Consider the following 72,089-nt stretch of genomic DNA (forward strand, 5'->3'; position numbering starts at 1 on the left):
CCTTGTACATTGTTGGTGGGAATGTAAAATGGTCTAGTCACTATGGAAAACAGTATGAAGGTCTTCAAAGAATTAAAAACAGAACAATATATGATCCAGCAATCCTACTTCTGGGAATTTATCTAAAATAATTAAAAGCAGGGCCTCGAAGAAATAGTCATACTCCCATGTTCACTGCAGCATTATTCTCAATAATCGAGGCATGGAGCCAACCTAAATGTCCCTCAATGAATGAACAAAGAAAATGTGGGATAGCCATACCATGGAATGTTTTCAGCCGTAAAAAGAAAATTCTGTCACATGCTGTAACATGGATGAACCTGGAGGACATTACGCTAAGTGAAATAAGCCAGTCAAAGAAGGACAAACACTGCATGATTCCACTTATATGAGGCGTTCAAAGTAGTCAAACCCACAGAAGCAGAAAGTAGAATAGTGATTGCCAGAGGCTGGTGGGAGGGGAAATGAGTTGCTGTTCAATTGGTATAAACTTTTGGTTAGGCAAGATGAAAAACTTGTAGCAGTCTGCTACAAAACACTGTGCTGCTTCTAGTTAATAATGTACCGTCTCAAAATAAATAAATAAATAATGTACTGTACACTTAAGAGGGTAGATCTCACATTATGTGTTTCTTTACAACAATAAGAAAATCACCTTGTAAACTAGAAATTTCCAAAATGGAAATTGAAGTAGCATGTATTGATTTTAAAATTTATACCTGCTCTCACTCATAGGTGGGAATTGAACAATGAGAACACTTGGACATAGGAAGGGGAACATCACACACCAGGGCCTGTTGTGGGGTGGGGGGAGGGGGAAGGGATAGCATTAGGAGAAATACCTAATGTAAATGACGAGTTAACGGGTGCAGCACACCAACATGGCACATGTATACATATGCAACAAACCTGCACGTTGTGCACATGTACCCTAGAACTTAAAGTATAATAATAATAAAAAAAAATAAAATAAAATTTATACATGCTCCTAGGCTCAGATTTAGGAATTTATTTTCCATTTAGGTTTTATTAAGTCTAATTCAAAAATGCAAAAATGAAACTGTGAGTTATATGTGATGAAAAAGTACAGCTTTCTTGAATTCAAATAAGCAATGGCAAAGATCACATTTAGAATTTGACAGAAAGAACACAGCATCCCTGCCTCATCTTTTTTATAGATATTAAGAAAAGGGAAAGTAGTCTTATTTCAAATATCAAAATTCTGACTTAAATGAATAAAATTTAGTCACGAGTAAATACAAAAAACAAGCGAACAATAAAACCTTCCTGGATTAGCACAGGCCCAATTCTTCCCTGCCTTTTATCACCCTGTCAGCTGGGAGTGTCTTTTCCAGATACCTGTGGCTCTCTACCAATTCTTACTCTCTTGTTGTCTGAACCTGCTACCCAAACTTGGCAGGTCATTTTCAAAGCCAGATGAGTTTGGATTGTTCCCTTGGCAATATCCATTATTTCCCTCCTGGGTAGAAGGAGGATCTGAGGACAGCTTATCTTTTTGGGGTACATGGAGTAGAGGTGGGGACTCTTATATAATATGAAATAAAAATAAGTTCTTTGGGCTGGAAGTGTCAAAAGATTTCTTAGAATTTATAGCCACAGGGATTTCATGGTGTGTCTGATGTACTGATTTTGTGCCACATTTGAGCCAGAACTGGCAGCAGATTCAAAGCAACACAGGTGGCTAAGTACACATGAGGGGAAGGTATGGAGAGAGAAAAGTGGCATAAAACAAGGCTGTCCCCCTATGCCCATCGAGAATAGGATCTTAGCCCTCACTGAAGGAGTTTAATGATCAGCTCTAATACATTGGCTGGACTGCTGCAGGTACTCACGGAAGGTAGAGATGCTGAGCTACCTTTTCTTGTCAAAGTCTAGGGCTGGAGATGCTTCAAGAACTTTGGAGCCATAAAGTCACTGTAATGGTCAACTTTTAAGGCTAGAAGGGGCCATGAGACATCTCATTCATCTCCTTGCCTTTGGGCAAGAATTGCACACCTAAGCCTCCCGAATACATCAGACACAATTTAGGGTTAAAAGTCTCCAGAGGGGCAAAAAAGTAAAAAGATTTTATAACTTTCTTCCACAAACCACTTTAATTGTGTGCTCATCACCGACTTCAGAATCTAAGAGAACTTTGACACTTGTTTTTGACACCCCATTGCCTTCTCATCAGTCTAACTCCAAGACCTTTCTCCAAGTGGTGGGCTCTGGTAATTCAGCGAAAGCAAGGCGCTAACAGGCGAGTGTGAAGCCAAAGGGCTCCCAGTGACATCCTTGACACCTTTTTGCCAGCTATTCACATGCATTTAATATACAGCACTTCCCTGTGACTGTCTGCATCCTTTTCTACCAGTAATTCCTCCTGATTTATCCTTCTCCAGCAATTCCCAATTGCTTTGCCTTTCTAATAGATGTTGCAGTCTGACAAAACACCTTTGCCTTCATGCTGGTGTTGTTAAAAGACTGATTATAACCGTAAGGAATGGGAAATAAGAAGCTATTCCTTGTAAGTTTGCTAATCTTATCTGTTCAGAATAATAAAAGTTCTCTGTCAAAGACTTATGAAGGGAGATTTCATCCCCCAGGCTTGCCAGTCCTACTCTTTGTGCATTCTTAAGACAGGAGGCAAGTGCTTTACATTCTCGTTGGAAAAACTGAGGCTGAATATGCAGCTTGTCATGCAATTTTGCTGAAGATAGAGAGAGGGTCAAAAATTCAAAGACTCAATTGCTCTAGGGCAGGGGGTTGGGAGCAAAGCCAATAAATAAAATGTGTGGTACAAATGCCTTTCAGGAAAGGGTGTGAAGGGTGGGGTGGATTTACCAGAAGCTTTGGCAGTCAGCTTTGAAGTCTTCTGGAAAGGAAAGTGTAGCCTCCCAGGGAAGCAGCCTCATGACATCTTCCATAAGGCTGACGTGTTGGGAAACAGCAACACATGAGCAAGAAGTTCCTTGAAAAATTGTCTTCCCTCCTTCTTCTTCTGGAACTGTTGGGAAACTAGATTAGACCCAGGAGTCTGGTTTTTGAGAATGGCCCTGAATGAATTTTTAGTTTCCGGGTAGGAACAGAGAGCTGAGAAGGTTGTTTTCTTCTCCAAGGAAATCTGGCCACAGTTTTTTTCCTGTTCTACCCAGAGCTTGTGTGCTGGTCGATTAAGCACATGTGTGCACAGGGCCAGGATTCTGGCAAACAATCTCAGGGAGGATGGCAAAAGGAGAAGCAAAAGGGGCTCATTCCTCTACCTCACAGCTTCTTTTCCCAAAGGAAACAGGATCTACTCACCAGCAACAATCCCAACATCACAAAAGGAACACGGAAATAAATGTGCATGCAACTGGGACACACAGACCCCCGTCACCTGCTACAAATGGAGCAGAAGTGGGAGAGAAGTGAGCTACTGAGAACCTAGGCCTTCTTAGCTGTAGCCTACTTCAAGAGGGCGCGGGCTTCCTGACTGGTCTCTGGTGGCCGAGTAACTCTACTTCCCTGACCTGGGAAGAAGGCGTGAATAACCAGCTAAGAGGAGACACCCATCCTCTTAGAGTTGCCTGGGGTATCTGAGGCAGAGGTGGTAGCAGCAGACTCCTCAACAGAGGCACTGAGATCCAAGAATTCCAGGATGATGTCCCCGAGGCAGTAAATCAAATGCCTGAAACAAATGGACAAAAAACTTAGGGTCTGGCTCAGTCAGGAAACACAAGATCCTGTTTATGACATTGATTTTCTCCTCCCCCATCACTGACATCCTAAACTTCAATAGCTTGATGAAACCTCTGCCATGAAATTAATGTTTTTTGAACTAATAAAGCCTCTGACCCTAATAAAGGCAAGAACAGTTTTTATTTAAGACTAGTTTTATATAAGACGAAGTTTTATAAAATTCCATTTCTCTTTACATAGTTACATTAGCACTGCTCTGAAGAACTGTGATAACAAATCCTTGAGATGTCAGGTTACTAGACACTTTCAGAGCTCCTGACTACTGCTGTTTCTCATAATTAATTACCTTAAATTTATAGGCTGCCTTACAGGCAGTGAGGAAAGCCAAGATCCTTGAGGAAGTTAACAAACACAGTCTACTTTGGGGTAGGGTTTGAGTGCAAGATTACTCAATACTTCCAGAAGAGTAACAGCCCAAGGGATGGAATCTACCTCTTCTGGATTATTCTAGGACTCTTCACCCAGCATTTCTGGTCCCTTTATGCAATTCCAACCTTACTATCTTGTCTACCTGAGATGAAGCAAAGACAACTCCTGGTCTTGACATGAATCACAGCTTTGCTATAAGGCCAGGGGCTCATGGTGAACATCTTTACATGGTCTGTGATACACAGGCCAGGATACGCTCTTGGAGCATTCACAGGGGCTGGCAGATGTTGGAAAGAGCACTGAGCAAGTACGCTGAACAAGCCTGGAGGATAAGAGGTCATTTTCAGCAGCTCATGTGGGGGCCCGCATACAGTTCTTCCAAACACAAATGGTGGTTGGTCCAAGAGCGATTTCCTAGCACATGACGACTTGCTCAGAAGCCTGATGGTGTGGATTTTACTTAGTGTGTGGATCTGGACATCAAACTGTGTAGTCAGTGCCCAGAGCAAGTAAAGACTACAATTCTATTCTTTGGAATGTGGGCTTTTCACTCAGAAACCTTGGATACCTCTGAGACCAGAGGTGGCTTTAACTATGCTGATGTTGGAATAACATTTTTCCACTTACCTGTTGATGAGGGGTTGTTGTAGTGACTCCAAGACTAGACCCCAGCTCAGCTGGCATTTGTTCACCCTAAGAATTTCTACTATGAGATCTGAGGAGGAAAAAACAGATGGAATTTGTGTGTTATCACTGAAGTTTTAGATTCTAAGGATAGTCTCTCCCCAGGATCTCTGCCGTTTTTACATAGGTTAGGTATTTCGGGCATACCTCTAAACCATACAGCCAAACTAAAATCCTCACAAAACAGGAAAAACCTGAGAAAAATATGTTTCTCAAGTTAGGTGTCTACATAAGAATGGGCTTCAAAAATTACTTTGTAATCTGTCACTCAAATGCAGGTACTCCTTCCAATGTAACAGTTTAGGTTGGCAAACAGAGTTACAATGATTAAGGGTAAATAAAACTGATTGTCCAGAGCTAAGTTCACAACTGTTTCCTGGTTATCACAGCCATAGGCAACAAACTGCCTTCCTGGCCCTCTAAAAACACAATGCAAGGAAAAACAACCTTCTCAGATTTTGTTTTCACTTATTGCTAAAGGCCATGTATCATACTCAATGGCTGCAATTTATTAAGTTGGAGCTTCTGCGAGACATGTGATTTTTCTTCCTTGGTCCCAAAATGCTATGAATTGGCAGAGAATCTGAAGTCTTCGTCTCCTGGAAATGGCTCTGAGACCTATCCCTGCAGGCAGAGCTTCCCTAGACCTGCCAGCAGGTAGAGAGAAAGTTATTAACCTAAATATCTGCAGGACTGTCACCCAGTATTTAGGGTGCAGCCGTAGAGTTCCTTTCCATTCCCTTGGCATCAGCTGAGCAACGGATAAAAGAATTGCAGCCCTGTTCATTTTCCTATTAGCCTGGGAAATGATGGGTCAACAGAGTTTTGAATCTAGCCACATTCAGGGCCCTTTTACAAGCAGGAAAAGGTGCAGGGGTAATGGTGGCAAAGCAGAATGGAAGGGAAATGTGATTGGTATAATTGATCTCATTGGTCCAATTACCCGGGAGGACTCCCATCAGGCTCTGCAAAGCCTGTTTCTCAGCAGCCAGTTTCTGCTCTTGGGTCCTTACGGGCCGTGGAAACTTAGGCAAAACTCCACCAGGCCAGATGGATTCCTGAAGAAGCCGGAGGTACTGCACCCAGCGCTGTGGACTTGTTAAATTAGCTACCTGCACCTCTAGCCACCTGTGGTAGAAGAGAGACGAAAGCTTAGATAAAGCTGAAGGAAAGGAAATAACAAGGCAGCGGACTGACTGTTTATGTTCCCCTGCAGATTTGTATGTCAAAATCCTAACCCTCAAGGTGATGGCAGTAGGAGGTGGGGCCTTCGGGGAGGTGATTAGGTCACAGGGGCAAAGGTAAATGCCCTTATAAAAGAAACCTGAGAAAGACTTCTCACCCCTTTTGCCATATGAGGACACAGGCAGAAGACAGCTGTCTATGAACCAAGAAAAGGGCCCTTGCCAGACACCAATTCTCCTGGTACCTTGATCTTGAATCTCCCAGCCTTTAGAACTGTGAGAAATACATTTCTGTTGTTTATAAGCCATTCAGTTTATGGTATTTTGTTATAGCAGCCCAAACAGACTAAGATACCATGAATTACATGAGCAATCAGAACAGGGCAAAGTCAGCACTGACTCTTGCAAAGGAAACCAAGCCAATTCAACAGCCTGGGATAACAGAATTTAAAGATCAGTAACAATAAGAAGCGCGTTATTTATGGAGCGTTCACTATGTGCCATCTACTGTACAAGCAGTTTTACAGAAGAGAACACTAAAAGGGCCTCGGTCTCTGGGCGGGCCTGCACCTAGACCGTCCCAGCTCTCCTCTGGCAAGGCTGCACCTATTATCTTTCTAGCTCTCCTCTGACGGGAAGCATTATAACCCTCTTGGTAACATGTACACACCGACTTCACAGCTAAGGACTTAGCGATCTTTATACAAATTCCTCTCTCTACCTCCCCAGCCATATCCCCTGGTCTTCAAGTCCTCATGACTGTCTTGGGGATTTCCTACATCTGCCCTTTGTTCATTGTAGTTCTCTCACTAACAAGGGCCTCTTCTCGCCTTGCCTGAAGAGCAAGTCTCAAGTCTGCCCTTCTGGCAAGATCTGTTTCAACCCTACTTCCTCCATGAAATCCTTGACCATCACAGCTGGAAGTGCTCTCCTTCTCCATAGACCTCCTTTGGCAGGTAGTTCTGGAACAATTACTTTGGAATATGAATCTTTTTAAAGGTGTTTATAGCTTTACTTCTTCAACTAAATTATAAGCTGTAAGAGTTCTGTGTCTTGTACTTTAAAAAAATTCCCCGCAGTGCTTGGTGCTCAAGAAATGGTTGACTGACTGATAACTGTTCTTATTTCAATGAAAAATTTTCCCTTTGTCTTACTTTCAAAAATGAGTCAAAATTTTCCCTTTACCTTACTTTCAAAAATGAGTCAAAAATGAGGGGGAAGATATACCAAATCTGGAGTTCAGCTGGAAACCTAGAAAGTGGTTCAACGTTATTCTTTATCTGTTCCTGCATTTTTTTTCAAAGTGATATGGTCAGAAGTGAGGTTCAAGGCTGTTGAGGCCTCCCCTTCACCCACCTCATTTAAGACTGACATACCTGTGTTGGTCATGGATGGACAATCAACCACTTCTATTCATGCACGGAAGACTCGTTTGATCCTGCACCACATGGCAGCTCATGCCATCACTCCTCGCTCCTATACTCGAGTCACTTGTCACTCATCCAAGAGCAGAGGGGGCTGCCAAGGCAAACTTTATTTAACCTCCACTCTGCCAGACAGTCTGCATTCCACTCAAGCTGGGCATTCCAGCCATGAGGGCTGCAATCCCCCAAGCCCAAGGCTCACAACTGATTCTAAGAATAGGAAGTGTGTAAGGTAATAGCAGGGCAAGAATGGCAGCCATCGATGGAGATCAAGAGTGGCACAAAGCTGTTCTTGTCCAAAATAGCCATCACGATCGTATTTGTTATTATTAGGGCCGCATCTCCTTTTTATAGGGCTTTTCATTCAGCGAGCCTAACACGCCTGATGAAAGGGATCCAGTAGCAAGAATTCCTGTTCCTGCTTATATAAGAGGGTCACTAGAGGGAGGTGGCTGCAATGACCTGATCGGCTTCTCTGCAGGGGATTAAGTGACCCAAGGTCTCCTTTCTTCACCTCAAGCCATGTATACTTCTGCAATTTTTGCTGAGGAGAATGATGTGTCTTAGGGTCTCATCTAACTGTCTTGAGGGAGAGGGGCAAAGTCTTGCAAACTAAAATCTTCAGCCACATGATCCTTCCTAGACTGAACATGTTACACGCCAGCAACCCTGGGTACCTCAGCCATCTTCTGGCATGTCTTACAAAGCAAGAGTTACATTCTTTTGAATGAACATTAATTTATCTGATGGGGACAGGACCTCACATGGCATTATGACAAGGATATCCTCCTTGTTCTCTTGCATGGTGATTAAGTGTCTCATGTACATGTGTGGGGTGCAAAATGAATTTTATCATGTGGCAAAATATAAATTTATAAACTTATACGAATCTATAAGACAGCTTTTCAAACTCTAAATGGAAATGCTGGGGAGAGACATAAAAGTAGGAAAAGTAAAAATAAGCACCTGATAATGAGGATGAGTCTATGAGTCAAATAAATTTGTGGGAGCTAATAAGCACAACTCACTGACGAAAAGGACTGACACCTCTGAGTAAGGATCAGCTGCTGATGAGACAAAGACACTGTCAAGCACTGTACACACAAGGCACAGAACTGGCCAACAGGAGGCCCTGGAAAAAGTCAGGCCCAGGAATGTAAGAAACAGGACTTCCACAGACTGGCAGAAATAAACTCCCTCCAGGCCTACATAGGGACAGAGTTTGGAAAGTGACTTCTAGTCCCTGGGAGCTGCAGAGTGCCAGCTTTCCTTATTCTTCTCCACACTCTGAAGATAAAAGACACAAACCACACACTTGCACCACATATCGTTTAAACATTTGCTGTCTTTTTCCTGGATTCTCCTCTTGCCTACGTTCTGTCCACCCTTCCCCCTGTCAGCAAACAGAGGCTTTATCCTAGGCCTTTGGGCTCAGCATGGCCTTATTTCCTAGTCCCAGGCAGCCTGTGTAGAAGACCAAGTACAACAAATCTTTCTTGTTCACAGAACTTCTGAGCGATGGTGTCTTGTTAAAAATGATGAGCATGCCAATCTGGAAGGAAAACATGATAAAGAGCAAACCAAAAAAATCACCACCACAACTGCCACTGCCCTCACACAATACAGTCTCTAAATTTCTTAAGCTGTAATTCCATTTCTAAGACACACTTTATTATGACTCACTATGCCTTTCTTAAGTTGTAAATGGCTGTATTCAGGGATTTGGTATACTTTGCCTTGCCCAACACCTGGATGGAACCAACTGCCACCGGTTCTTGAGAGCAATGAAGAAGGTGGAGATTTCTTCATCCAAATATCGTTCCTCTCCCTTTCATCCCTACCTTCCCTTCCTTTGGTTCTATCATCCTTCTCTAAGGTAAAGCTCCATACACACCACCATTTCATTATCTAACTTTATTAACTCCCCTAATCATGCTTGGTTGATTTGGAAACTGGCTAGAGCATGGCAGACAAAGACATTAGGTGCAGGATTGTTAAAAGGGACAGAAGTCTCAACTCCTCTCCATTAACTCTCTTCATCTCACTATTTCTACACTGCATCTTTCTATTCTTATCATAGGAGTGGGAAGGTTAAAAAGAGATTTGTATCCCTATAGAGCTCTCTTTAAGTGGAAGGGATGGAATTTATGTGTCTGAAGTCTAATACATCATAGGAGGTTTTCCAGCATCAGTTTCTGCACTTTGCTGGTACCATTTACTATTAGGCTGACAGAAAGCTAAAGCATCAAGGTCAAAATACACACACGTTCCTCTTATTATTCATTAGAAATTACTTATAATAGGCTGGGCATGGTGGCTCACACCTGTAATCCCAGCACTTTGGGAGGCTGAGGCAGGCAGATCACCTGAGGTCAAGAGTTTAGACCAGCCTGGCCAACATGGTGAAGCCTTGTCTCTACTAAAAATACAAAAAAAATTAGCTGGGCATGGTGGCGCACGCCTGTAGTCCCAGCTACTCAGGGAGGCTGAGGCAGGAGACTCGCTTGAACCCAGGAGGCAGAGGCTGCAGTGAGCCAAGATCACGCCACTGCACTCCAGCCTGGGTGACAGAGGGAGACTCCATCTCAAAAAAAAAAAAAAAAAAAAAAGAAATTGCTTATAATAAATCATTTACTAAATACAAATGCTATTGTTTATGTAATACAAGATGCATGAAGTAAATATGCTAAAATAAATATGGTAGAGAATAGCCTCAGATAGCACTGGTTTTATTTTCCACTACTATTCCAGGTCTGATATTTGATTTAGAGATATCTCTTTCTATTATCCTGCCTTCATCCCAAAGAAGAGAAGAAAAAAGAACCCAAACCAGGTCTCTTGTGTCAAGCTATCTCTGAATGATTCAGAGCCTTACTAGGGGGCCTAGAAATAGCCAGTAAAATGGCCAAAAAACCCTACCCCACAACCACATTTTGACCCCAAGACATTCAAGAGCTTCACTTATGCCAGACAGGGGAGAAGAGAGGATGTGGAGATCAGGGCTTGTCAGTAGCTGGGACTGCACATCCACTCCACGTTCAAGGGAACCTGGTCTGAAATAGCCACAGATAGAGGAATGAAGCAATGACTAAAAAGGAGACAGTTTAATACTAGGGCTTAAGATGGCACTTCAAGGTTAGCAGAAGGTCATTTCCCATCAAAACAGCAGAATCAAATCTCATGAGTAAGAGGAGAAGGCTTTAGAGACCATGTCTAATCCAATTAGCCAAATCCCCTTCATTTCTTTTCTAAGACAGCAGCTATGGCTGAGTGAGAAAGGGTCTTGAATCAGTATGGCTTAATGAAGAGGAGAAAGGGAAGAAGATACTAAAATCATAAAAGAGAAAATATTCATAAGACCCATAACAATATTCTAAATAAAAATGCCTGGTGCAGTCTAAATACAAGGAAAATAACAGGTCCATTCCTTCCAGCCTATTTATCTATTGGCTGTATCTCTGCAGACAATCCAAGGGCAATTATGCTCCAACCTTATCTTAAGATACCAAATACAGTTCAAAGGAAAAGAGACAGAAAAGGAAGACCAAGTTAAAGCTTCTATCATCCTAAATACACCTTCAGTAAATTAGAAGTATTGACTTATTTTATTACGCTTAGAGCAGGGTTTTCAACGTTGGTACTACTGATATTTTGGACTGCGAAATCTTTGTCATAGGGGCTTTCCTGTGCGTTATAAAACATTCCACCACATCCTTGCCCCTCGTCCCCTCAAACTAGATGCTAGTTTTGCCAACCAAACATGTCCCCTAGCATTGCGGCATGTCCCCTGACATTGCGGCATGTCCCCTGACATTGCGGCATGTCTCCTGACATTGCGGCATGTCTCCTCTCCTAACATTGTGGCATGTCTCCTGACATTGCGGCATGTCTCCTAACATTGCGGCATGTCTCCTCTCCTAACATTGCGGCATGTCTCCTCTCCTAACATTGCGGCATGTCTCCTCTCCTAACATTGCGGCATGTCTCCTGACATTGCGGCATGTCTCCTGACATTGCGGCATGTCTCCTGAGGACAAAATTGCTCCTGTTGAGAATTACTGCCTTAGACTTAGGGACTTTTGGATACAACTGTATCAGGCTACTTTCACAGTCATTTTAAACCTGATGGTTGTAGCGCAGTGTTTTTCCACCTGTGGGCTGGACATCATTAGAGGTCATATAATCTGTTTTGTTGTTTGTGATAACATAAAAAGGCATCTCATGTTTGGAGACACTTGTTTCGTATGTATGTACATATATACATACATATCAGATATGCGTGCATGCATATGTGTGTATGTGCCTGTGCCTATGTGTATACTCATAGTGGGCTGCAATATACAATGCATTTTTTACTGTAGGTTGAAGTTTTAAAAAAAGTTTGAAAAGCACTCATACAGTGTCAAGAATTAGGAGTTCTGAGAGAAAGTAGGAGAAGCCCAAGCCACATTTTTAGCTTCCTGGAAATGCTCCCCACCTCCACCCACCCAAGCACCCTGTAGAATGTTTGCAGGGGCCTCAACCATGAACACTGTGTTCTGTACTACCAGTCCTAGTACATAAGTATGAGTACTGGCTCATCCAATCAGTAGCAGCTATCTATAGGGTGGGAGAGAAATGAGGTCTTGGAGGTGATGGTGTAGATTCAGGACATTCTCCATTAAACAAACTGTTTTTGCCAATTTCACACCTGATAAAAGTTACACTTCTTTTCTCTCTGATGCTGTTCCCAGACCTCTGTCTTCCTGCCATGGCCCCTCTTGTGTTTATAGACAGTTCCCTCTGTCAGCTCTCAGCTCTAGGCTTCTGTCCTGTAAATATCCAGACCCAAATTACTCAGCTGTGTCTGAGAAAGTTCAACACTGCTGCCCTCTGACTGTGTATCTAGGTCACCATCCTTTCCTGCCCGGTGCTGGGGAAGAATGAGGAGGAAATGAACCCCAAGGGCAAGAAACTACTGCTTCTTTCTCCCAATGACTACTGTGAAATCTAAAATGGCTCAGAGTTTGCACAATTTCTTCACTGATTTTTGCTTTCATGTTTTAAATCATGGATCCACATCTTTGAATCATGTACTTCAAGGGAAGACTTGACATTCTCCTAAATACAATGTAAGAATCTGAGTTCCATACATTTATATCTAGCCACAAACAGTTTTTGTTTTTGATTAGTAATGTACACATCACAGATATAAAATTAATATGTATTAAAAAATGGAAGGATTCTTAAGGAAGGAACTTCAAAAAATCATCTGTTCAACCTTAGTGGTTTTTCCAATCTCACCAACTCTACATATGAAAGCACTGGGCACCAAAAGGAAATATTTTACATCAAGTGGCTTATAAGAACATACAACTTGAGAGTTGGAAGGAAACTTAGAGGTTATCTTATCCAGTCTCCTCCCAAAGCAGAAACCTCCTCTGTAATATAACGGCATAGACAAGGGTTGGGTCCTGTGAATCCAGAAACTTGGGCTTTTATCTTAGTTCTGCTACCCAATTAGCAATGTGACCTCAGGCAAGTGGCTTAATTCCTTAAAAGCATAATCTAAATTCGTTGAAGATGCTTCTTAAACCTTGCCAACCCAAATCTGCCTCCTTGTGTTAATAAATTCTAGTCATTGGTCCTAGTTCTACTCTCTGGAGTTACCAGGTATTAGGTTAAATCTCTTCCAAAAGACAACATTTTGCATTTTTAAATTCAGTTATTATTTCTCCCCTATGTCTCTTCTACAACCGATACATCCGTGATTTTGCCAACCTCAAAGACACTCAATAAATGTCTGATGAAAAAAGGAGAGAAATGAACCACTCCTCAACCTGGCTCCATCCTCTGGGTGTGCTGCTTTGTTTTCCTTTTAAAATGATGTGCCCAGAACCAAACAGCTCTGAGATGTGACCTGACCAGCAAAGAATATAGGGGATTGATGCCTTCCTTGATTTAGACACTATACTTCTTATATAGCCTAAGATTGTGTTAGCTTTTTGGCACACACGTCAAAAGCACTGACTCATATTGAGTTTTCAGCCAACTGAAATCCTAAGTCCACACATGTACATTAAAAAAAAAAAAAAAATCGTGTGCCCCTCTCTTAAGTATAGTTTTGCCCTTCTGTATTTGTGCAATTAAAAAAAAATCTAAATTATAGTTTACAATATTTATTTCTACCAAATTCCATCTTGTTGGCTTTAGATTATCATTCTAAGTTTTCTAAATGTTTTTGAATCTTAATTTTTGTCATCTAGAGTTTTAACTACTCCTCTAAGATTAGAATTACTTGCAAATTTTCTGATGAAAAAATTGATCAGGATAAGATGAAGAGCAGTGCTCTATTACTAGAAATTTCCCTCTAGGATGGCATCAGTTTATGATATTATTTAATACTCTTGGGCTAAAGACGCTCGATTAGCCACAAATTACTTAAATGTACTACAGTGCAGACAACATATTCCATTCTGTCCATATGGGTATCACGGCAAAAGCTTGTTGGAATCCATATACAATGTAACTACAACTGCATGCTAATCAGGCAGGGCACACTCCTTCTGAACCCACAATGGTTCCTAGGGTTCCCCATTGCCCTTCCCAAATGTTCACAAACATCTATTTCATCATCTGCTTCAGAAATTTCCAGAGATAAATGTTGGGGTCAAGAACCTTTAACCATTTTTTAAAAAGTCAAGATAACTGTGCATCTCTAACCCATATGGACAAATGGCAATGTTTCTTAATGACCTTAGGTCTTTAATGTTAAATATAAATTTGTTAAGTTTCATGGGATGTAATTCATCCAGGCCATGTACAGGTTTAAATGTGCAAACTTTAAAATAGGTTACATACTCTATTATTATTTTCGTTTCCATTTTGGTCACCAATTCTACTTTAATCATGTCTGTTCAATTCTTTTTGCTAGGCCATTTTCCTTGACAAAGAAAACAGAAAACAGCCTAGCAAATAATAGACCCATTCATTCACTGCTGAATGAATGAATAAATGCTTTCACCATGTAATCAGTTAATACTACAGCATCTGTCCCAAACAATTACCTATATATATTTTTTCTTGTTAGTAACGTGTGACATGTGTATGTGTTTTTCACCTAAGTCTTTTCCCTTAATATTTATCTACAACCTCAGCTCCTTCTGAGTTGAAGCTTACTGGACCCTGTTCTTATTAGTTCTATTACTAATATTTTTGCATTGTTCAGTATGTGTCCCCTCTTTCTATTTTTCAAATATGTTCACCTAGAATCTGATCGCAGTTAACTACCCTGGTTTCATTTGATGCTGACTCTTTTTCTTCCTCATTGGAAATGTGTGTTTAATTTGTTTATTCATTTACTCAAAGCATTGGTTGAGCTTCTTGTAAATGCCCCCCCACCCCCCCAAAAAAGACAGAAATCTTATGTAATTCATTTTGACATCTCCTTTAGCATTTAATAGTGTCATTCACAAATAAATAATCAAATATTTACTGAATGAATCAATCCTGTTGCAAAACTTTCAGTGATACCTTCTGGTGTGAATTTTAAGTTAATCTGTTCTTACAGCCTGTAAAACAGTTTTTATCTCATTCTGTTATGCTCCTGTGAATTCCAGTACTCTCATCTATCTCTGCTTTCCTTTCTGTGTCAGCTGTTTTTCACAATATCCAGTTTTAACTTTATCTGAATTTTTTTTGTCAATGTCTTACTCTTCACTGGGTTGATGGTCTGCTGACAAATACATTCTTTCTACTATTTTTGAGTTGTATTCTGTCTGTGGTCAGAAGTACACCATGTGAATAATCATATGTCATGGCACAGAAAATTTAAAAACCTTGCTTTGGTACCAGCTACAAAGTTAGCTATTCATTCTATGTTTTCGTTTTTCTTCTAAAGAAACTTACAGATAGAAAAAAAGTTGAAAATATAATCTGGGCCTTAAGTTTTCTATTAAAAAGAATCTCAAAATTATTACAGATATAGTACAGGCTTCTCTGGGTGTCAACATTTATTTTTATATAAATCAGAGTAGATACTAATCTATTACTTTAGTAAGCAACAGGATTTTAACCACAACACAGATATGCTGTTCAGAAAGATATTACCCCATCTTTTTAGTTATGTTTCTCAATCTGCAAGGTGGAAAATTATGTGAGTCATTCCTGATTTGTCTTTTTCTCAACCCTAATGCAACACCACATAATTATTTAAGTAGTCACTAAACATAGGTGATCCTATCTCCTCAATATCTCATGAATCTATTACCCCTTTACCATCTCTATAGCAATGATCTTAGCTGAATGCCTCATCATCTTTTCTCTCTATCAGTGAAACCCCTCCCTAATTTGTCTTCCTGTTTCTAACTTTGGCCCCTTCAATTAATTAATCCTTCACAGCACTATTTAAATGATTTTTCTCAATTGCAAATTTGCTCATGTCATCATCTGTTTATATTTTGTAAATTGTTTCCTATCAAATGAGTGACAAATGTTTTGTTCTTGGAATGACTCACAGGACTCTGAATGAGCAGACTCCCTTTAAACTCTGCACTGTTATCATCGGCCATTATTCTTGCATATCATATATTCCTAATCAATCATACTCAACTTCTTTGAGTACCACAAATACACTCTATTGTTTTACTGCTCTGCCTTGAATGCTCGCTCTCTCTCTCACTGTCTGCTGGCAACTCCCCACATTCTTTACATCTCATCTCTGATGTCATCTACTATAAGCCTTCCCTGGACCTCTCATAATTGATAAATCTCTTCTCTGAATCACATATAGAGTTCTTTTCAAAGCACTGATTTTATACTACAACTCCTATTTATAAGTTTGCACCTCCAATTGGATATCACACTTCCTATGGTAGGGGTTTTGGGTCTTTTTTTTTTTTTTTTTTTTTTGTATTTTGATCACTTAACAAAGTGCCTACCACAGAGAAGGCAATCAATAAATATTGGTTACTAAGTGAATTCATGCTGTATATGGGACAAACACTGGTCTTAAAGCATGGCACACAGTTCAAAATAGGTTCTGCAGAAAGCATACATCCCAATACTTACAACAGCAAAAACACTGAGCTCTTAATTATTCATGCTTACGGAGGAAGACAATTATAGATTTTAAAATATCATGGACAATATAAAAATCCTTTGTATTTGGCATTCCATATGTGTTTATATACACGTCTGGCAGATTTACTTTCCTAATAATCTTTTGTTTAGGCTAATAATGAAATGAAACTGTGGGCTAATACACCAGCGATAGAGCTGATGTTGTAACGGGTATGCAAGGTAATAAGTCAGGTGATCTAGAACTAAGAATAATCCATGAAATGGGCATTCACATCTGGCTATGCATTCCTCTGGAAGGGAAGAGAGCTGGAAGGCAAGGGAGTGGGTCAGCCATGCTTCTTATCTCACACTATAAATCTTAGAGGAGAGAGACAGCTGCCAGTAGCTTATGTTTGGTCAGTTTTCCTGGGAAATAGGCCCAGAGGATAGAAGAGATTGAAAGTCAAACAAAAAGCAAAGGGGGGTTATGAGGACTATGAGTCACACTTGTATTTTGGGAAATGCCTCTGATGGACGGAGCAGCATCGAATTGATTCCAACCCATTATTTGAAAGTAGTAAGAAGAAAAGAAGAGAGGAAGGTAGCAGAATCGGGGAGGAAAGACCAAAAGCAAAGGTCAGGTTACCTTTCTAACAAATGTAGAATGAGAAAAAGACACTTGCGGACTGTGTATTTTTAGGATAAATAAGACTGATTGTAAAGGGAAAGCTCTAAAAATTTCTATATTTGAGTATTGTGACATGTTTAAGATTTCAATCTGAAAGTTTTTTCTTTTTTTCTTTTTTCTTCTTTTTTTTTTTTTTTGAGACAGTCTCATTCTGTTGCCCAGGCTGGAGTGCAGTGGTGCAATCTCGGCTTACTGAAACCTCCACCTCCTGGGTTCAAGTGATTCTCTTGCCTCAGCCTCCCGAGTAGCTGGGACTAAGGGCATGCGCCACCATGCCCGGCAAATTTTTTTTGTATTTTCAGTAGAGGCGGGGTTTCACCATGTTGGTCAGGCTGGTCTGAAACTCCTGACCTCAAATGATCCGCCCACCTTGGCCTCCCAAAGTGCTGGGATTACAGGCATGAGCCACTGTGCCCAGCCAATCTGAAAGTTTTCTATACACAAATCTAGTGTGCCTCTGAAGTCTTTCAAGTCAACCTTTTTTTGGCCCCATACTATGTTGCTATCGACATACTATAATCCAGTTCTGAGAAAATCAGGACTGACAGACTTTAAAAATAACACTGAAGAGCGATAGACAGGTTTGAACCTGGCTTAACCACATAAAAGTTGAACAAACTCTCTGAGCTCTGGCTTTCTTCATTATAAAATGGGCAAATTCTTGCCTTGCCTTTTTCACAAAGTTATCATCAAGATGAAATAAGAAAAATAAAAAGTATTTCTAAAAGTGCTTGTGTGTTTGCACATGTAAAAGAGAAAAAGACTACTTCAGACCTTCTTTAAAAATTCAACCAGGCTCAGGGAACTAATGGTGGCAGGATCTGGAGCAGGCTTTGCATTTCATGCCTCAGTTTTCTCACTTGTAAAGCTTACTCTTCCTGGCAGGCTCAGGGAAGTAAATGCTGAAACCGGTAAAGCATTTGGTACTGAGTAGTTAAGAAAATTGGGAAGAGGCCTCAGGGGGTTCTGGATAATATGAAAACTCTATTTCTGAATCCTTCCTAAAACCAGACCTCCATATACCAAACAATAAAACTTTCACTGCAGAGACTATAGGATCCAAAATGTCTCTGTCTCTTCTTTCCTTGTCCCCGTGTGAACAGCAAGCCTGGCTCATTCTCAGTCCCCAGGTAGTTATCCTGACCCTGCCTTTCTCAGCAGCAAGGGCAAGGGCAGAGAGGTGGGGTGGGGAAGGGGGAAGGTAATTAAAATGGCCACCCATTCAGAAGAAAATTGAGTCCGTGGAGGGGAAAGGGCAGGGAGAGGGAGCAAAACCCTTAGTGCTGAAGCACCAGGAAGAAAGGCAAGACACAAAAGAGAGAGGAAGGCAGTAATTTAGTGGTTGTCTTGACAACCAGAGTCCCTATTGTTCACGGGGGCTTTACCTCACAGGGAGATCTCCCTGTTCTGCTCTGCACATAGAACCCCCACCACAGGAAAGGAGGATGGGAAGGGAAGGGTTGCAAGAGGCAGAAGTGATAAGTAATTATGTGCTCGCAGAAGGGGCTGACCTCCAAATTTCTGCAAATATTACAGATAACAGATTTTGAGTGTGCTCAGCCATGATTTGGAAGAAAATTATTAGGCATTTATTTAAATCAGCAGACATGGTAGGACTTCAAATTATGCTGTGAAAATGGCTAGAGGAGGCTGGAAAAGACCAGCCTTGAGGAGAATAAAGAATGCATATATGAGAAGCAGATGCCCAAGATAAACAAAGAGAAAAAACACTGAGAGGGTTGTAGAGGAGAAGGAAAAGTGACTACCATTAACACCATCACCTTGACGTACAAGAGCCCAAAAGTATTTCCAGTTTCCTGTCTACAGGCTGAATTGTAAAGCCTTTCCAAGTAGAAGGCCATCTATCCTGATATGAAGGATGTAGGGACACCGAAGTGGCAACTCCAGAATCTCCACAGAACAGGAACTTTGGGAGCACTGACTATGGGTAGAAAACACAGAGGAGTAATAAATAAAACTGGAAAAAAACAAAAAGGAAACTTGGGGGAGAGAGGAGGCAGGTGTTGAGGAACTTATCTTGATGCTGTATTTGCACACCAGCCTCCCTCCCAGGAAGGCTGAATTCTCCCCGAGAAATCTTTCGGAGCCAGCATTATATTAGAGCTAAAGTGTATTTCCCACCAATTTACCCAACTCTCTCCCTGCTCCAGTACCAAATAGCTCTACTTCTCCAAAGGGCACTTGGAGAAGCCTGCAAGGACAGAGGTAAAGATCAAAAGTAAGGATTAACATATGGTTGCTTCTCCAAAACCAGGTTAATGGGAGAGAGCCAAATGGTCTCCATCCATGGCCGAAAGCAATAGGGAATGTCCTTGATTATGTAACAGGTTGATAAGATTCCTAACATCGAGGCTATTCAGCACTGACAATCTCCAACTTAGTGAATACATAATGTATAAGATTTTAGGATCACAGGAGACCCTGAATATAGGTCCAAGTAGTTTATAGAGAATATTGACAAAATTCTTACAATTCAGATGTCTAGCTGGTCTCATCACCACAGACTCTGTTCTGCTCACTCTGTTCTGAATGAATCAGCTCCAGCACTGAATTTTTAGTGGGTGGGATCCACTCAAAGGGGCAACTTCTGGTCATCCACACCACTCAGAGAAGCAAGCATATGCTGAAGACGCATTACAGCAGAAGGAAGAAGGGTGAAAGATGAAAGAAACAGGGCTTATCTAAAAGTCACTGGCACTAAGCAGTAGGCAGATAAGTGGCCTCTAAACCGTGGAGCAACCAGGGAATGGCTTCAATACTGCTGTATCAACATCAGGGCAGGGGACCCATAACTGCAAAACAAACAGGTCTTCCTCAAAGGACAGTGAATGGCATTGTTTAACCTGCAGCGCCACCTGGTGCCCACAGGGAGAATTCCTGTGCCCACGCCATGCAGCAGGAGTTTGGTAGGCTTTTTGTCACCTATTTGAAACAACAAAAGCAACACACATTCAGAAAGAAGCTGGCTAAAAATATTCCAGATTGCTTTCTATTTGAAAGTAGAATGCCCCTCCTCCTATTTTAAAAATGTCTTAGTGTCTAGAATATTATTTAGCCTAAACCAGTCTAAATGACACCTATCTCACAAGATCTAGCTATTATACCTTCCTCTATAAAGCCTCCCTAACATTTACCTCTAAATTATCTCTTATCCCCCCAAAAAACTTCGTGCACTAGGCTATGATTCCCATTTCGACAGTAACAGGCAAAGGAAGTTAAGTGGTTTGTTCTAAGTCACATAGCCTCAAAGCAAGATATGAATTCAGATCTGACTTCAAAGTCCAAGTTCTCGCTTTCCATGTGGAAGGAAAGAGGTGGAGAAAGTACAACAGCAGGAGATGCTTCCAGAGAGGGCAGGCTTGGTGGGGCTTCATACTGGGAGGCCCAGGTTGGGGAGGGGCGCTGCACTCTTTGGAAAGGAGAGAGCCATTAGAATGGGAGATGGCCTGAAGGGCCCCCAAACCTCTTTGCTTAGGCCGTACCATGGCTCTGGGAATCAGAATTCCCCAATTAACTGAAGATCTGGGTATGCCCTGTGTGGAGGGAATGAAAGATTCAGTTTCATTTTGCTTCTGGTCCCCCAGCACTATTGGGGAACCCCTAAGATTCTTAATATTGATAAGCAGAGGGACTGCCTCCAGTAGAATGACGTGTGATCTTCTGTGTTCATTTATTTGACACAAATGTATTAGGTGCCTTCTATGTATGGGGCTGGGTGTTGAAGATATAATGGTAAATAAGACACAGTCCCTGCCCTCAGGATGCTGACATACCTTCTAAAGCTGTCACCAAAATGTCAAAATCTTAGGTTCCTGTTTGCAGTCACAGATGGGCAAGAGACACCAAGAACCTGACTTGGAAAAAAAGGCTCTGAGGCTTAAATACCTCATGATATTCTGTTTTTTGTTAACTTTTACAATGAGCAATTTTGTACCTCTATTTGAGTATATGAGACTTCAAGAGCACACACACACAGAAATGCAAATGCAATGCACAGGCACACGGCTGTCAGCTGCCATCCACCTGCTACAATCTCAAAGATATATTCCAGTAGAGACTGTCACTACATGACACAAAAGGCATGATGTCTTCATCCTAAGATGGGTGTAGAATAAATGACACCCAAGAAATATGACAGGCAGACCACTCATAACTGCTAGGGCCCATCCTGGCCCAGTATATAGCAGTCAAGAGCTTCCCTTTGGCATGGCCTAATGGAAGAGGCCTGGGACAAGTAGTACTCCTTCCCAAGGAGCCACAGTACAATCTGAGCAAAGTCATCAATGAGAAAAATTAATTTCAGCATCTCTAAAAACAGCCCAAGCCAATGATTGGAGAGCCAGAAAATAACCGAGAATTCCGAAGACTGAGCTTGAGTTAATTTTGTATTTGGGGGTCTTGCAAAAGTATGCGTATTTCTAGAAAAACTATCCATAGGAAGAGATCGGGTATAAGACATAGCCAGGCATCAGAGCTGAACTGGAAGAAAAAGTTACACAGCAAAGGAAAAAATTGTAATCTATGCTTCCTGAGAAACTCTGAGTCTTAACGTTGATAATCTTTTCCTGATTGTGAATAGGATGTAAATAGAGATGGCTAAGAGACAATCTCTGGCTCAGAAGTGCTTTAAAAATAAAATCAGAATATGCAGACAAAAGTAATTTACATGCTACCATCAGATGCATGTGTCCCTGAGACCAGCCGGATGGAAAGCAAGAGAGGCTAGATGGGAATACGGCAAGGGAACTTTTAGGTGAACCCAGTTCTAGTGGCCACTGCTTTGCAGGAAAGCTTGCACGGAGGCGAGGCAGGGCAGAGCAGTGGGAAACACATGAGCTCTGAGGCCAGGATGACTTAAGTGGAATCTTAAGGTGTGGTTGTTACGACTTTTATGATTTTGGGAATGTTATTTTACCTGAATGTAATTTTCTTCACTTATGAAATGTAGAACTATATGTCTATCTCATAGAACTGAACACTAATATAAACAGTACATAGCTGCTTTCCTGGTGTTAATATTGTAATAAACGTCAGTTCCTTTCCCATTGCAATTACTTGTGCCCTTTTGGTGGCAGACCTGGAAGTTCTCTTAAGAAATAACCAATGTCACAAAGAACTGTTATCCACCTGCTAGTTAGACATGCCCACCAAGAAAGAGGCCCTTGAAGTAGAGTTCCACTCAGAAAGCACCTTGATTCTGGAGCGTTCTAAGAGAATAGCGGAAGCAAGAGCGTTCATGGTCAACCTTTCCCAACTGTCCTTAGGGGAGATGGACATTGCGCCTTGCAGCACAGCACTCTCCAGTGCTCCCAGATTCTGCCACAACTCTCCTGACCTTTCCTAGGGACGGTTTACAGAGAGACATCTTCTCTAAGAAAGTGATTCCAAGGTCTGGTGTAAGGTCCAGAGCTTGCCATCAAGTTTCTCCTGGGTCCCCTGCTTGTTGGACTCCTTAAACCTGCACATCCTTTCTTTCATTCTTCCTCTCTATATACTCCCTAACTTTACACACTTCACACTCTCCTCTGCCAGAACCTTTCCCCCAGCTTTCTGCCAAGCCATTCCATTCCCACATGTCCCCAACACACACAGACACACTCTCTGTCTCTATCTTACACACACACACACACATACACACACTCCCTCTTTAACTGAGAAATCCTGACGCAGATGCCAGGAATGTGTCTGCTGCCCTTTTGACACAGGTCTGATGCCATCGTCGGGGCCATGGGGAGGGCAGCGCCGCGGACGTGGCATTCACGCATTCTGCTGCTGGCGTGGTTCCTATTTTTATCATGGCATTGCTCTGGGTGTTCAGGCAGGGCGCCGGTCCAGCTTCTTCTCATTCCTTCACTTTCCATCAGGGCTCCATACCAATCCTACCCCTTACCTTGGCTGGATCTTCCTGCTCCTAACCCCCTACCATCAGTGGAGCACAGTGTATCTCTCCTCTTTCCCTCCAGCCCAGTCTAACTCTGAGTACTTGCCCAATTTGCTAAATCTGATTCTGATGTTTGCAGAGATATTTTCAAGTTTCTTCTGTTTTCGGGCATGAGCAGAGTTTGCACAAGCCGGATTTGCTCCTTGGCTCAGACTGCTACCCGCTCTCCCCTTCCCCTCCCTTTGTCTCTCATTCCAAATAAGGAGTGCTTCTTGTTACATAATTGGATGTTCCCAGCACAGAAGCTGACACATGAGGTTAGGCGCACATGCATGCAAGACTTCCCTTTGACTTAACAATGCCTTTTTTGGGCATCTAACTTCTCTTCAGCTCCCCTCCCACTTCTCTCCACATCATCAACAATCAAGGGAGATTTATAAGCCTGGCTCAGATCAGAGCTCTTCCAACTTTGGCTTAGAAGGAGGAGTTATGAGGTCGAACTTACGCCTTTTTTTTTTTTTTTTCCTTTGCAGGATAGAGAGTGTGCTTACAATTTGACAGAAGTCTATGGCATCCAAGGCAGTAATGTACATAGGTCTTTTAAAGTTGCAAGATGGGTACACAAAGTTGGAAGCAGAGGAATAAACTTGCCTGCTTGGGGATAATAATACTGGAGGTTGGAAAATGAGGACATTTTAAGGAGGAGATGCACTCAAATCTGGTGACTATAGCATCCCCGATGGTCAAACTGCAGTGTGTTCTAAATAACTAGAGAAGTGGCAGTACCACGTGTGGCACCAACACCAACTATCCTGCTCTTTTAAGCATGGAACTTAAAGGAAGAGAACCCAAGCACCCTGCAAAAGCATATGGTTCAGCTACCCGTGGTTTCAGGGAGGGCAAACATGTAGCCTCCTAGGCAGCAGTCATGGGGATGGGAGACAACGGGACCTCATATCATGCCTCTTGTGGGAGATGCAGGGGGTACAGTGGAGAGGTGCTGCAGCTCTGGAGATGTCAAGTTTCCAGCATATTGGCTTACCAAAGCAAATAAAGCTGAAGCATGTAGCAATGCATACACCACTTTTTAAAATTAAAACCTGCAACTGTCCCAGGGACAGTAACATGGGCTGCCTTTAGACTGTAGCAGTGCCCTTAGGTTAGCTGCAAGTGTGTAGATATGGAGATGCAGTTTGGATTCTACAAACTGCCTGATAATCTCCAGTACTTGGAGACAAAGATTTTTGGGTTGGCTTTTATCCTGCTGAATTGCAGGGCAAAGATCTGATCCTGAAATTTAGACAATCATCACAGCTATTAATCACAAAAACATGGGTTCAAATTCTGCTTGTGATATTTATTAACCCTGTGATTTTGACTAGATAACCCACATTCTTTATAAATCTTAGTTTCCTTGTCTTTAAAATGAGGGTCATAATATCGCTTTCGCAGGACTTTTGGAGGAATTAAATGGTATTAGGTTGGTGCAAAAGTAACTGCGGCTTTTGAACAGCACGTGCATGTAGTATTCGGTACAGTATTTGCACTAAGTAAACTCTCGATAAACATTTGCTGGACAGCAAATATGCTGATGCTGATGAGATTATCAACGTTTACACTCTGATTGCTAAAATGAGTTAGCTCCATGTCTATAATGCACACGGTGCTTGCAGGTATGAGACCATGGGCCACCAGTGCCAGATCTTTGGAAGCTCTGGTGGAAGAATCGGTTCTTTCTTTAGATATCATGACTTCTAGCTTCCTATCTTAAGGAAGTTTCAGGAAAACTGTGAAACCAGCTATAAGGTACTTCAGATGAGGGCCAAAAATGTCCTTAAAAAGATGGGAAAAATGATTTGTAGGGATACATGAATGGCCTCAAACAGAGAAGTATGAGATTCTTCATTTAATGCTAGTCTGTGGAAGCTTGGGTGAGGAGACTGCTAACCAGATGTGGTCCTATTTTTATTGCAGCTAATACAAAACCAAATGGGCTAAGGATAAAGTTGGATTCTTAGATATAAGAACTTGTTGACAGGAAGGGATATGAGATAACTGAACATGTATAAAACATCTTCACCTGGAAATATGTACAATGAACCAAAGATAACAGACCATAGTTACAACAAGTTTTTCAAAAGCAACTAGCCACAAAATTCTGTTCTTGCACAATATTCACAGTGGCTTCATTCAAATTCACCAAATATATTCAGAGTTTTCCCACTTTTCCCATCACAATAGTGATGCTTTTCCATAAAACAGAATAAGACAAAACAAAAAAACAAAAAGTCAGAATGTGAAAAGAGGAGAAAGTCAACGGAAATTCAGCTGTAAGCCCTCTCCCTCATTTCCTTTATGGCATGAGCTACATTTGGGTTTTGCTAGTCTTCATTCACCAGACTTTACCCAGCTCACTGGAGTTGTGATTGTAGTTGGGGAGTGTCAGGGATAGGAATGGAAAGGTGAGGAACCTGCCTGGGCAACATAGTGAGACCCCATCTCAACCAAAAAATTAAAAAAATTAGCCAAGCATGGTGGTGTGTTCCTGTAGTCCTAGCTTCCTGGGAAGCTGAGGTGGGAGGATGGCTTGAGCCCAGGAGGTTACAGTGAGCTACGATTGCAGTGAGTGCCACTGCACTCCAGCCTGGGCGACAGAATGAAATCCCATCTCACTGATATTTCATATGTTGACATTTTATCCTCAATATATGAAAAATGAAAAAGAAAGAAGTCTCACAGCCTCTGCTCTGAACTCTAAAATGAGCCCTGTCTTTTCCATATCTGCCATGCACCTGGAGCTTGCTTCCCTCGTATTTAACTTTTCTGCCTTAGATCTCCCAGCGCCCTCGCTACATGAAATAGTACTTCTGTGATCATTCTCTAACTCCCAGAATATAGGTATTTCTCATTTATCTGGACTAGCCCAAACTGTTGAATATTCTGAGTTATTCAAACTTCAGGCAAACTTTTTCCTACCCCTTTTATATAAGGATCTCAATCTTTTTTGAATTTCTCCTAACTCATCTACACTTTTATCCTCATACTGAATAATTTCTCATGTTCTGAAACCAATCTGTCATGTAAATGACCTCAAGGAGAAGGGGTCATTAATGATCACATACTAGCTAGTTTTGGGATATTCTCATTTTGTTTTTTTAAACCACTTAGAAGATTAGCAAAGGGAAGTCCAAAAAAAGAAGAAGAGAAATGAAGGCCTAATTAGTGACATCCAGAGGTGACAGAATAAAACTAAAGAGACTATACTTTCAAGTGTAAAGGTACTGGGAAGGGAAATGTTTCTTTCTTTATTAAATATTTAATGAGTACCTACTATGTCCAGGCCCTGTATAAGCTGCTGGAGAGACAAAGCTAGTTCCGGTCCTTAAAGAACTAATAGTCTACACAGGGTTTCTCAAGCTTGGTAACACTGATATTTTGGGCAGATCATTTATATAAACACACTGTGGTAAGTATTATTATCAAAACTTTGCAAGTTAGAGAAGAAGACTACTTAATTCTGGGGGAAAGAGAGCAGATGCTACAGAAGGTTTCACAGAATAAATGACATTTTGTGCTTAATATATGAAAAATGTTTTGCAGTAGGCCAAGCAGACAAGAAGAGGGAAAGTTAGGAACACGGGAAGGAACAGGGAAATAACAGGTAGAGAAAGAGCATTCGAAGGCAGATACAGGAAGGTGAGCAAAGTTAGGAAGACGGGAAGGAACAGGGAAATAACAGGTAGAGAAAGAGCATTCGAAGGCAGATACAGGAAGATGAGCAAAGTTAGGAACACGGGAAGGAACAGGGAAATAACAGGTGGAGAAAGAGCATTCGAAGGCAGATACAGGAAGATGAGCAAAGTTAGGAACACGGGAAGGAACAGGGAAATAACAGGTGGAGAAAGAGCATTCGAAGGCAGATACAGGAAGATGAGCAAAGTTAGGAATACGGGAAGGAACAGGGAAATAACAGGTGGAGAAAGAGCATTCGAAGGTAGATACAGGAAGATGAGCAAAGTTAGGAACACAGGGAAGGAACAGGGAAATAACAGGTGGAGAAAGAGCATTCGAAGGCAGATACAGGAAGATGAGCAAAGTTAGGAACACGGGAAGGAACAGGGAAGTAACAGGTGGAGAAAGAGCATTCGAAGGCAGATACAGGAAGATGAGCAAAGTTAGGAACACGGGAAGGAACAGGGAAATAACAGGTGGAGAAAGAGCATTCGAAGGCAGATACAGGAAGATGAGCAAAGTTAGGAACACGGGAAGGAACAGGGAAATAACGGGGAGAAAGAGCATTCGAAGGCAGATACAGGAAGATGAGCAAAATTAGGAACACGGGAAGGAACAGGGAAATAACAGGCGGAGAAAGAGCATTCGAAGGCAGATACAGGAAGATGAGCAAAGTTAGGAACACGGGAAGGAACAGGGAAATAACAGGTGGAAAAAGAGCATTCGAAGGCGGATACAGGAAGATGAGCAAAGGCCTGCGGGTAAAAGACCACAGAATATTCGGGCAATGACGGACGTTTACATGGTGGAAAATGAAAAATAAGACTGAAACCAGATCATGCCAAGTAAGAAAGGAGGGGGAATTTTAATATAAAGAAATAAATGCATATTTTAAACAGAGTGGAGCCCCTTTTCAAACAAAACCTTACCTAGAGCCCCAGCATATTAAACTGATCAAAGTGGAACTTCTTTGGTTGGGTCATGGTCCACTCAGTTTTCCCTGAGCTTCTAAGTTGGCTTCAGAAGCACTCTGCAGAACCCTAGAACTCTAGGACACATATTGGAAAAACCACTTTTGTAGATAATAGGATACTACTGAAAGATTTTAAGTGCAGAATATATGTTCAGATTTGTTTTTCAGAAAAAGGCACTCTAGTGGCAGGGCTGAATACTGAGTAGGAACAAGGGGAAAAGCTTAAAGGGACAAAGACCAGTCCGCATTTTATATGTAGGTTTCACTTGGAGATCAGTCTTAAGGCTACAAGATACATGAAGAAACCACATTGGCTTTGAAGTTGTACAAATCTGGTTAAAAATTCTAAGCGTGCTACTAATGATGACCTTGGGCATGTTAGTTGACTTTGCCAAGCTCTATTTTCTCATTGTGTAAAATGAGGCTACCTACCTCCCTTGAGCACTATAAAAAATCCATGTAAGTGGAGATTGGGTGCTGGCGTAGACACGCGCTTAGCAAATATAGACGTGCGTCGTCTTCTTTCACTTGGCCTCTGTAGGATTCAATGTTATTAAAGCTCCCTGATGCCATGGAACTGCCATGGAACTTACAAAAGGGAGATTCAATTGCTTGCTGTGAATCACTTTTCCACTTGGTAAACAATAGATACATAATTCTTTTTTATAAGGATGTATTTTTTGAGTGACCTGTTAGCATGAGCCTCATGCTAAGAGAAGGTCAGCATTTGGCTTCCTCTTACTTTGGGATGTGCCAGGATGTCTCATAAGAGGGAGTTCAAAACAAGAGTAGCCAAAACCCAAGCACTACGTGTGTCTGCCTGGCTCAGAGAGAGTGTTTCTGGCCTACTTCAGGTTAGCAAAGCTTACATCAGTTCCATAGTTAGAAAGTCAGCAGCTAAAAACTCCACCTGTGTACAAATCTTTCAGGAGATCAAATGGTGTGAGGATTACAAAGACTGGATTAGAAAAGCCAACTTGCAAATCCAAATTTCCCTCTATTCTTTACCATCCTGTGTCAGTAAGTACTTCAGCTGTGAATATTTATGCCCCTCTCAGAGAAAACAATCTTTATTTCAAGAGCACTGATCTGTTTTCTCCTTTTCTTTCCCACTGTTTATCATCACAGTGATGACATAATGTCAGTTGAGACAAATGTCCACCATAACCAAGTGAGAGGTGCAGGGCTGGAGGATAGAACTGGGTGGAAAATTGAGAGGAGGAAGAGTTCAGCTAAGTATTTTAGGATCACACACAGTGTCTGCAACTCAGTACATTATGCCAGAAGTCTTACAGAACCAGATACTTTCAAATTGTAGACAACAAGGTAGTTAATAAAAGCGTTCTGATACTCTCAAGGCATTTTTCATCCCTATAACCCCTGTAACAGAGAATCTATCTTCTCTTATGGCTGCAGATTCCCTGGACACTATTCAGCATCGCATCCACCTTCTCTGCAATTTGAGATTCTGATGTGAGGGAGAATTCAGCAGTCTTACCTTTGAACTAGGGTCCCAAAGATAAGACGAAGAAACTTCTGCATGTTTTCGGTACACAGCCATTTCCACTGCTCTGTTAGTAGCAAGAGGAGCAGATCCAGGGCTGTGTCAGCTAACTCTGTCTCTGTTCCTGAGGGATAAAATGGCATCAAGAGTAACTTAGAAGAGACCCATACTTGAGGAACATCTTTCAAGGTACTGGGTGGCACCTGTGTCTCTCTACCTTCATGCCAATCACCTGGTATTTTTGCAATCCCTCTACACTCAAATCAAAAGATGTTTAACTCATATCTACAAGGTTCAGTGACAGGCTCAGCATTTCTTTACAATTTTTATTAATGTTCCTGATATTGTAACCTAATAAATGTTTCTATGTTTTTAAAAGATATATATATATATCTTCTAATTATATATATCTTCTAAACATATATATATATGTATATATATATATATATATACACATGCACTTATTTTGCCTACTTAGTTTCTATTTCTTCTGTATTTCCCCAGGATGCTGAATACTTTCTGTTCCAAAGAAAATCACAACTAGTGACTAAGTGTAACCGGCAAGGCCTCCTCTCTTTCCAACCTTGCATTCCACTCGCCCCCACAAAGCATTATGGAAACACCGTGGCAGAAGTGGGGAAAGAGTTGGCATTCACTTTCCTGAAAAACCTCCATTACACAGAGCTGTGGGGTTAGGATTCAGGAGGCTTCAGTCTGATTTTGAGATAACATGTGGTTCCAGGAAGAACACCACACCTCTGGTAAAACGCTATAACAATTACTACATTCTTTCCTGTTTCAAAGACTGTAAGGGCCACAAATGAGCTTATACCCATGCTAAACTAAGGTTTCCTGAACAAATGTATTTTGTGGAAGGAAGCATGTGTTGTTTAAACCTGTCCTGGGGTTCCAATGTCACTTCTGATTTGCCTCCAAGTATGTGATGTTACAGAATGGATGTGAGATATCTGGTGCCACTGCTGTGATTAATATTATAAGTAATATCAACAATGACTCTGTTAGTGTAGCACAAATGGATATTCTCTGGGTCACCTTGCCCAAGCTCTCCTTGAACATGAATGACTTCTGATTTGGACAGATCTACTAGAACTGAATCATACTTCCCTCTTAACCCCATATAATACATATTTTCTTTTCTGTTTGTATTGCAAGGATTGGGAGCTGATATGTTGTTTGATTTCTAATCATCTTCTCAAAGATGGGATATTGCATTCCTTGGGAGACAGCATCATCCTGAGCCTTAGTCCTCAATTGTATGATTCTCTCAGGTTTAGCATTTGCTTGGAGCTGCCACCACGTGGTAACAATTAGTTACAGCAGTGAAAAATAAGCAAGCAAACAAGGTACCACCAAGTCAGTCCTCTTAAAGAAAATGGTAGATTTTTTTTTTATAATCATATGAGCATTTTGAGTCTCTCAGAGATAGAAGAAGGGTTTCAGGCTTAAACCATCCCTCTAGAGATATGATGTTCAACATGTACAGGCTGGACTTTGCCTTGAATGATATTCTTACCACACTGTCCCTGCCCCCCGCCATCTTTACAGTCTCTTGACAGTTCTCTGATGCTTTCACTGTCATATCACTTCATTTAGTTAACTGTGAGATATGTGTGAAGGGATGGGGCTGTCAACCCCATTTTTCACAGACTTAAATTGAGGCCCTCAGGACAGATGTCAGGTGATTTGTTCATGGGCACCTCAGAAAGAATAGTGAAATCAGCTTTTTCCCCAGTTTTGAATCCAAGATTTTGTGATCTTTTATTCTCAACAGAGGGCTTTATCTTGATGGAACTGGTATACTTATTTTAAGTTATTGTTCAGTACACATACTGATTAATATCTAGGGCTTTGAATTTTTCTTCTACAGAGTACACATCTGCTCTTCTTCTCCTGGAAGGCAAAATTGCTCTGCCTCCAATGCATATAAGGAGGAAGGAGAGCTTTCACCTCTTCTCCCTCCCTACTTTATGTTGGGTAACTAGGTGGTATCATCTGCCATGGCAGTAAATAAAGATAAAAAGAATAGATCTGGGGAAAAAAGACAATTTCCATCTTGAACACATTACATTTCAGTTGCCCTATGGTATATCCAGGTGAAGATACACAATATTCAATATTTAAGGCATCACCACACACGTGTTAGAGCTGAAGCCAACAGTACAGCTGGGGTCACCCTGGAAGAGTGTGTAGAGTAAGAACAGTGAGCCAAAAATCAAGCGCCGGCAGGTGGATCATGGAGCCAACAAAGTGGACTAAGAAGCCACCAGAAAGGCATGAAGGAAACCAGGAAACTGAGACACTAAGGGAAGAAAGTTTCTAAAGAAATGCAAGAGTCTGATACGCCAAAGCATGCCAAAAATAAGTTCAATGAGCTATCAATATTATCAGCATGATCTCATCCTGCTGGATTAGAACTCCCTGTGTTTGTGCCCTGTTCTGCTGCTTGATTCCGCTGTGGCAACTATGTCCCACTCATCTCTGTGCCCCAACACAGCACCTCCAACAATGGAGTTCAACGCATGGCATGCTCAGCTGAATGGGACAGAAATCAAAGTTACAAACTCCAACTATCCCAAGTCCCAAGTGGGTGCCACCCTGGCTCCCTTCTCCATGGGAGCAGAGACCTCGTCACTCACCTGGATCGCTGTTGCCGGGGTCTTGGGCTGGCACAGCTGCATCTGACACGCAACTGTCCACACGTCCTTTGGGAGGTTGTTCAGGATCTTTTCCTGGGGCTTTTGTTGGCTGCATTTCCAGTAACTTTGTCTGTTTTTCAATAAAAGATTCCATCCCAGACATGGATAGAGTCTCAGACTCCTAAAAAATAGCCAGTGGCATATCACATATGGAATGCTGACAGTAGGGGAGCAAATGCAGCACTCTAGGTTTCCCTGCCTCTCCCCTGTGTAAGTACCTGGGGTATAAAACCCAGCTGATGCTATGACTACTTTAGGAAAGCTTTTATTTTTTACCCAAGTTGCAAGTAAAACAGGCCTGCCCTGGGATTATCATTTCTGCACACATTTTTGGTCATCCATTTTTTTTTCCAGGAACCAGCTTTCTTTCTTATCTTGTCATCCATTATCCGAAACCCACCATGGTTGAGAAGCCAACCTGCCAACCCAGAACTGATAGGAATTCCAAACCACTTAGAGAAAATACTTTTAGCATAAAAGTTGGAGATCCAAATGTTGATTAAGTCATTTAGCAGGACATTTCTGACTTTAGAGAATATCTCAACTGCCTGTAACTGCAGGACCAACATCTCAGATATTTTTGCCTCACATTCTCTGGGTTTTGGTTCTTACCACATTGCCTTCCTGGAGACAATAAAGAATCTTGTCTTGTGCTTCAGTCACACTTAGTGCTGGAGAAATTTTACTGGATGAGAACCTCAGCCTGGACCTGGTACAGAAACAAAGAGCAGAAACAGGATGTAATTTATGGCCTTGAGCCCCACAGTAAGGGCTGGCAAGTATTGATAATAAATCACAACAAGAATATCCATACTTATTCTGGGGAGCTTACTGTGGTCAGAGCTGCCAGGAAAGACTCGGCCCTGCAATCCCCCAAACAATGTATATTCTGGCAATTCTTAATAGATAATGTAACGCATACACTAAGCTATGTCTACAGTGCACTTGTGAAATGGCTTCTGCTAAGTAAAACTGGCATCAGTGTGTATTATGGTTATATTCCCACAGGATAGATTAGCTAACACATACTAGGCACTCATTAAAAATTTGCTGAAGATTAAACAGACAGGTGGCATAGAGCAAGTTTTTATTATTGCTATTCACGGTGTATCCTTTTTGGACATCCATTTATTCCCCTTGTGTTCCAAATAAAAAAAGAGAAGGAACTGCAAGTGATAACATCAATGTTTCAAGGGACAGAGACTCATAAGCACAGGTATCATGGTCATCCTTCAATATTATGGGCCCAGTTAAGAAAAGGTTAGGTGCTGTTAGTCTGTTATTGCTGGCCCACGAAACATAAGCACAGAGACAGACAGTCACACATACACACATACATACACACACACACACAAACACACATACACACACACAGATGCTCTCTCTTTCTTCATAAGGACCCAGATATAGATGAAATTTCCAGTAAGGGTACATGTGGTGCCCTTGCTTGCCACATGTTGGCTTTGAATGCTACCAGGGAACAGCTAGGGCCCTAGTGCAGGAGAGAGTAGCATTAGTCAACCAGTTACTAAAATAGGCCCTGCAGGTTTCCATTCTAGCCCTTTCCTGTTTATTGCTAATATATGCAACTTCTGAGCCAAGATTTCCAGAAATGATGGCAAACAGAGTTCAGTTATAAGCCTTAATTCTTAGTAGGAAAGAAACATCTCAATTTTCCAGGAAAATAGAAGAGAGAATATCCTAGTCAAAAGAGAATATTCCTCTTAGTCAAACATCCCTGGTCAGTTGGGCCCCAGGTTCCCATGGCAAAAGCAAACATTCAGCAGTGCTGCCTCTGCAGCACCGCAGGCTCCTCCGGGTGGAGCACTGAGGAGCCTGGGGTCTAGGTTTGCCTAAAAACTGGTATGTCCGACCCACCTCCTCTAGGTGGGTCTCAACCCTCTAGGGCTTGAGAATAGGGTGAGCATTGGCTAAGGATGGGGGATCAATTTGAGAACTGGGGAAAGGTCCCTGGGTAACTGAGGGCTTCTCACTTGCTAGCCTTCTTGCCTTCTGTCTGGGACTTGCTTTCGGTCTCGGCCTCACTCAGCTCCTCTGTGGGGCTCTGGGGTTCAGAGCGAGGAAACGCTGTCTTCAAGGTGTCCACAATGGCACTCACCACCATCTGCAGGGATCAGAGGTGCAGGGTCAGTCCATCCACATCCACAGTTGGAAACCGCCAAGCAAGCAGTTGCCTCACAGCACTTTATGCAACAGGACGAGGAGAGGGGCCAGGCTATCTAGCAAAGCCTTATCCAGTAGGAAGGTCGAATACCAGCTAATGACTTAGTGACAACTATCTTTCCTTTTTTCCATGGCCATAAAAATCTTTTTCCTTGAGGAGTAAAACAAACAATGCCATGGGAAAAGAAGCCAAAACCAATAGTGAGAGAAATAAAAACCTAAGAGTTCTGCGGGCTGGTGATGTATTTTTCAATTTCTTTCTTTTTATGTAAAAAAGTGATTTCTAGTTTCTGAATCGATAACACCTTCGTCAAGAAGTGCATCAGTGGAAGTACATAGGTAGGAGTATAAACAGAAAGGAAGAGTGAAGAAGATGATCAAAAATAAAAATACAGTTTAGGGGCATAGGTAATATTAACATGCTTAGAGTAACTTACACAGAGCAAACAATCAGTTTTTCTAGTCAATTCAAACAATGTCTCTTCTTTAGGTACAGAAAGAATAACAAAAATCACTCAGGTCAAAACTAAGATATCTGGAGTTGAGTTGTTGTAACTTATCTACTCATAAAGATCAAATAAAATAATCCTCACTGAAGATTAAGAATAACCTCTATTTCTTCAGAATGGCAAAATGACATACAGATATTTGCGAAAAAGGACAATGTACAAACAAAACCTTAAACTATCAAAGAAACAGAATGAAACATTTACTCTTCCTCTGGTGCTTCTTGCTAATGAACACTGCTGGCTCAGAGCAGCACCATGCCTTCTTTGACTCATTCTTGTGGTATTCCTCCATAAGGAGTAAGCCAGCATAGCCAAGACAAGGCTGAAGAGAGTGGTCAGCAGACTACAGTAAAGACTGGGGGAGAACAAACCAGGGAAACAACACTGAGGGTGCATGAATTTAGATAATGCAGCTTAGAAAATACAACTTGTTTTCCAGGATCACAGAACTGTAGTCTGTGAGGGTGGGGAGGTCCTCATCTGTCTCATTCACTGATGTATGAACAGCAACTAGCAGAGTGCCTGGCTCAAAACAGGCATCCAGTAAGTAGATGTGGAAATAATGGACGAACGACATCTGCATGGAAGTCTGGGCATTTACCCAGTTGATCCCTTTTTAGTTTGTAGTTTTTTCCATAGCAGCGGATATCCCCTAACACCTACTACATGAAATTCTATTTTATTTGTTGCTCCAAGACTAGATGAGAAGAAGGAGGCTCCTCTTCCACCAATGCGTCAGTGTTTCCCAGCTCTATAAAACACATATCACTTTTGATAAACATAAGCCTCAGACTTCTGCCCCAGAGATGCTCATATCAGTTGGTAATCACTGCTTACAAGCTCTGACATGTTACACAAATGTCCTTCTTCCACCATCTCCACAGGTGCTGAGATAACCTCTTGAAAAAGATACAATTCTCTCCATACTCTGTTCTCTAGCAGAGAACCATGACACCACTCTAAATCCAGCCTCAGGTCCTGCCTTAGACTCTCTTTCCTGGGTGACCCAAAACTGGAAATGAACTTTACCCTCTGAAAGACCACCCCTCACGCCAGCTATCTGTGAAGACACAGATCAATCTTTACATGCCTCCAACAGTGCAACAATATAATAATACCCCCAGGAGATATGTGTATACTTAAGAGTGTTGGGGTACTGTTTCCCAGCAGCTGTTCCCTGTGATTCAGCAAGCTGATGATTCAACAAGCTGATGATTCAACCAATATTTGGCAACAGGTCTTGACAATTTAAGCCCATGTTCTATTGAAGCCTCTGTGCTGCCCCTTCCCACACCATACTGCTCTTATTTTTCAAGCACTGCCTCCATTCTGATGAATCCTCCCCATTTATAGATCAAAACTAAAGCTGAGCACAGTGGCCCTGCTGGTACCTTGTCTATTCTAGATACCATAAATGGTTTCTTGACAAAGGCAATACGAGCATCTGTGTTCAGAGCAAGGAACTCCTGCACCTCCTCACTGTTAGCGATCTCCGGAATGGCACAGAGTTGCTGCAAAAGTAAAACACACACACACAAATTTTAAAGAGAAATTCCAGTCCCCAAATCTCTCCACCTTGGCTTGGGTGTTCTGGGGTTAGACACCCAGGTTAAAATGAGAACAAGGCCAAAAGAGAAGGATGCTGACCTTTAGGAATGATTCTAGGAGGCTCTTACGGGCTTCTACTCTGTCACTGTCCATGTTTCCAAATGGAAGATCTGGAAAGAGCTTTTTAGGACCCTTCACATCTTCAAAAAAAAAATCAAAATATTCACTCATTTAACATTCACAGAGAGCTATTCCATATAAAACACATAAAGAAAACAGAACTATTGAATATATTTCCTTGGATTAAAAAAACCAATTTCAGGACTTCCAAATATACATATGATCCATATGATCCATACAACACTAAATTGTTACAAGAGAGGGCTCTAAAGTCCAGAGACCCAGGTTTAAATTTGGGCTCAATCCCTACTATAATAATGATCTTAGGCCATTTGTGTTATCTTTCTGACTCTGTTTCTCTTCTATAAGATGAGGATAATGAGGGCACCTATCTCATAAGCTGATGGGAGCATTAAAAGAGCTAACACGTGTAAAGTGCTTAGGAGAGAACCTGGCACGTATTTTCAAGCTTGGCTCAGTATTAGCTATTGTGTTAAGAAAGAAAATACATAATTTATGCCCAAACTTATTAAACTGTTTATTTGGGTAATCATCACCATTTTTAAAAAACAAAGTAACCAGTTACTAATTCTTAAGAGTGAAATTTTATTACATTAAAAAAAATTTGGTTGGGCGTGGTAGCTCACGTCTGTAATCCCAGCACTTTAGGAGGCCGAGGTGGGTGGATTGCTTGAGGTCAGGAGTTCAAGACCAGCCTGACCAACATGGTGAAACCCCATCTCTACTAAAAATACAAAAATTAGCCAGGCATGGTGGCGGGCGCCTGTAATCCTAGCTACTCTGGGGGCTGAGGCAGGAGAATCACCTGAACCTGGGAGGCAGAGGTTGCAGTGAGCCGAGATTACGCCATTGCACTCCAGCCTGGGCAACAGAGCGAGACTCCATCTCAAAAAAAAAAAAAAAAAAAAAAAGTCCCCCATGCCTGAGAGTTGTCAAACAGCACACAAAAGATCTGGGTGTTAAAGGAAAGAAGGTGGCAACAACTGCTGTGTAATATTTTAATATTTAAGAACCATCAATCTATGAATCTGGAAAAGTTAATTTAACTCCTCACACTAACTTACAGGCACAGGTGGAAATGTGAACACTTATTTTTTAATCTTAAACTAGATGGGGCTCCAGAACAAAGTAGTTGGCAGTAAAGGACTACCTCTGAAAGAATGTGATTGCTGCTGTCTAGCACTAAACTTCAAAGCTCCTGAAGCAAACCCAGGGAGCAGAGAACCTTGAAATGGCATTCTCCTCCCCAATCCCTCCCATAAACCAACAGGCCAATCAGGGTGGCTCGACGTGGGAAGCAAGCGGGCAGTAGGGGTTGGGGAAACTCCTGACTTTTGATGAACTTTCGTAGATCTGGTTTCTCCTCCAGACGGGTCTGCAGATTCAAGAACTCCCGATAGCGACGATTCACAGTGTGGTAGGCCAGCTGCTGCAGGCCGCTGCTCTTTTCACCGTCAAGGGCTGTCTCGTACTGTTCAATGCACAAATTGATTGACTGAATCAGCCGGGTTTCAGCAATCTTCTATTTTGGCTTTACTGACTACTTGGTCAATGGCCACATAGCAAGAGTACGAAACTAAGAACAAAGGGAGGGAGTATGTTCCTATTCTGTTCCAGAACCTCCTATATGTAATTGCTCAGAAAGTCAGAAATGAGTTTCACTCCTCCACACTACTACTTTCATCTGAAAGCTCCCTCTCCCAGATACTTTCTTTACTTATAAAAATGGCCACATAACTATTTTTCAAATGAATATTTGAATAGAAGGCATAACAGCCATAAAAATGATACTGCCTCTATCACCTTTAAATTACAGGGCTAAACATTATAAGGGGCAAACCATTTTTCCATTATACTCTCCCGTGATTATTTATATTAGTTAAGGGAAGAACAAGTAATCCAAACAGCAGAGAAAAATCATTTGTTTATCTGGAATAAATTAAAGGGTATTTGTTTTGTTTCAGACAGATTTTCCTAACTGTTATTCTTAGAGCTAAACTGAATTTTTCCTAAGTACGTATCATCTGTATCACAGAAGTCACATGAAAATTGGAGATGTGATGAGGGGTCAAAGTCCACTGTCTTCCTAAGCTTAGAGGGCTGGTATGCGGAAAAGACGACTTACACCTCATGTTCCCCAAAGAGTGAATACCACGGATAGCATGGAATCTGCAACTCAGCATGTGGGCACACTTCTTCACAGGGTAGTTAAGACACAATGAAACGTGGGAGAAGTATATATGTGTGCCTTCTCATTAGGAATAGGCTATTATTTTTTGGTTGAGGTATACTGTGGGCAAGAGATGGAAAAAACTACCTCCTTTTTGGTGGGACTTGTGGCTGGTGCTTTACAATTTTCTGGAGACAAGGTATTCATTATGAGCTGATGTGAGCAAAGCAGTCCCTCAGAACAGCACTGAGAAGGAAAGACCAAGTAAGAGCGACAGGTGGCATTCAGGGTAGGGCTCTCAAGCCTGGAGCATTTGAAACTATGAGGCTTTCTGTGGAATATGCTGCTCCTCGAGGGCCAATTTTCAACACCGTTATGGTTACTTCTATCACATAAACTGAAAACTATTTACTATCAGAAAGTATAATAATATTGATATACAATTTAAAATCAGTTATATGTCCATATAAAAATCTAAACCCAATTTCAAACTACTCATAATTGGCTGTATTACTTTGTCCTAATTTTTTACTTTACTCTTTTCTAATGCTTAATTGAAGCAGTAGCAGATGTCAAAATCTAGCCAACAACAAAAAAGAACAAATAATGGGAGAAAGACTGTGAACTTAAACATTCTATCCATCAACTTAATTTTTCTGCTGAGGAGGGAAAAAACCTGCTGTTTAATGTCAGTATACGAACAGTCATTAAAAAAAGATGAAATAACCAGAAGCCAAAACTTAAATGTGAGAAAGGTGCATGGCACAGGGACATCCAGAATTAGAACAAAAAGGCAGGAAAATGTTAATAAAATTATACCAGTCGTTTGAGGCTAGCCTCAGTTATTTTATGACCAGACATCTGTACTTCTACAATTTGCCTATAAGGAGTGTGTGTCTGTGTGTTCACACATATGCATTTCTAATTACTTCCATTCTGTCTTACTTGAAAATGTCATAATGTTACTTTCTAAAATGCTATGTCATGATGCAGCTGTATTGAGCAGATCAAGGAAGGCCTTTTCCCTCTTAGTTGGATTGGGGGTTTGGAGGAGTGTAGCAAGCAGGCTGTCCCTGGTGGTAGCTAGTGGACTCAAATGAGAGAAATTCAAGTGGAAGGCAAGTAAAATCCAATGGGTAGGATCTTGTCCAAGAACTTTCTTTCTAAACTTCTTCCCTGCTAATTTCTTTTTCAAAATACTGGTACATTTTGTACTTTGTTTTAGGAAGGTAGGTTATTTACCTATGTCTATCTCAGAAGATAGCAAGTTTTTGACTCTTGGAGGTGTGTAACCAGACTTGGGAACAACTTGACAAGAGATAACATGAAGAGGGTTGGTTGGATTAGAGAGGCAATTCCCCCAAGATGGCCTTAGGACAGGCTGACTCCATGTTATCTGGAGAGTTCTATTTGAAATATAAAATAAATAAAATAGAGAATCCAGGGACCCCTCCTTAGAAATTCTCATATAGAATCCATCAGAGTCTGTCAGAATCTGTATATTTGAAAGGCAGCTCAAGTGATTTTGAGGTGCAGCCAAGTTTGGGAACCACTGAAAATATAACCCTCAGCATTCTAGCAGCCCTGAGGTTCCAGGATTTGTTTGTGTGAGTACAGGATAAATGCTACTCTGCCTTACACATTAGCTTCAGACCATTCAGAGATGGATGCCTACTGAAAGAACCACTTCAAACTAACAGCATCCCTCCCCCGAGAACATCTGCTTCACTGACTGCTTTTCAAACCCACTCCTAGCCCGGGTGAGCACCCACAGCTTTAACCCTGTTACCTTCACAGTATAGAGTGTGTATGGGTGAAATCCAGCGCCACTGTGCTCTCGGGCTGTAATGGTGCCAGTGATACGAAGGTTCTGGATGATAACTGGACCGTCGGGACTGCTTAGGGGCTCAAAGCTGAAGGTGGCTGAGCTGAGAGGACCAGGTGGAGAGGAGGAAAGCAGAACTGGTGGCAGAGTAGGATCAAGGGAGCTCACATCATTAGTGAGATCCTTCTCTAAGCATGAGGGCCGTGAGGGGCAGGTCTTTTCTGGCCCCTCCAGCAAAGCTGTAACAGAGGCGGTAACATCTCCTTGTTCTATCTCCTCGTCTGCTGTGTCGATGTGGATCTCTGGGCAGGAATTCAGTGTGGAGACTGGCAGGCCTGTCTCTGTTTCTGTCCCTGGACCCTCCTCAGCCTCTGCTCCTTCAGATGCCTCACCATCTTTGGGTTCCAGAACCTGGGAACCCTCTAGGGCACACAGGGCATCCTGAATCCCGTCAGAGAGAAAGTTGCCTGGAGTCATGAGCATGATGGTTTCTTTGCCCAGTTCAGACAGTGGAGACTCCAGCTCTGAGTCTTCACATAAGAACAGGGGACCTCGAAGATTTGGCTGTAGGAAATGAGATGAGTTGTTTCCTACTTTTCTTTCTTCATACATCCCACCCAAATCTCCCTCTACAGCTTCGTGGCCTTCTTCAACCTCTGGATAGGGGCCTGCAGGACCCTCTGGCTCACTGTAACTTAGGAATACTGGGGCTGCTACTGGAGAAGCTCTCCCTTCTGGAAGCTGCTCTACCTCAGCAATCAGTGGCAGAGATGTGGGCACTGAGGGCTGTTCGGGAGCACTGGTTGGGCAGGGTGCTGGATCTCTGGCCTTGGAAAAGATACCCACGAGTACAAGGTGGATCCAGTCAGGATCTGACAGCCTGCTGATCAGTGGTAAGATTACATTGCATGTGATGAGTTCGACCACTACATGGCGTCCGGTACGAGTCTCCAAGTGGGGCTTGGGCACCAGCCCTTGAAGCAACAAATTCACAACGCCACGTGTATAGGTGACTTCAGCACTGGGGCTGTGCACAGCAGGATGTGGGGCAGTAGCCCGGCAGTAAGCCTCCCAGAGGTGGGAAGGCTCAACTGGACCATTCTTCCCTGCAGTGGCCTCCTTTGCCTGAATGTAGCTCTGCAGGTGACAACCGCAGAGAGTCAGAACACTCTGGGCAAGAGCATGAGTGTCCATCATGCTCATCCTTCTCCGAAGCTCCTGGACCAACCCTTTCATGGCTGCCTCCATTTCCTCCTCAAAGGCTGGCTCCTGGCTCACGGAACAGTACCAGGATAACACAAAATCTCGAATAATCATCTGGATGGTGCGGTTGATCTCCTGTTCCAGCTGCCTTTCTGCTTCAGGGCATGGAGGACAGGTGGCCAATGGGATGAAGCGTTCCAGGTGCAGTCGACCTGAAGCCGCTCCAGCAACGCTTGAGCCCAGCCATCCTCCCAGCACCACTAGCAATGCGGACAGAAGGCACAGCAGCCACACGTTGACCAGAAGGTGTATGACCAGGAGCCAGCCAAGCAAGACCCCCAGAGCCATCAGCTTCTGGCTACTCAACAGGTTATTGAGGTGACAGCTGGATCCAGCTGGAGTTTCCTGGAATGGTGGCACTGTTTCTGTGTTCATGGCTGAACGGACAAGGTGGCTTCCCCAGATGACAGCCCTCAAGATTTTACTTCAGAGTTAGGGAAGGGGCGCATGAACTGTGTCTCAGATATGGGGCGATCTGGGTGCTGTTCAGGGAACCGGGGCTCCGGGCCCTCAAAGTCCTACAGGCACTGCAGAGCGACAGCTGCAGCTCCGCGTCTCCCCATGGCTACCACTAACAGAGCCCTCGAACTCGCCCCTTCCAGCTGAGGTGTGGCTTTGGAGGAACACTCTGCGGCCTTCATATTGCCCCAGGCGGAAGGCCTCTTCGGGGCCTCGGAGCTGGCGCTGCAGGGCCTCGGGGCGGGCGGTGCAGGACCCTGGGGCCCACGGACACTTACACACGCAGAGGGCAGCGGCTAGCGGAGACTGGGTCACACGCCGCCGGGAACCGCGCGCCCACACTCAGCCCCGACCTGAAGTGGACTCATCGCGGTCCTCTCCGGGGGCCTCGGCCCGCTGCCGCCGTAAACCTGGGCGACTGCGCTCCGCAGCCCGGCCTGTGTTAAGGCTGACCGCCGGCCGGCCGCCGGCGACAGCTTCCGGGTCGACGTCGACGGGAGCGAGGCATGCTGGGAGAGCGGTCGCGCGCGCCCCGAGGAGCGGCGCTGCCCGGCGCCCTCTGCTGGCGAGGAGCCGCCCCGACGGCACCTGCGCGCGGTAGTCTCTGAGCCTGCGCCTGAGCGCGCACTGGGCGCGTGCTCGCCAAGAGCTGGCGCAGATTCCCGAAGTGCCGCAAAACAGAGCTGCCGCAGCAATCACCGCCAAGACCCAGACTTCCAGACGCTTTAAAACGCGTCCTAGTTCTGGTTATTAAATGAAGCCTGTCCGTTACTGCTTAGGCACGCTGTCAATAATCCGGTTCATTTTAATTTCATGGAGACATAGTTTCATTGGCCTGATGTGTCTTCACATTTACCCGGTTTCCCCTAGAGCCGGTACCCCGCGTCCCCAGTACACAGCCTACCTCATTTGTTGTCAGGAATTGCAGAATATAAGGCATAAAACAATACAGAGATAGATTTATGTTTTACATTTCATATACTGTATCACAAAATCAAATTTGTGATTGCGGGTTATCTGCTGGTGGCATTACACAAACAGTCAAATATTTTGTGCATCTGCTGTCTTCAATGCGAGACGCAGGGTGGACGAATAGAAGCAGCTCTTGTCCTCCAGGACCTCCTGCTAACTTGGGAGGCCAGCGCTTTGAACGCGATTGGCTATCTAATAAGCCAGTCAGCGTGCGATATAGTAAAATACAAAATCTTATAGGAATTCAGGGGAAGGAAAGATCACTGTGGGTTGCAATGGTTAAGGAGAAGCTCACAGAAAAGGTGCCTTTATGCTGAGTCTTCAAGGATGAGGGTTTCTATTCACCTCTATCTCTTCTCGCCTTATCATCCCCAAAAACATAGGAAAGGAAAGCAGAGATAGAGGTGTCCTTTCAGATAATCCTGTAATATATTTGCTTTGGAATATGCTCTATGTTGGATTGTTTTTGGTTTTAGCAAATTTGACTTCACTTGTCTACACAGGAACCTATAGGAAGACAAAATATCGGAAGCACAGACCAGGTGTAAAAAATGTTAGAGTCAGTTTTGCGTGAAGCCAGCTTCCATATCCACCTTGGGCCCTAGGAGCTGTGCCCGCAGTGTGGGTCTCCTTTCCATTTAGGCATAGGATGCGCATCATTTGCACAGAGCTGCTCGTGGTTGCCCTTCGTCCACCTTCTCTGTGCTGTAAGCAGTCTTTCATCATCAAGGACTACTACCTAGATGTTTAAAGGAATCTTCAAACAAATCCCAACCCAGAACTCTGCCAACAAGAAGTGCGTTGCAGCTTCCCATCTCGTCCATTGCTACTGTTGGGGCAGAGACTTCCTTTGAATACAAAAGAAGCCATAATCTAGATGTGATCCATAGTTTATGATTAATCACTTCTAAAGCAAATGGTTTGATTTAGGATCAGTGTCCACTAAGCAGACTGGGCACTCCCCTGAGATGGCAGAATGTGAATCCATGGTTTCATGGTCCATACCTTTTCACTGCTGCCTGCCTTCCCACAGAAAAGGAACCCGAGAAGTGGGCTCTGCCCCTCTCTACCTTCCCAGACCATTCTAATGCCCTCAGGAGCACTTAGAAAATGGCAACAATGCTCTGGAGAAATGTCCCTGCCACCTAGTTGGGAGCTAAAACAGAAATGTGAATGATGAAGGGACTAACGACGGTGCTGAAGACTTCCTGTGGCAGTTCAAAGAGAAAGTTTACTTGGCAGCATAATCTGGAGTGTTCAGGGCAGTAAGGAAGTGACCTTGCAAGTGGGCGCTATGCCACCTGACCAGATGGTCTGGAGCATCAAGGTAGCCAAGAGTGCCTTCCTGATTCTGAAGCGGGTTTGATGGACATGCCCATGCACTTGTCATTTGGACGGGTGTGAGCTCCTGCCTGGGGGTCTGGGCAGGCCTTGGTCTCCAAACAGATTAATCACTGGGAGGAGGTGAGAGTCAGGACTGATGTGCCCTGGTGTGTGTATGTGGGGTGCGGAGACTTGGCCACACCACTCACCATCTGGAGACATCCTTCCTTCTTTCCTTTTCCCTATTTCTCAAAACATTAAAGGCCTAGTGCTAGAGTGTTGGAGAAAACAAGACAAATAAGATATAATAATTCTCCTCAGGGGACTCTCAGTCTAGTTAAAGGAGAGACACATAAATATATAAATGTAATGAAACATGATCACGTGTGTAATGTGATGTGTTCTGATGTAATAGAAGTGCATACAATAAAATCGAAATGCAAAGGGGGTGGTCAGCTGTGGAAGGGAGTGGCTCATAGACAGTTTCCCCTTAAGTTGGGAAATGAAAAAGAATTGAGTGTATTTTAGGAAATGTAGGGTAGCGAGAGCAAGGGGCAAACGGGGAAGGTCTTTCACGCAGAGGCCTGCTCATAAGAAACAGGCACAGATCATGAGAGCAAGGGGGCCCATGACATAGGACCTGCCGGAGCCAGCCCGCACCCCACTTCAATTTTCTCTCAAAATGGAAGACCAGGAGGCTTCCTAAAGAGAAGCTCAGTGATGGGGCAAGTGAGTGAGAAGAGGCGATGGTATGGAATTATTGCTGTGGGATGTAGAAAGGGAGCTATTGAAGGTCAGGTAAAAAGATAAAGTGGGGCTGGGCGCAGTGGCTCATGCCTGTAATCCCAGCACATTGGGAAGCTGAGGCAGGCAGATCACGAGGTCAGGAGTTCAAGACCAGTATGGCTAACATAGTGAAACCCTGTCTTTACTAAAAATACAAAAAAATTAGCCAGGTGTGCTGGTGTGCACCTGTAATCCCAGCTACTCGGAGGGCTGAGGCAGGAGAATCGCATGAATCCAGGAGGCGGAGGTTGCAGTGATCCGAGATTGTGCCATTGCACTCCAGCAGCCTGGGCAACAGTGCAAGACTCCATCTGAAAAAAAAAAAAGAGAAAGCGGGGCTGAGGGACCTATTTGTAATGGCACCAATACATATGGTTGAGTTATTTTCTCTGGAGGTGTTTAGTATTGTGTTAGTCCATTTTCATGCTGCTGATAAAGACACACTGGAGACTGGGCAATTTACAAAAGAAAGAGGCTTAATTGGACTTGCAGTTCCACATGACTGGAGAAGACTCACAATTATGGCAGAAGGCAAGGAGGAGCAATTCACATCTTCCATGAATGGCAGCAGGCAAAAAGAGAAAGGAACTTGTGTGGGAGAACTCTTCTTTATAAAACCATCGGTCTCATGAGACTTCTTCACTATCATGAGAACAATGGGAAAGACTTGCCCCCCATGATTCAATTATCCCCTATCAGGTTCCTCCCATGACACATGGGAATTGTGGAAGTTATAATTCACCATGAGATTTGGGTGGGGACACAGAGCCAAACCATAGCATTCCACCCCGGCCCCTCCCAAATTTCATATCCTCACATTTCAAAACCAATCATTCCTTCCCAACAATCCCTCAGTCTTAACTCATTTCAGCATTATCTCAGAATTCCACAGTCCAAAGTCTCATCCAAGACAAGGCAAGTCCCTTCTGCCAATGAGCTTCCAAAATCAAAAGCAAGTTAGTTACTTCCTAGATACTATGGGGGTACAGGCATTGGGTAAATACAGCCATTTCAAATGAGATAAATGGCCAAAACAAAGGGGCCACAGGCCCCATGAAAGTCCGAAATCCAGCGGGGCAGTCAAATCTTAACACTCCAAAATTGACTCAAAAAGTGGGTTCCCATGGTCTTGGGCAGCTCCACTCCTGTGGCTTTGCAGGATAGAGCCTCTCTCCCAGCTACTTGCATGAGCTGGCATTGAGTGTCTGGCTTTTCAAGGTGAATAGTGCAAGCTGTTGGTCAATCTACCATTCTGCAGTCTGGAGGACAGTGGCCCTCTTCTCACAGATCCACTAAGTGGTGCCCAAGTAGGGACTCTGTGTGGGGGCTTTCACCCCACCTTTCCCTTCCTCACTGACCTAGCAGAGGTTCTTCATGAGGGCCAAGCCCCTGAAGCAAACTTCTGCCCAGGCATCTAGGCATTTCCATACATCCTTTGAAAGCTAGATGGAGTTTTCCAAACCATAGTTCTTGACTTTTGTGCACCCACAGGCTCAACATCATGTGGAAGCTGCCAAGCCTTGAGGCTTGCACCCTCTGAAGCCACAGCCTAAACTCTACGTTGGGCCCTTTCAGCCATGGCTGGAGCAGCCGGGATGAAGGGCACCAAGTCCCTGGACTACACACAGCACTGGGACCCTGGACCTGGCCTACGAAACTATATTTTCCTTCTAGACCTCTAGGCCTGTGATGGGATGGGCTGCCGCAAAGGTCTCTGACATGCCCTGGAGACATTTTCCCCATTGTCTTGGGGATTAACATTCAGCTCCTTGTTACTTATGCAAATTTCTGCAGTGGGCTTGAATTTCTCCTCAGAAAATGAGATTTTCTTTTCTATTGCATTGTCAGGCTGCACATCTTCCAAACTTTTATGCTATGCTTCCCTTATAAAACTGAATGCTTTTAACAGCACCCAAGTCACTTCTTGAATGCTTTGCTACTTAGAAATTTTTTTCTGCTGGATATCCTAAATCATCTCTCTTGAGTTGAAAGTTCCAAAATCTCTAGAACAGGGACAAAATGTCACCAGTCTCTTTGTTAAAACATAACAAGAGTCACCTTTGCTCCAGTTCCCAATAAGTTCCTCATCTCCATCTGAGACCACCTCAGTCTGGATTTCATTGTCCATATCATTGTCAGCATTTTGGTCAAAGCCTTTCTACAAGTCTCTAGGGAGTTCCAAACTTTCCCACATTTCCCTGCCTTTTTCTGAGCCCTCCAAACTGTTCCAACCTCTGCCTGTTACCCAGTCCCAAAGCTGCTTCCACATTTTCAGGTATCTTTTCAGCAGCCCCACTCTACTGGTACCAATTTACTGTATTAGTTCCTTTTCATGCTGCTAATAAAGACATGCCCGAGACTGGGCAATTTACAGAAGAAAGAGGTTTAATTGGACTTACAGTTCCATGTGGCTGGGAAAGCCTCACAATCATGGCGGAAGGCAAGGAGGAGCATGTCTTCCATGGATGGCAGCTGGCAAAAAGAGAAATGAACTTGTGGAGGGGAACTCTTCTTTATAAAACCATCAGATCTTGTGAGACCTATTCACTATCACGAGAACAGCATGGAGAAAACTTACCTCCATGATTCAATTGCCTCCCACTGGGTCCCTCCCACAACATGGGGGAATTCAAGATGAGATTTGGGTGGGGACCCAGCCAAGCCATATCAAGTATCCTCGGTATAAAAGAGAAGCAAGCAGGAGGTATCAAGGTAGATGAAGTGAAAGGAAAAAAGATTAGGACCTTCACATCCTGGGAAGAGAGTGGTTACAGTGGACAATCATGGTGTCTAGGTATCTGGAAGGAAAACGAAGCCCAGACAGAGACAAACAGCTGTGAGGAGAGGATGAGCTATATTGGGAGCAAGTGAGTAAGAGCCAGAAGAAAAAGGCCTGTGGCTCAAGACTGGTCCATCAGAGCCTGTGTTTGTTCTTATGGCTGCTCTACCAAATGACCATCAACTTAGCAGCTTGCAGCAAACATGTTTATTCTCTTACAGTTCTGAAAGTCAGGAGTCTAAAGTGGATTGAGGGGGCTTGTTCCTGTTGGAGGCTCTAAGGGAAAATCTCTTTTTTGTCCTTTGCAGCTTCTACAGGCTGCCTGTGATCTTTGGCTTATGGCACCACATGCTCCAACCTCTGCATCTGTGGTCACATCTCTTTCTCCCACCTCGACTCTCCTGCTTTGCCTTTTTTTTTTTTTTCTTTTTTTGATGGAGTCTCTCTCTGTCACCCAGGCTGGAGTGCAGTGGGGCGATCTTGGCTCACTGCAACCTCCACCTCCTGGGTTCAAGTGATTCTCCTGCCTCAGCCTCCCAAGTAGCTGGGATTACAGGCGGGTGCCACCACACCCAGCTAATTTTTGTATTTTTAGTAGAGACGGGATTTCACCATGTTGGTCAGGATGGTCTGCCTTCTTAAAAGGGCCCTGTGATTACTTTGAGCCCTCCCCAGTTATCTAAGAGAATCTTCCCATCTCAAGACCCTTAACTTAGTCTTATCTTTTGTTTCTTTTGCCAAGTAAAACAACATACCCACAGGTTCTGGGGGTCCAGATGTGAACATATTTTGGTGGAAGGGGGCATTATGTGACCTACTACAGAGCCTATGTGCCTAAAGATGAAAATGTTTTTGTGATAATAAAATCTAGGTGTGGCCAGATGAGTTTCTGAAGTAGGGTCTGGATAACCTAGGGCTAGGGTTGAAGGAGACATTTTGAGTCTATGTTTTGGAGAAGGATGATCTACATGGGCAAGGAAGTCACTAATGTTAGGGTAGAGAGGACCAGGATCTTGGTACAAATGTTCTCAGTAAGTGAGAAGAATGCCCAGGAAGTTGGAAGGTGATGTAATACGAGGAGTGATATGGTTTGGGTCTGTGTCCCCACCCAAATCTCACGTAGCACTGTGATCCTGAGTGTGGGAGGTGGGGCCTGGTGGGAGGTGATTGGATCATGGGGGTGGTTTCTAATGGTTTAGCACCATCACCCTAGCGCTGTTTCATGATAGAGTTCTTGTGGGATCTGGTTGTTTAAAAGTGTGTAGCGCCTCCCCCTTTTCTCTCTCTCTCTTGCTGTCTTGTGAAGACATGCTTCCTTCCCCTTTGCCTTCTGCCATGATTTTAAGTTCCCTGAGGCCTCTCCAGCCATGCCAAACTGTGAGTCAATTAAATCTCTTTTCTTCTTAAATTACCCAGTCTCAGGTAGTTCTTTATAGCAATATGAGAACAGACTAATACAAGGAGTAAAGAAAGTATGGTGATACCAAAATAAAAGAAGGAAATTGTGCGTAATTTGGGAAATAATCATCTAAAAGCATCCATGAAGAACTAGAATATTGCCAGGAGCATCTCCACATCCTGCCTTAGGCGCAGTGAGGGAGAAAAATAGCCACCAGAGGGCAGCAGAAAGTATGGCATCTTAAGGAGAAACTGCATCTCACTTGTTCATTCGTCACTCATGTGTCTATCCATTCACCCCATGAGGATTAGGCCAGATATTGGGAATTCAAACATGGTCTTTATATAGTTTATCTTCTTAAAGAATTCACAATCTAATGCAAGAGATGGATATTGACACAAAGTAAAAAGTGCTATAATCAAAATATGTCAAAATATGGGAAGGCAGAAAATTAGACAGATGCACAGAAGAGATGACTTTTGAGCTGGCCTTAAAGGATGGGTTGAATTTCCCATAAAGACAAGAGTAACAGGCCGGGCACGGTGGGTCATGCCTGTAATCCCAGCACTTTGGGAGACCAAGGTGGGTGGATCACGAGGTCAAGAGATCGAGACCATCCTGGCCAATATGGTGAAACCCGGTCTCTACTAAAAATACAAAAATTAGCTGGGTGTGGTGGCGCACCTGCAGTCCTAGCTACTCGGGAAGCTGAGACAGGATAATTGCTTGAACCCAGGTGGTAGAAGTTGCAGTGAGCTGAGATGGTGCCACTGCACTCCAGCATAGCGACAGAGTGAGAGTCCGTCTCAAAAATAAATAAATAAATAATAAAAAAAGGTCAAAAAAAAAAAAAGAAAAAAGACAAGAGTAACAGGTCTTACTAGGAATAAAGGAGACATGAGAACTACTGAGTAAGCTCCCATGCTTGTTTGCTAGGGCTCAGAACAAACTACTACAGGCTGGGTGGTTTAAACTAAACACAAATGTATTCCTCACAGATCTGGAGGCTGGAAGTCTAAGATCAAGGTGTTGGCAGATTTGGTTTCTCCTGAGGCCTCCCTTCTTGCCTAGCAGAAGGCCACCTTTTCAGTGTCTTCCCTCTGTGCACACGCATCCCTGGTGACTCTTCCTCTTCTTATAGGGACACAGTCATATTCGATTAGGGCCTACCCATAAGACCTTATTTAATCCTAATTACGTCTTTACATCCTATCTCCAAATAGAGCCACATTCTGAGGTATACTGAGGGTTATGGCTTCAACGTAAGAGTTTTGAAGGGACAGGGTTCAGTTCATACTACCTCTTTTCTATCTGTGGGTTATGTGAATGGTCATATTTTGATTATGAGGATACTAAAAAGGAAGATAATAATTTTGATAGTTCCCAATTTTTTTTTTCATTTCATTCAAAGGTGGAAACAGCACTGAACTACAAGTTAAGGAGATCCATGCTTAACTTCCTCATCTGGCTGTATACAATATTAAATGCTCGAATAGCCCCTCCCTCTGCAGAACAACCAGACACTGAATAGGAAACAGTTTTTGATGAGTTAATGGGCTCAAATGAGGACACAAAATAGGTGAGAAGTCCAAGGTACACTATCCCATCCCACTCTAAAAACAAAACTATTAAATAAGAGCAAATTGAAACAGAAAACAACTCTGAGATGAGGGTAGAACTGTCAGTAGAGAGCAGATGTAAGGAACAGGGTGGCCCCAGGGACAGATGCCCTTATCAGATCTGTAATTCAGGTTCTGAGCCTTGTTCCAGCAGGAGGAGGTGAAACTGAGCCCCTGACTCCACTTTGAGCCACAATCCTTGAAGAGGTTTGAAGAAGTTCCAGGTCAGTGGCATTTCCAAGCTTCTGGAAGACACAGAAGCAAATCCATTCTGGAAGAAAATATTCTCATGGTAAGACCATGAAATAAGCACACATTTAATATAGAGTACTATGAAGTCTAAATCCAAGACCATCAATTACGAGAAGGAAGGCTAACATGAGTGAGAATCAGAAAAAATAAACAACAGATTGAGAACACAAGGACTGTGGATATGAATATTGTCTGCTGCTTAAGATAGAAGATCCATATATGAGCTCAAAATGAATGAAATACAAGTATGTTCTAACAATAACAGATTGTCAAAGATGCCCATACAGTTTCAAAACATAGCCAAATGAAACTTTTATAAATGAAAAATAGGACTACTGAAATAAAATACTTAATGTATGTGTTAAATAGTTGATTATATATAGCCAAAGAAAAAATTAATGACCTACAGTATTTGTTGAAAGAAATTACTTAGACTATGGCATAGAGAACTAGGGAGTTGAATATATGAAAGAAAAATGAAGAGAAATGAATGCTAAAATAAAAATTCTAATATTTATATGATCAAGAGTTTCAGGAAGATAATAAAGAGAATGGAGAAGGATAAAAATTTAAAGAGATTTTGGCAGATAATGTTCTAAAACTGGATGAAAACATAGATTCAGGAAGCATCAATAATATAAAGTAGATCAAAAGGCCAAAAGTTGATTGTTTTAAAAGACCAGTAAAAAAGAAAAAAATTTAAGTAAAATTGATTGGGAATGAAGAAGAGATAAATAGTAAATAATATGGAGCCTGATAAAGAAGACAAATTATGTATGTAGTAGAGTTAAAAGAATAACTTAATGACAGCAAATTTAAACTCTAAAACAAAATGGAAAAAGTTTTAGAAAAATATAAATTACAAAATAATCTAAGAAGAAATAGGATGTTTGAATAAATCTACACCTATTGAGAAATTAAATAACATTTTAAGGTTTCTCTCAAAGTAAATACCAGATAATTTTGTAGGCCAATTCTCCCAACCTATTCCAAATAGAATAGGTCATTCCAAATTTATATAATCTTATATAAACTCCTTAAGATTTTTTAAAAGTACATATTTTGCAACTCACGGATATAGTGTAACCTTGAAATCAAGACTAGACAAGACAGAAAAAGAAAGAAAATGCATAGGTTGACCTCTCTCATCAACTTTTAGATGTAAACTTTTCTTTCTTTCTTTTTTCTTTTCTTTTCTTTTTTTTTTTTTTGAGACAGAATCTTGCTCTGTCACCTAGGCTGTATTGCAGTGGCAGGATCTCAGCTCGCTGCTGCCTCCTCAACCTCCTAGGCTCAAGGGATCCTCCCACCCCAACCTCCTCGGTAGCTGGGGCTACAGGCACAAACCATCATGCCCAGGGACTAATTTTTAAATTTTTTGTAGAGATGAAGGGGATCTCGCCATGTTGCCCAGGCTGGCCTCAAACTCCTGGCCTCAAGCAATTCTCCCACCTCAGCCTCCTTAAGTGCTGGGATTACATGTGTGAGCCACCACGTCCAGCTAGATGCAAACATTTCTTAGACGAAGTATTAGCCAACTAAATCCAGCAGGGTACTTAGGTGAAAACCCGTCTCTACTAAAAATAGAAAAAATTATCTGGGTGTGGTGGCGGGCGCCTGTAGTCCCAGCTACTCGGGAGGCTGAGGCAGGAGAATGGTGTGAACCCAGGAGGCGGAGCTTGCAGTGAGCCGAGATCACACCACTGCACTCCAGCCTGGGAGACAGAGCGAGACTCCATGTCAAAAAAAAAAAATAATAACACAAGGGTGGTTTAATATTAAAAACTCTGTAATTGGCCAGGCACGGTGGCTCATGCCGGTAATCCCAGCACTTTAGGAGGCCAAGGCAGGCAGATGGCTTTAGCTCAGGAGTTTGAGACCAGGCTGGGGAACATGATGAAACCCCGTCTCAACCAAAAATATAAAAATTAGCCAGGTGTGGTGACTGGCTCCTGTAATCCCAACTACTTGGGAGGCTGAGGTGGGAGAATGGCTTGAACCCAGGAGGCAGAGGCTGCAGTGAGCCGAGATCACATCACTGAGCTCCAGCCTGGGCGACAGAGACTCTCTCAAAAACCACAAAACAGAAAACTCTGTAATCATCAGCCCCTACGTTAAATGAGAAAATCTACACGTTGTCTCAGTAGATGTGGTAGAAACGTTTAACAATATTCAATATTCGTTCATGATTTCAAGTAGCAATTATAGGAAGGCATTTCCCTACCTCAAAATATTATTCTGAATGGGAAACATCAGAAGCATTTCCCTGGTTCAGTTATTTTCTTATATTTAAATATTTTAACAGCTCTATTGAAGTATAATTGACATAAGATAAATTGCAAATACTTAAAGTGCACACTTTGATAAGTTTTGACATAAATATATGCCAACGAAACTATCACCACAATAGAGGTAACTAACACATCCATCATCTTCAACTTTCCTCCTGCTCTCCCAGCATCACCCTGCCGCCTTTCCCAGGCAACCACTGATTTGCTTCCTGTCACTTTAGACTAATTTGTCTTTTTCAGAATTTTACATAAATGAAATCACATATAATGTAACTTTTTGTGTCTGACTTCTCTCACTCAGCATGCATAATTATTTTGAGGTGCATCCACATTGTTGTATGAATCAGTAGTTTATTTTTTTATAGCTGAGTAGTATTCCATAGTATGGATGTATGATAATGAGTTTATTCTTTACCTGTTGATGAATATTGTCTCACTTTTTTGTTCTTGTTTATTACAAATAAAGCTGGTGTGAGCATTTCTGTGCAAGCCTGTGGAGATGTCCTTTCATTACTCTTGGGAAAATAGAGGTTAAGCATTCCTAACTCAAAAATTCAAAATCTGAAATACTCCCAAATCCAAAACTTTCAAAGCACTGACATGATGCCACAAGTGGAAAATTCCATATGTGACCTCATGTGACAGGTCTTAGTCAGAACACAGTCAAAATTTTGTTTTTGTTTATAATTATTGAAAATATTGCGTAAAATTAGGCTATGTGTATAAGGTGTATATGAAACATAAATGAATTTTATATTTAGATTTGAGTCCTATTCCAAAGATTTCTTATTATGTATATGCAAATATTATTCAAACATTCAAAAAAATTCAAAATCTGAAACACTTCTGGTATCCAGCATTTTGAATAAGGGATACTTAACCTGTACCTATCAGTAATATGATAGGGTTGTGTGATAGGCATATGTTGAACTATCTAAGAGGCTGATAACCTGTTTTCTAAAGTAATTATACCATTTTATATTCCCTCCAGGAGTATATGAGGGTCCCAGTTACTCTACAGCCTTTCATACACTTGGTATGGGACTTTCTTTATATGGTCTTTTTTATTTCAAACATTCTAATATGCAATTTTGTTTTTATTTGCATTAGCCTAATGAATAACAATGCTGAACATCTTACAATGTGATTATTGATACCTGTATATATATTTTTGATGAAATGTGTGTTACAATCTTTTACCTGTTTTTATTGAATTTTTAAAATTACTATTGAGTTGAAAAAGTTCTTTTTATATTACAGACGCAAGTGCTTTACCAGTACCTTCTCCCAACCTGTGGCTTGCTTTACATTATCTTTTGAAGAACAAAAGTTCTTAATTTTAAAGAAGCCCAATTTTTGATGCCTCTTCCCACACCTCTTTGTCACCAACTTTCCAATCATGGTCCACCCAAGCCCCTGACCATCTAGCCTCACCATTGGCCACAACCCGTGAGTTGGTATATAATCGCACGACTGGGCACTTTCCTTCTGGGATGGTTAATTTTGGTTGTCAACTTGACTGGATGAAGGACTATGTAGAGAACTGGTAATGCATGATTTCTGGGTGTGTGCATGGTGGTGTTCTCAGAGAAGACTGGCACGTGAGTCGGTGAGCTGAGTGGGGAAGGTCCTCTCTCAATGTGGGCTGGTACCATCCAATCAGCTGGGGGCTCCAATAGAACAAATCGATGGTTTCTTCTCTCTGCTAGAGCTGGGGTGCACTTTTCTTCTCCTGTCCTTGGACATCAGAACTCCAGGCTCTCTGGACTTTGAACTCTAGGACTTACACCAGCACCCCTCACCTCCCAGGTTCTCAGGCCTTCATTCTCCTAGGACTGAGAGCTATACCATGGGCTTTCCTGTGTTCTGAGGTTCTTGGACTTGGATTGAGGCATGCTATCAGAGTCCCAGGGTCTCCAGCTTGCAGATGAATTCTCATGAAACTTCTCAGTTTCCATAATCACATAAGCCAGTTCCCCAAATAAAGCCCCTCACATATATGGGTATATACGTAATACGTACATATATATGTGTGTATACATATGGATTTCATCCTATTCATATATAATCACGTCTGGACACTTTCCTTCTGTGATGGTTAATTTTGGGTGTCAACTATATATATATATATCTTGTTGGTTCTGTCTTTCTGGAAAACTCTGACTAATATACCTTCCAAGCAAAATGAACAACTAGGTGCACAGCTTGAGTTCTGCTCCATGAAAAGATTTCCCCTCACCACTATTTTCAGGGGTGTCTCAGAAAGGGGCTCTAGTACTGCAGTTGTCCATTCTGCATGGTGCTTGTGTATCAGGCAGAATCACCTGTAAACCAAGCCTGAGTTTTCTCTTCCTCCATCAAGTGATTATGGGTAACTCCCCATGAGGCCGTAAGTACAGGCTGGGAGAGAGAAGGCAGTGTGGCAGGAGAGAAACCATAGGCATTTGGGCCACTTCTTCATGTAACTTACTTTTACCTTCAACTTCAGGGTCTACTTAGGCCCAATTATGTTTATACCACTTCAGTTTGGTAATGGAGTACCACTGTGTACACCCAGCTTTATGGCATGTTCATCTGGATAATACTCAGCTCATAATGGGCAACACAGATTGCAGGTGAACGTGGCTGAGCATTCAGTCTCTACTAAAAACCAGTTTCAAGCCAAACACTGTTCCTCAAAAGGAGACTCGTGTGCATATGATGGCAGGGCTTTGCTTTAAAATCCCAAGTCTACACTGTGATACACCTTTAATCTAAAATCCTGAGTCAACATTGTGATATGCCAGCCAAAGACTCCAAATAACATCTTTATCTGACACTGACTCCCCAAACACCATTGGATCTGATGGATCACTGGGCCTAACTTGCAGGGCAGCTTTCATGTCAGCTTGGACCTGTCACAGAGCCTTCTCTTGTTCTAGGCCCCACTAAGAAATAGCAGCTGTTTGGGTGATTCAATAAATGGATTGGAGTTACACACCTATATGATAAATATTTTTTCTTCTAAATCTGGAGGGTCACTAGGCATTGTGCATAAGACATTTAGGGATATTTTGACATGTGTTACACAACTAGACTCCTAGAAATTTCAAGGATAGGGAAGACATCTGAATTTTTATCAGATTTATTTCTCATCCTCTGACATACAAATGTGTCTTAGCAATTACTCCACAGTAGCTGCCACTTCTAACTTACTAGATCCAATCAACATAATATAATCACACCATCAATGTAAGGGACCTGTGCAATGTCTTGGTGAAAGGAAAAGTGATCAAGATCTCTGTGGACTAAATTATGACATAGGACTGGAGAGCTGATACACTCCTGAAATGAGACAGTGAAGGTGTATCGCAAGTTGAAAGTAAATGGCTGCTAGTGGTCTTTAGTAACAAGTATGGAGAAAAAAAACATTTTCCAGCTTAATAACTGTATACCAGGTGTCAGGGTTTATGTCAGTTTTTTCAAGCAATGACATAACATCTGGAATAGCAGGTGCAATTGGAATCAGCACCTGGCTGAGTTTATAATAACCCACTGCATTCTCCAGGGTCTGTCTGTTTCAACTTTCCAAATAGAAGAGTGGGAATGTGGTGAACATCACCCCCCAGCCCCCAAACTCAAGTCCTTGAAGTGGCACCAATCTCTGAAACCCTTCAAGGGATGTGGTATTGCTTTTGTTTTACTATTTTCCCAGGGATCCTGACAGTTGCTGAGATGTGCATTCCAAGTATGCATTCCCGAACTGCAGAAATAACTACAGTGTGGACCCATGATGAGATGTACCTTAGCTAAAACTTCATTGATCACCTGATCTGCATAAGCCTCTACTCTGACTGAAGGGCCACAGTGACATTTTGGGTCTCCTGGAATTAGTGACAGTTTAGAGCCAGTGTTTAGTAATCCTCCAAAAGTCTGATCATTTCCTTTTCCCCAGTGCATAGTTACCTTGGTAAAACTGGGTCAGTTTGGGAATTGATTGAGGGGCCATAACTCTGTTCTCGTGATTCAAGTTATTAGACTTCTCTTCATTTGATGTAGAACTCTTCCACTTAATTTAGTAGACTGCCCATCTATTTTATTTTATTTTTAAGGACAACAATCAACTAGTGATACCATAGGTCTCTGTGAGTTAAACTATTCTGCTTGCTTTTACTCTGCTATCCATAATGGTAGCCACGTGGACCTCATTTTTGGTGATTAAGTGCCACCACTTGGCCCCTTCTACCCTGTGATCCAGTTCTCTCTGGATCTTGCAATCTCTTACATTGCATGTAAGTATCCTGCCTCTGAGGTAGCGGTTCCTACTGTTATTTCTGGCCTGCAGAGAAGAGTGACTACAGACCTCCTGAAGGATGCTAGGGCTACCTTCACAATTTATTTCTCATGGTTGTGGTGAAAATCATGTCCCTTGGACCTTCCCAGGGTGGGTAAGCAGGCCTTATTTGATAAATGCACTCTGACATTCTAATCTCCCCAAGCCTTTGGGTACCTTCTTGTACCGTATAGCAAGGAAGAAGTTCTTCACTTAGTGTTAGCCCACTTTTGGCTCATGCTTCAGCCAACCAACCAAACAAACATTTAGAGCCTTTTCTAACCCCTTGAGCTATAGCTTTGAATCTAGATTCTGCTCAGAGAGCCCATATCAATAAATTTGGCCTGATGCAACTTTATGTTCCCTTTACCATTTTCCCACGTTTAGTATTCATTCACATATGTATTCTGCAGGTTTCTGCGTGTATTAATTTAAAACACATCCGCTTCATTTGGAGTGTAGCATACCACCTCTTGGGTCATACCTTGTATCGCACCCTTTGAGGCCTGCTGGGACTTGAATCTAGCTAAAGGCTTAGAAGCAAAGAAGGGTGGTGGGACGGTTCTGAGGAAAGTCAGCAGTGTCTTACAAGGCAATTACCTGGGGAGGACATTAAGCTCCCTCAGGAAAAGCAGGGCTAACCTCCTCATACAAAGGTGGGAGGGCTGCTACTTCTACTGGCAAAGAAGATTCAGTGGAATTTAAGGGTCAAATATCCCCAGCTTCATGGGCCTGTTAGGAACCAGGCTGCACAGCAGGGGTGAGTGGTAGGCAAACCAACAAAGCTTCATCTGTATTTATAGCTGCTCCCCATTGCTTGCATTACTGCCTGAGCTCCACCTCCTGTCAGTGGCATTAGATTCTTACAGGGGTGTGAACCCTACTACGAACTGTGCATGCAAGGAGTCCAGGGTGAGCACTTCTTATAAAAATCTAACTAATGCCTGATGATCTGTCACTGTCTCCAATCATCCCCAATGGGACTGTCTGGTTTCAGGAAAACAGGTTCAGAGCTCCCACTGATTCTACATTATGGTAAGTTGTGTAATTACTTCATTATATATCACAATGTAATAATAATAGAAATGAAATGCCTAATTAAGGTAATGAACATGAACCATCCCAAAACCATCCCACCCTAAGGGTCCAGGGAAAAATTGCCTTCCACAAAACCAGTTTCTGGTGCCAAGAAGGTTGGGGACCACTGACATTGACACTTCAAGTTCATTTATGCTGAGCTTGAGCTGGGAATTTGGAGCCCTGAGATTAAGCTCATCCTTTTCCTCACAGTTAGGAGCAAACAACTAGCTTCATCATACTAGTTAGCTGAACTAAAATGTTCCAAGGACCAAATATTAGGTTGGTGCAAAAGCAATCGAGGTTTTAATACATGGTCCCACAGAATCTCGCCTTTTATTATAGGTGTGATTCAAGGTGTCCAATGGTGGTATTTTGCATTTTGCAACTGTCTGTTGCCACACCATGGCATGGACTATCTGTGCCCTTCTTCCATAGGAGAGTTATTAGTGCCTTTAAATAGTGTTAGACAAGACAACCAACTCCAGAAGCCCTAGGAACAATTCAGAAAACTCACCACTAAGGTTTCGTTCCTCTAGAGCCGCTCACTCTTGATACTAAGATATATATCAGTCAGGGTTCTCCACAGAAACAGAACCAAAATTTATATTAAAGCAGGAACACTGTGCACTGGTTACGACTTCAGCCCCCTGCATCCTGGCCTGCAGTTTCTACTGCTTGCACGAATCACACAACAAGCCCAGTGAAGCAGCTTCATCACTCTTCGGTAGGCAGCATGAAACCACAGAAGCTTAGGATTTATGGCATGCTGCTCTCCTATGCCTCAGAAAGCTGCCCAGAAGATGGAATCTTTTCTGTGTGTGCTCAGCTTTGCACCACCGCTGAGGGACCCTGGAAAGCAGTCTACTCTGGGTTTTATACCCTGGGGCCCACATGGGTTTCATACCTTGGAGGCAACATTAGACGCTGGGCTAAATCACTGTAGGACGTCCTGTTTTAGGAGGGAAAGGAACAGCCTAGGCTATTCTGGCAAATTCTTTTTTAGCTCATGATCTTGCATTCTCAACACACTTGAAAGTCATTCTTGATAACTACAAGCAAAAAAGGGGAAGAGAACTGGGTAGGTCAAAGGCCTCCAGGAGATGGAGGATGTACGTATGTATGTTCATACATATATAATATTATATACATAATATTACTGTCCTGTTTTATATAAGTATATATATTATTGTCCTGTTTATATATATACAATATTACTGTCCTGTCATATATATAACATATATAAACATATTTTTATATATACACATATAGAAACATATATGTTTTATTATATATGTGAAACAAGACAGTAATATTATATCTAAAATATTACTTTTATAAAAACAAATGTGTAAACTACCTATAAATATATAAAATTGATATGTGTGTGTGTGTATATATATGTATCTGAGACAGAGTCTCATTCTGTTACCCGGGATGGAGTGCAGTGGTGGTATCACAGCTCACTGCAACCTCCACCGGTTGGCCTCAAGTGATCCTCCCTCCCATCTCAGCCTCTTGAGTAGTTGAGACTAAAGAAGTTGATGAATATTTTTACATATAAATTATCTGTCTACCTGTCTAGAGATTTATTTAAGGAAATATGTCACAGAGTTTTGGGGTTGGCAAGTTTGAAATCTGTAAGGCAGGCCTTAGGTAGGAGTTGACGCTGCAGTCTTGAGGCAGAATTTCTTCTTCTCCAGAAAACCTTTCAAAGTTCTTAAGGTCTTTCAAGACTGTGGATGAGATGCAACTGCATTTTCAAGGGTAGTCTCCTTTATTTAAAGTCAATTGATTGTAGATGCTAACTGCATCTACAAAATACCTTCACAGCGACACCTAGATTAGTGTTTGATTAAATAACAGAGTGCTATAACCTAGCCAAATTGATGCATAAAACTAACCATAACATCATTAAATACTTTTTCTACATCTATTGAGATAATCATATGGTCTGTTGATATGGTGAATTACATTGATTAATGTTGCAATGCAAACACCACCTTGGATTCTCGGGATAAGGCTCCTTCAGTCACAATGTATTATCCTTTTTTGATATACTACTAGATTTAATTGGCCAAAATTTAAATAATTTTCTTTCATTTGTGTTTATGAGGGATGGCTATATCCTCATTATGTGTGTGTGTGTATACCTTATCTTGTGTATACACACACACACACACACACACACACACACACGTTCCTTGACTTGAGATACAGGGTTATGTCCCAATAAAACCATTATAAATTGAAAATATGAAGTCAAAAGTGTATTTTTTTTTTGAGACAGAGTCTCACTCTGTTGCCCAGGCTGGAGTGCAGTGGTGTAATCTCGGCTCACTGCAAGCTCCGCCTCCCAGGTTCACACTATTCTCCTGCCTCAGCCTCCCCAGTAGCTGGAACTATAGGCACCCACCACCACATCTGGCTAATTTTTTGTATTTTTAGTAGAGACAGGTTTTCACTGTGTTAGCCAGGATGGTCTCAATCTCCTGACCTTGTGATCCACCTGCCTCGGCCTCCCAAAGTGCTGGGATTACAGGCGTGAGCCGCTGCACCTGGCCCCAAAAGTGTATTTTCAATGTGATGTTTTCAAGTTATGGTTGGTTTAACTGGACATAAACCCATCATAAGTTGGCACCATTTTAAAGTAAAAAAATGGTAAGTTAAATCATCGTAAGTTGAAGACCAATTGTATATATATGTGTGTGTGTGTGTTTTATTTTTTTTCTTGTAATGTCTTTGGTTTGGAAATCAGAGTAATGCTGTCCTTATAGAATGAGTTGAGAAGTCCTTCATTTTCAGTTTTCTGCCATTATTCTTCTTGGTGCCCTGCTCCAAAATTGCCTAATGGTGTTCCTTTCAAATTGTGTTCCAGCTTTTTTTCTTGATTAGTGTTAGAATGTTATGCAGTGTTCCATGTATTTACTCTTAACATATTTGTGTTAATATATCTAAAGTGGGTTTTTATAGGTAGTTTATAGTCAGTTCTTGCTTTTTTAAATCGAATATGTCAACCTCTCCCTTTTAATTAGGATGTTTAGACCACTAACATTTATTATAATCATATATGATGATTTTAAATCTACCGTCTTGCTATTTATTTTTCATTTTTTCCATCTATACTTTGTTTTCTGTTTTATTTTCTTGGATTGTGAGCATTTTAATTACACCAGATTGTCTCCTTTGTTGCTTCATTTGCTATAATTTATTAGTGTATTTTTAGAGTTTATAGTATATATATTTTACTTAATAACATCTCCTGTCATGTAATGTCATACCACTTTACATATAGTTTAAGAGAATTATAACAGTATATATCGATTTCTCTATTTTTGGCTGTTGTAATATTGTTGTTCTACATTTAATGTCAGCATATCTTCTGAGCCCTAGAATATATTTATTATTATTTTCTGCTTTAAAGAGATTCAAATAATAAAAATAGATTTTATATTTATCCATGTGGTTACCATGTCTAGAGGCTCTTAATTTCTTTGTGTGGATCCACATTTCTTTCTAATACAATTTTCTTTCTGCCTAAAGGACTTCCTGAATGTTTTTTATAGCTCAGCTCTGTTGGAAATAAAAACTTTTACCTTTTGTATGCCTGAAAAAGTCTTTATCTGTGAAATATATATTTTCTGTCTATAGAATTCTAGATTGAAAGTTTTCTCTCTTAGTACTTTAAAGATGTTGCTTCACATTCTTCTGGCTTTCATTGTTTCTGACTAGAAATCTGCTATCATCCTTAGCTTCATTACTCTGTATAAAATACGTTTTCAGACTTTTTCTTAAATTTTGTTTTTAGTAATTTGATTATAATGTGGCTTTATGTAGTTTTCTTCATGTTTCCTGTGCTTGGGGTTTATTAAGCTTCTTGGATCTGAGATTTTAGAGTTTTTATCAGATTTGCAATTTTTGGACCATTATTATTCAACTCTTTTTCTGTCCCCTAAATTCTCTCCTTCATACACTCCAAAAGACGCATATATGAGCCCTTGACATTGCCACGCAGCTCGCTGATACTCTGTCTATACCCATCCTTCCGTCAGGGCTCAGTACCATTTCCTTTGTTCTGTGGTGGGCAGGTAGACGCAAACCTATCCCCAACAACTGAAGGAGCTGAGAAGTCAAAGGAAGACACCGACAAATCCAGCTTCTCAAAAAGTAACATTCAATAGGGACTTACAAAGAAAAACTACTTCTCAGACAGCTGAGAGTTGGTGAGTCCCCACACCCACTCTGAAGAAAGTATCTTTTTTTTAAAGCAAGCTTCTAGGTAAAACATGTTGCAGCTGGTCATGCCTCAGACTTTCTTGCAAAACTTGTGACCACTGGAGGGGTTAGGTAAATATCTTTATGAAGGGTTACCTATGCTTCAGGCAGTGTTTCTTCATGAGGGATTTTCTATCCTGGGGGATTCCTTGGAATGCAGCAGCCTAACATTGCTCATCACGGTGAATTCACTTGAAGACGGTTTGACTCTTTCCAAGCAATAGGCTGTTTTCCTATAGCTATAATCATTTCAAGTGCGTTTTTCTCTCCGGGCGTGGTAGTTTCTTTCTTGCATTCACCAACTGGTACTCAGTTGAAGATTTGTAAATATTCAGAGTCCTTTCTGTTAACCTTTCTCTTCTCCAGTACTCTGTGAACTGTAGCCATCTTGGCCTTCAGACTTTAGTCCATTTTCTTCACTCAGGGAAACTACCTATTTCTCTTTGTAGTGTGACCTGGAATCTCTCTTCAGGCCATTAGCAGGGTAATTTTAGAATTCACCTGCCCTAGAAGAAAACCTAGGCATTACCATTCAGGACATAGGCATGGGCAAGGACTTCATGTCTAAAACACCAAAAGCAATGGCAACAAAAGCCAAAATTGACAAATGGGATCTGATTAAACTAAAGAGCTTCTGCACAGCAAAAGAAACTACCATCAGAGTGAACAGGCAACCTACACAACGGGAGAAAATTTTCGCAATCTGTCCATCTGACAAAGGGCTAATATCCAGAATCTACAAGGAACTTAAACAAATTTACAAGAAAAAAACAACCCCATCAAAAAGTGGGCAAAGGATATGAACAGACACTTCTCAAAAGAAGACATTTATGCAGCCAAAAAACACATGAAAAAATGCTCACCATCACTGGCCATCAGAGAAATGCAAATCAAAACCACAATGAGATACCATCTCACACCAGTTAGAATGGCAATCATTAAAAAGTCAGGAAACAACAGGTGCTGGAGAGGATGTGGAGAAATAGGAACACTTTTACACTGTTGGTGGGACTGTAAACTAGTTCAACCATTGTGGAAGTCAGTGTGGCGATTCCTCAGGGATCTAGAACTAGAAATACCATTTGACCCAGCCATCCCATTACTGGGTATATACCCAAAGGACTATAAATCATGCTGCTATAAAGACACATGCACACGTATGTTTATTGTGGCACTATTCACAATAGCAAAGACTTGGAACCAACCTACTGTCCTCAACTAACTCATTTGGTCACACCTTGCTGCAAGTTAGCAATGACTCCAGCTGAAATGGGTAGTGTTCTATTACTAAAACATTGGAAAAATACGTATTGCATATTGTTAGCAGTCCTTGCCACACATATAGACTGCACATAAAGACAACATTCTTATCTCTTTCAGATACAATTACTTGTCTATAATTTACTGAGAAATTATTATAAATAATGATAGGATTTATCTAAATGACTAGCTAAAGAACAATAATAGAAATCATTTGTATTTCTATAGATTATCAATGAAATGACAAAATACAGGTATAGATCTAATCAAATATATATAACTTAGGTATAGATCTAACCAAATATATGTAAGAACTTTGTGGAGAAGATTATAACACTTGATTGAAAGATATTAATGTTCAATGTTCATGGAAAGAAATGCTCAATACTATAAAGACAGCAATTTTCCCCAGATGGATTTATAATGCAATTCTAATACAATTTCAACAGCATTTTGAGTAGAAAATGACGCATTGATTTTGTAATTTATATGGACACTAAAAGGGTCAAGAATAGCCAAAATACCAAAGGAGAAGAACAAGGTGGAAGGACTTGTTCTACTAGATATCAAGTTTTACTATAAAGTTGTAATGAATAAAACTATGTGGTATTGGTGCTGGGATAGAAAAATTGCCCAATGAAACAAGACAGAGAGCCCAAAACACACTGATGAATATATATGACCTGAAAAGCTTTCAGGGCTACTGGAGAAAAGGAGAGACTATTCAATAATAGTTCTGGGACAACTGATTTTCCGTTAAAAAAATAACATTATATCCCTGCTGTACAAAGAGTAAAAAAATCAATTCTAAATGGATTAAGAACGTAAATGTGAAAGCAAAACTTTAAAACTTTTGAAGGAAATGTGAGAGAATATATTTCAAACCTCAGGGTAGAGAATTATCTCTTAAAAAGGCAAAAATCACTAACCAGGATAGAAGGATTAACAGTTTTTTCTCAGTAGAACTTATAATTTCTATGCATTCTAAGTCACCATGAAGAAAAAAGAAACACAGGCTACATGCTAGCAGAAGTTATTTGCAACACATATAATTGAAAACACATTTATATCTATAAACATAACAATTAGCCAATAAGAAAAAACCTCAAATGACCCATTTTGAAAACTGATGAAATAAATGAATACGATTCCACAGAATAAAAATATGAACAGTGAATAAGCATTTAAAATTATTTCCAAGCTCATTAGTAAATCAGGGAAATAATTAGTAAATCGAGAATAAAAAAATGCATCCCCTAAATAGACAAGATATTTGACAAGGCTTTTAGAGAAGACGTGAATGAATAGGAGCTCTCACACACGCAGGTGGGTATGTGAATCTTAAAACACTTCAGAAAATAATTTGGCATTGAAAAATTCAACGTTTATGTAACTGATTTCCCACCAATCCCACTCCTAGTTATATATCCTACAAAAACTCTTTCTCTGTACACTAGGGGACATATAAGATTGTTCAGAGCGGTGTTTTTCCTAATATCAGAAAAAACTGGAAATATATCAAACACTCATTCAGAGAACTACACCTACATACAACAACTTGGATAAATCTGTGATGAAACAAACATTTAGAACAGTGTGTCTCAAACTTTAGTGTACGGGCATCCTGTTAAAATAAAGATTTTCAATTAGTGGATCTGAGCTGATGCCTCAGGTTCTGCATTCCTAGCAAGTTTTCAGGTGATCTGAAAAGGAGATCTCCCGATATGACCCTCTGCTGCTGGGTCATGGATCACATTTTGAGTAGCAAGTCCAAAGGTTACACCTGGTAGTGGTAGATACCGTGTTGATAGATCTCAATAACAATTTACTCCACAGAGGGTGTTATTTAGGTGTACAGTAAATACATATGGCATAAACTAACAAAAAGGACAATCAGAAAATCAGGATAGGAGTTACTATTCAGGGGATTGGGACTGGGAGAGAGTGCATTCTATTAGATTGATACAAATTATTGGTAGTGTTATTGTTCTTAAATTGTATGGTGGATCATGAATTTTGTTTTATTAAGTGAATTGGCCCTGCAATTCTCTACCTCATCCTTTGACACTGATTCATAATCTATACCAAAACAGGATTAGTTTAGTAGGCATTTTCAATTCTGTGCACCATAATCACCTAAGAAAGTTTTAAAAAACACCAACGCCTACTTATAATCTGCAGATATTCTGATTTAATTTCTCTGAGTTGAAAGCTGAATATTGGTGCTCACTAGAAGATCGCCATGCAGTGGTAATGTACAATGAGGTTTGAGAACCACTATGACATAGCACCTCTAGCATTCCTCTTAATGCCAGTAGTCTGTGATTGAATACACAATGTTTTTTTCTTATTAACTGGACTTCTTAAAAAGAGTTTCCTGGTTCAGCTTAAAATCATGTTCTTCAGTAATTAAGATAGGGGTTTTCAAACTATAAGCCTCATGACCGTAGAGACTACATCGCATGGCTCACTTTTCCCTGGTATCTTGTACAAGGCACAGCAGGGTTGTCCCTTAATGTACATGTGAAAGTATCCACGAATGATGGTTGACTGAGCACTGTCTCATTGAGTATTAACTAAATGTCCCCTCCAGGCCAATTTCCCTCTCTCCTCTGGGCTCCCATAGCAACTTACATTGACTCCATTAAGCCACTGCTACTTTTCATTGCAATCGTTTATTTGCAGGTCTGTCCTCTGCAATGCTGTGAGCTCCTCAAAGCCAGGGTCAGGTTGTATTATTCCTAGACTCCCAGAACTCAGCCCAGGGCCTCAATCATTATTTAGTAAAGCAGTAGGCAAAATGATTTCCAGAAACTTTTCTGCCATGTGATATGACCATTTTCTGCGTCAGCCCTGGTCATAATTTGATCCTTCTGGAGTCAGGACTTCCAGAGCATCAGGCTGCAGACAGGTTCTCTCATTCAAGCTCTACAGATATGCATAGGGGAAGAGATGGGCTTAAATTAATTGTAAGCCCAACATACATCATACAATTTTTCTCTTTAAATGGACTGTATTAGAAAAGTTTTAGTTTCACGGCAAAATTAAGCAGAAAATACAGAGAGTTCCACAATGTGCCCTGCTCTCCACATACACAGCTGCCCCCACTATTGACACCCTCCCACCAGAGTGATGCATTTGTTACAGTCAGTGAACCTATGTGGACACATCCTTATGACCCAAAGTCCATCTTTTTGGTTCGAGTTTACTGTTGATGTTGCAGTCTATGGGTTTTGACAGACCTATGATACCCTGTGTCTACCATTACAGCATCATACACAGTAGTTTCATGGCTCTAAAAATCCTCTGTGCTCCAACTATTCATGCTTCTATCCTCTCAACCTTGGCAACCACTGTTTCCATAGTTTTGTCTTTTCCAGAATGTCATATACAGCAAGCCCTTGAATAATGTTTTTTACATTCAACATTGTTTTGTTATAATGCTGAGGAGAAGGAAAAAAAAGTGGTTTCCCTGCCTGGCCAGTGTCCGTGTTGAGTTTGTACTTTTACCCCATGTCTGCGTGGGTTTTCTCTGGGTCCTCTGATTTCCTTCCACATCCTAAAGCTGTGCATGTGAGGTAGATTTGTGTGTATCCGTGGTCCCATTGTGAGTGAGTGTGGGCGTGCATGCGAGTCACCCTGCTGTGGGAGGGCATCCTGTCCAAGGCTGGCTTCCATCTGACTCTTTGAGCTGCTGGGACAGGTTCCAGCCACCCACTATCCTGACTGAAATAACTGGATAAATAATTATCTTACCTTTTTTTTTACTAATCTTCCTTAAATGTGCATATAGGTCACATTTATTTCAATGTTTAATTTTAGAAGTGTTTTGGTCTCTACCTAGAAGTTTGGTGATGTTTTTATAACCAGAAATATGCCATAGGAATTTAACTCTTGTTTACATCAATTAGCCAATGTAAAGTTGGTTTAATTATACAGAATTTTGCTTAAAATTGCAATTTCCAAGAACCTATCAATGACACTAAGTGAGGACTTATTGTAGTTGGAATCACACAGTACGTAGCCTTTCCAGATTGAATTATTTCACCTGGTAATATGCATTTAAGGTTTCTTCATGTCTTTTCACGGCTTGATAGCTCATTTCTTATCAATATTGAATAATATTCTGTTGTCTAGATATACTACAGTTTATTTATCCATTCGCTTACTGAAGGACAACTTGGTTGTTTCCAACTTTTCGCAGTTATGAATAAGGCTTAGATAAACATTTGTGTGCTGGGTTTTTTTTTTGTGGACATGCTTTCAGCCCCTTTGAGTAAATACAAAGGAGTATGATTGCCGAATTGTGCAGTAAGAATATGTCTAGTTTTGTAAGAAGCTGCTAAACTCTTTCAAAGTGGCTGTATCATTTTGCATATTTACCAGCAATGGATGAAAGTTCCTGTTGCTCCACATCCTTGCCTGTATTTGGTGTTTCAAGTGAGCTGTGTGAAAGTGCTCTGCATTTGTACGTGGAGCTCCCTGGAAGGTGAGAGGAGACCCACTGATGTAAATTCTCACATAGGTGGATGGAAGCCTTAGATGACAGGTAGGCAAGAGGCTGTGGACATGGGCACTGGTTTGTCTTTGTACTCCGGCTGAGCCCAGGCAACCCCTTAATGAGCTCCTCTCAGTAAGAGGGGAGCCTGGGGTGTGGTGTATTTTCTGGATTTTGGTTACTCTAACAGGTACATAGCCTCTCCCTGTGGCTTTAATTTGCATTTACCTGATGACATGTGATATGAAGCATCTGTCCACATGCTTACTGGCCATCTGCATATCTTCTTTTTTTTATTATTATACTAGGCGAAGGATATGAACAGACACTTCTCAAAAGAAGACATTTATGCAGCCAAAAGACACATGAAAAAAATGCATATCTTCTTTGGTAAGGTGTTGGTTCAGGTTTCCATTTTTTAATTGGGTTGTTAGTTTCTCTTAATTGTTGACTCTTTAAGGGTTATTTTTGTATATTTTTGAATAATAGTCTTTTATTAAATTTGTTTTTTGCACATATTTTCTCCCAGTCTATGGCTTCCCTTCTCATTCTCTTGACATAGTTTTAAAAAGTCTTGGCTATAAATCTGAAATCTGATTATTTGCCTCTTCATGCCAAAAGGGAAGAAAAGAAAAAAATCTAGTTAGTTGAGGATTTAGGTTACTATTGCTCTGATTGGTTGAGGCTTTCTCATCTCTGGCTTTGGCAGGCAGCGACATGCCCATTATTTCCCCACCCCTTAAGTGTGGGTAGAGAAAAAGATGGTCATGCCCTCACACTCGCCCCATCTCTGTGCCGGATCCCACCCTATCTGTCCTTACCTGGCCAAATCACTGATATCCAAACACCTGGGTGAGTAAGAGTGACAATGAGGCCCTATGCTCTCTCCCAACATCCCCCAGGCTCTCAGGGCAACTGATAAACACCAAAAGGTGATTTCTACATGTACGACTATATAGAGACAGTGCTTGAATCACCAGAGACAAGAAGCACCGTATATTCCTCCTTGGCAGTCTCTTAGGTAATTATTTGGTGGAACGGTGGAAACAATACTTCTTTGGAGTGGAGAGAGAGAGAGAGACAGAGACAGAGAGAGAGAGACAGAGAGAGAGAGAGAGAGAGAGGGATTGAGAGAGAGAGAGAGAGAGAAAGATATTGAGGAAGCCTGTGAGTCTGTGAGTCAGTGAGTCATGTGAAAGTGCCTAGCATTTTTACTCGGAGCTCCCTCAAAGGTGAGAGGAGAACCACTGAAGTAAATTCTTCCTGTCGGGGCACAGGAACCTTAGATGGCAGACAGGCAAGAGGCTGTGGACCTTGGCTCTGTTTGGGTCTGTGCACTGACTGAGCCCAGGCAAACAGTTATGGGGAATTTTCCTTAATGAGCTTGTAAGAGGGGAGCCCTGAGCCTTAGGGCATGTCTTCTGGGTTACTTTGGGAAGTGGAAGAAACAAAAAGGCCACTTCATTGAGCAAAGAGAAAGGGCCTTGGGAGGACAGTTTCAAAGCTTCAGGGAGGGAAGACTGAACATAGCTCTTGTGTGGTTCCTGTCTGTTCTTCCTGCCCACTCCACTGGTTCTGCAAATAAACCTTGCCTTTTAAGTCTTTATTCTGAAGTCCAAGACTCTAGCTATCTTGTTCTAGTAATCTTTCCACCTAGCCACATCTCCTTCTATTTCCCTGCATGCATCCTGTCCTGCAGAGACTTCCATTCTGCCTCCCTGACATGCACGATCCCTTCCTTCCCTTTCTGCCTCTTTCTTCTGCATCGGCCTTTAGCCCTCTTGGTCCCACTTGTTCCTCCCTAATTTTACCTGAAGGGAATCAAAGAACACAAGCATACTAGAAAAAGATGATTCTTTTATTCCTTTGTAGTATTTGGAAAACAGCTTTAAACATGTATAGGTATACTAAAGCTGGAAGAGGTCTTGTGAATTTATTATTTCCTAACTTTAGGCAGAAACTCACTGAAACCATTGCCAGGAACACCTGGTTCTCAGAAAATATTCTCTAGAAATTTCGGTAATATGCAGTTTTGAGGGAGGACATTTAGTGTGGTGGTTAAGAGCAGAAACTCTGGAGCAGGTTCTCAAGATTCAATTCCAGGGCCACAATTTGCAAACTGTGTGCCTTCAGACAGGCCAGCAAAACTTTCTGTGCCTCAGTTTCCTCATATGGGAACACTGACGCATTTACTTCCTAGGATTGTTATGAGGGCTAACCCAAGTTAATAGATGTAAAATATTTTATGTTTACCAGCATAATATAGTTTGATACATAGTAAGTGCTGCACAATATATACAGGTTTGTTATTTTTAATGAGAAGCTCAACATTTGGGCTTTTACTGGGCAACAATTTTCAGGCTCCTGGGACTCTTAACATGTATAACTTCTTCCTTGGTAGGGAGGAAATGGGAGAGGAAATGATGGGAGGAACCTTTGGTGAAGAAGGCAAAATACTTCTGAACCTTGAGGTTTTGTGTTCAGCCCCAGGACAGGCACTGAAGATAGAAAGCTCGGGCTGATGTCAACAGGTTTCCCAGGGGTCTCCATCACCTCCAGCATTCATGCAAAGCCAGTTCCAGCTACAGACTGCAGCTTGGGGTTGTCTTCTGCAGCTGTCTACAACAGGGACTTGTCAGGGGTAAAATGAAAAAATTTTATCATGATTTCTAATTTTTCTCGATGTCTCAGTCATTGAAAGTTTCACATTCAGGGCCATTTGGGTGTCATGAAAACATCAGGTTTAAAGAGGAAAGATGATGGATCGTGAATGTTTATGAGGAGATGGTAGCAATTATAATGATGGTAATGAAGAGTGAAGCGAGGAGATCAGCCTGTGGGGATGCTGCTCCCGAGTCTAGGCTGCTGGAGGAAAGTGCTCCAGTGGGCTTGGGCATTACCATTGTACCAAGATGGATGAAGCTTCTTATCCAACAGCCCCTCCAGATTCATTATTTTTTTAGAAATATGCCTTGTGGAATCAGGTTTGCAAGTTTTACATTGAGTGAACAGCTATTTCTTATGTTAAGTTATTTCAGCCAAAGAATAGAGAATTGTTGAAATAAATGGCTAGAGAATTCGAATTGCATTCATTCTTGACATTGGAACTGACAAATAGCTTCATTCCCCACTGAAATGGAAAGCTTATTACTCTGAGATACAGGCGGGTTTGAGGGAGGGGGGCATCTGA

The 72,089-nt window shown here is 41.8% G+C and overlaps 1 protein-coding gene across 4 annotated transcripts; it reads right to left on the reverse strand.

Annotated features, from left to right (window-relative positions):
- Positions 1 to 994: 994 nt before the first annotated feature.
- On the reverse strand, positions 995 to 42,564 carry SNX19 (sorting nexin 19). 4 transcript variants are annotated; one of them, XM_002822709.6, is made up of 11 exons: positions 40,299 to 42,564; positions 37,672 to 37,810; positions 36,298 to 36,398; positions 36,042 to 36,161; positions 33,952 to 34,082; positions 32,570 to 32,666; positions 31,898 to 32,078; positions 29,235 to 29,364; positions 5,738 to 5,922; positions 4,738 to 4,825; positions 995 to 3,670 (listed from the first exon to the last, which is right to left on the reverse strand). In XM_002822709.6, the coding sequence occupies exons 1-11, from the start codon at positions 41,970 to 41,972 to the stop codon at positions 3,538 to 3,540; spliced, it is 2,979 nt and encodes a 992-aa protein (XP_002822755.2). In that variant the 5' UTR covers positions 41,973 to 42,564; the 3' UTR covers positions 995 to 3,537. The 4 variants fall into 4 exon arrangements, with proteins under 4 accessions (XP_002822755.2, XP_054381426.1, XP_024111089.1 ...); XM_054525451.2 differs by lacking the exon at positions 36,042 to 36,161 and having other exon boundaries at positions 40,299 to 42,546; XM_024255321.3 differs by lacking the exons at positions 37,672 to 37,810; positions 40,299 to 42,564 and adding an exon at positions 37,490 to 37,638.
- Between the last annotated feature and the right edge of the window lie 29,525 nt (positions 42,565 to 72,089).

The sequence above is a fragment of the Pongo abelii genome, chromosome 9 (assembly GCF_028885655.2).
Source record: "Pongo abelii isolate AG06213 chromosome 9, NHGRI_mPonAbe1-v2.0_pri, whole genome shotgun sequence".
In the NCBI taxonomy this organism is placed as follows: domain Eukaryota; kingdom Metazoa; phylum Chordata; class Mammalia; order Primates; family Hominidae; genus Pongo; species Pongo abelii.

Bases quoted from the DNA above. Each gene is read 5' to 3' on its own strand.
- SNX19 (XM_002822709.6), bottom strand. From the start codon at position 41,972: ATGAACACAGAAACAGTGCCACCATTCCAGGAAACTCCAGCTGGATCC. The intron at 37,811-40,298 runs GTAACAGGGTTA...TGCATTGAACAG, and splicing joins ACACACTCTATACTGTGAAG to TACGAGACAGCCCTTGACGG. The intron at 36,399-37,671 runs GTCAGGAGTTTC...TTTTTTTTGAAG, and splicing joins TCTACGAAAGTTCATCAAAA to ATGTGAAGGGTCCTAAAAAG.